At 35.8% G+C, this 72,089-nt stretch overlaps 1 pseudogene; it reads left to right on the forward strand.

Annotated features, from left to right (window-relative positions):
• Positions 1–47,723: 47,723 nt before the first annotated feature.
• LOC112412875 (NADH dehydrogenase [ubiquinone] 1 alpha subcomplex subunit 13 pseudogene) lies at positions 47,724–48,162 on the forward strand (annotated as a pseudogene).
• Positions 48,163–72,089: the final 23,927 nt, after the last annotated feature.

Raw genomic sequence — 72,089 nt, forward strand, 5'->3', positions numbered from 1 at the left:
CTAAGCTTTTTGACAAAATGCAGCTTTGATCATAAAAAACTCTCATTTCTGTGCACATTTCTGACCATCTCTAGATCATTAATTATCATATGTGTTTCTTTGGAATAAACTTATACTAACTGTTGTTACTAAAGAGAACAGCACTGCTGATTCTTTTGTATCAGGGACATATGACAAAATCCACTTCCTGCATTTTGTCAGCTTTGTAACATTGGCTGGTCTAGAAAGAACTACTCTCATGACCTTTCCGATTATTGCACTGGATGGAGTACAATGAAAATAAAATTACACAGCCAGAAATCTAATCATGAAAGCACATTTACCAGAATAGATGGGTGTTTCATCAAGTAATTTCCAAGCCTCTCTAATGTGGTTAAAAAAGAGTTACTAAAGTAGAACAAGCAAGAAAAATAACAAAGGAAGAACAGTGTTAAAAATCTCATTAACACTGTGAAAAACTCTTAGCTGTTCCCCGTAGCTAAAGCAGTGATTAGCTCACATTTATCTACTTAAATTTCTTCACCTTTCTTTGAAAACAATGGTCAAAAGTTTGCTTCCTTACATTAAGTGGGTCATTTGCATGAGTGTCCTTGGCCTAGGGAGACACAGAGCCTTGGGTTCACTGGCAGCAAGGAAGCTTGAAAATGGCAGTGTCAAACATCTTGACAGCTACCACCTGAGGAATCAACTGTGAATGTTCAGATTTTTAGGTCTAATGCACCATACTCTTCAGCTCAATTACCTAAATGCACTTTAAGGGTTTGTAATTTTCCTGGAGTGTAATTTTATATTAACAGATCTTAGTTCTTGCCTCAGCTCTGCAACATGACATCTCTGTAAACTCTGGTGGGTTATTTCACCTCTTCAAGTCCCATTTTCCTTCTCTTTAAAAGAACTTTAACAACTTGAATAACTTCTACATTTAGTTATCATTCAAATCCATAATGATAATAGATTTTCAAGGGATTTTGTAGACATTTAATGTTATAAAGGATTTTATCATTCTTAAAAGATTCTGTGGGAGTTCTGAGGGATCCAAATGGAGAAACAGAGGAAGGATCTAAGGATCAAGATGGTTGTTGCTGTGATTTACCTGGAGAATTTAACAAGATTCAGGGACAAAATGGACTTTTAACAGCTCCTCTATTGAATTGAAATTATCTACATATACATACACAGAGCAGAGTCAAGACTGCTGAAAAGGGGCTTCCCTGGTGGCGCAGTGTTTGAGAGTCTGCCTGCCAATGCAGGGGACACAGGTTCGTGCCCCGGTCCGGGAAGATCCCACATGCCGCGGAGCAGCTGGGCCCGTGAGCCATGGCCGCTCAGCCTGCGTGTCCGGAGCCTGTGCTCCGCAACGGGAGAGGCCACAACAGTGAGAGGCCCGCATACCGCAAAAAAAAAAAAAAAAAAAACTGCTGAAAAAAAAGCCCAAGTGGGCTTTCTCCATGAATCACTGGAGAATGATTTCAGGCTAAAAAACAGGAAGATACCCAAAAATAGACCCAAAAGTAAGCTACAACACATATGTGTCATGACGATTTTTTCTCCGGATCTTACAACCAAATAAATATGACTGGAAAACAAGAGGTCAAGATAGAAGTTTTTTTCTCAGCATTTCCAAAAGGATGGAAATTTCTATCTTTTTTTAAACCAAAGTACAAATGCCAGGAGAAAGAATAAAATCTCCTAAGCCCTGACTGAGATTGTAGGACTTTTAAAAAAACTTAAATATAGTAGACATACAATGTTACTGATATATTATTATTTTCTAGTGCATAATATAGTGTTTTGACACTTATATACATTATAAAATGGTCACCATGATAAGTCTAGTAAGCATCTGTTACCATACAAAGTTATTACTATATATATATATATCTCACATCTTTATCCATTCATCTATTGATGGGCACTTAGGTTGTTTCCATATCCTGGCTATTATAAACAATGCTGTGATGAACACAGAGGGGCATACATCTTTTGAATTAGTGTTTTTATTTCCTCTGAAATATATAATCAGAAGTGAAATTGCTGGATCTGATGGTAGTCCTATTTTTAATTTTTTGAGGAACCTTGATACCATTTTCCATAATGTCTATACCAGGTTACATTTCCACCAACACTACACTAGTGTTCCTTTTATTCCACAACCTCACCAACACTTGTTATTTGCTGTCGTTTTCATAATAACAATTCTGACAGATATGAGGTGATATGTCATTGTGGTTTTAATTGGAATTTCCCTGATAATTAGTGATATTTAGCATTTTTCATGGGAATATTGGTCATCTCTATGTCTTCCTTGGAAAAATGTCTATTCAGGTTCTCTACACGCTTTTTAAAATTTATTTATTTATTTATTCATTTTTGACTGCATTGGGTTATTGCTGCTGCACGCAGGCCTCTCTCTAGCTGAGGTGAGCGGGGGCCACTCCCTGCTGCAGCATGCTTCCCGTTGCAGTGGCCTCTCCCACTGCAGAGCACAGGCTCCAGGCACACGGGCCCCATCAGTTGTGGTGCAAGAGCTTAGTTGCCCTGCAGCATGTGGGATCCTCCCGGACAAGAGATTGAGCCTGTGTCCCCTGAACTGGGAGGCAGACTCCCCACCACTGCACCACCAGGGAAGTCCCATCTGCCCATTTTTTAATCAGGTTGTTTTTTTTTAAAGGTTGAGTTGCAGGAGTTCTTTGTATATTTTGGATGCTAACCCCTTATTGGATATATTATTTGCAAATATCTTTTCCCATTCTGTAGGTTGTCTTTTTGTTTTGCTGTTCCTTCACTGTGTAAAAGATTTTTAGTTTGGTGTAGTCCCATTTGTTTATTTGTGTTTTTGTTGGCCTTGCTTAAAGAGACAGATTCAAAAAGATATTGCTAAGACAAATCTTTGTTTCAATATCTATTTTATCTAAGTATTGCTATTCCAGATTTCTTTTTGTTTCCACTTGCATGGGATTTCTTTTTCCATCCCTTCATTTTCAGTCTGTGTGTGTCTTTGGATCTAATGTGAGTCTCTTGTAGGCAGCATATATATGGGTCTTGCGTTTAACTGTCATCCAACCTGTCTTTTGATTGGAATGTTTAGTCTGTTTACATTTAAAGTACTTACTGCCTTTTTGTTAATTGTTCTCTGGTTGTTTTTGTAGTTCTTCTTTTTTTCCTTTTTCTTCTCTTACTTTCTTCCCTCGTGATTGGATGAATATCTTTAGTTCTATGTTTGGATTTCTTTCTCTTTTTTGTATGTGTACCTGTTATAGATTTCTGTTTTATGGTTATCACAAGGTTCATATGTCATATATAACTATATACCTATATCTATTTATATATCTATATGTAGATATATAGGCTGATAATCTCTTAAATTTGAATGCATTCTAACAACATTGCATTTTTACACTCCCCAATAATGTTTTATATTTTTGACATCATAGTTTACATCTTTTTATTTTTGTATCCCTTAACTACTTATTGTAGATATAGATGATTTTACTACTTTTGTCTTTTAACCTTTGTGCTAGCTTTATATGTGGTTGATTCACCACCTTTATTAATGTTTGCCTTTACCAGTGAGATTTTGTTTTCTTTCATAATTTTTTATCTGTAGCTGTGACCTTTTCTTTCTGCTTAGAGAAGTCCATTTAACATTTATTGTAAGATTGGTTTAGTGTTAATAAACTCCTTTGCAGGACTGATTATGATTTTAATAACACAAAAGTGATGGGCTATGTCAGTGAAAAGATAAAGAGAACCAACTGTTCTTATTTTACAGAATATAATTTATTTTCTTTGATTGAGAAATAAATAAACCTGAGTGAAATTACAAACACAAAATATAAAATGGGCAATTTAAATATTGTGCCTGTGATTCTCTCTCTCTAGGAATCAAGTTTGCTCAATGAGTAACTAGAATAGTATGAAAAATGCTTTAGTCTTAGAATCAAAAGTAAGAATAAAGAATGAATACAAAAAAGAAAGAGAGAAAGAAAGAAAAGATAGGAAAGATGGTAGAAAGACAGAAAGAAGCAGGGAGGGGGTATTCCCTGGTGGTCCAGGGGTTATGACTCCATTTCACTGCCAAAGGCTTGGGTTCACTCTCTGGTCAAGGAGCTAAGATCCCACAAGCCATGCAGTGTGGCCAAAAAAAAATTTTTTTAATTAAAGAAACAAAGAAGCATGGAGGGAGGAAAGAAGGAAAGAAGGAAGAATGAGAGAGGTCAGTTGATCTGGTGAGCCAATAGCATTTTTAAAATACAAACATCTCATTTTTAGTTTTTTAAGGAACCTCCATACTATTTTCCATAGCAGTTGTATCAATTTACATTCCCACCAACAGTGCAGGAGGGTTCCTTTTTCAGCACACCCTTTCCCGCATTTATTGTTTCTAGATTTTTTGATAAGTGAAGTAAGTCAGAAAGAGAAAAACAAATATCATATGCTAACACATATATATGGAATCAAAAAAAAATGGTACCCAGTTGCAGGGCAGGAATAAAGACATAGAGAATGGACTTGAGGACACAGGGTGGGAGGGGGAAGCTGGGGGGAGGTGAGATTAGCATCAACATATATACACTACCGAACGTAAAATAGTTAGCTAGTGGGAAGCAGCAGCATAGCACAAGGACATCAGCTTGGTGCTTTGCGATGACCAAGAGGTGTGGGATAGGGAGGATGGGAGGGAAGTTCAAGAGGGAGGGGATATGGGGATATATGTATGCATATGGCTGATTCACTTTGGTGTACAACAGAAACTAACAGAGTATTGTGTTAACACAGTATTGTGAAGCAATTATACTCCAATAAAATCTATTAAAAAATAAAATAAAATAAAATACAAACATCTCAGAGGTTAAGGGAACCAAAAACAAAAAAGATAATGAGGTATATTTAAAACCAACTACTATTTGACGTGGAACCAAAAAAATGGAAGCTAATTCAATTGTCACTAGGGTTTCTGGGAGTCAAAGTGATTAAATGGAAGAAAACAGATAAGAGTTTAAAAATCAAACGGAGTACTTACCCCCAGAGGTAAACAAGAACCAGGGGGACAGTGAGAGTTTGCCTCTTAAAATGTAACTAAAGAGTTAACAGGGGGCTTCCCTGGTGGCACAGTGGTTGAGAGTCCGCCTGCCGGTGCTGGGGACACGGGTTCGTGCCCCAGTCTGGGAGGATCCCACGTGCCGTGGAGCGGCTGGGCCCATGAGCCATGGCCGCTGGGCCTGCACATCCGGAGCCTGTGCTCCGCGACAAGAGAGGCCACGGCACCGAGAGGCCCGCGTGCCGCAAAAACAAACAAACAAACAAAAGAGTTAACAGGAATAATTGAGAAATTTGGAATAGCAATATTCTATTGTTATGTAAAACTTTGACAAATTTGAAAGATAGATAAAATATATCAAGCTTTATCAGGTGAGATTCAAGGGTGATAATTATTTCTGCTGGTGTGTAGATAAGGCAATTCATGACTTTCATCCCCAACATATATATCAAATTAAGTCTCTAAGTGAAACTCAGAAAAGATAAGTCATATGGAAGAAAGTCTAGGGGAGGAATAGGAATAAATGGAGATACTTCCGGAGTGGAATTATACTGCTTTAGGAGGTGGAAGTGAGCCAAATTTTTTGAACAAATGAACCCTCATTTACTTCATTTTTCTTGCTTTCGAGGCTATCCATAAATCCAAATACAGAGAAGTACATAATCAAAACAAATAGCTTGACCTTAAACAGGCAAATAAACAAAATGTAAAATAAATGAAGACACGCTGCTCTGATCCAATCGCAGTGATAACATTACACAAAGGAGAAAAGCAAAAAAGCCAGCATAATAAGCAGGCTTAAATGTTACAAACTAAAGAAAGCTGCCTGAATAAAAATGGAGGGGGATAGAGAGAAGTGGAAAATGAGGGCTATATGCCATACTTCAGGAAAATATGTGGCCCACAGCAATGCTTCTGATGACCTCAAGGTGATACTGGTTACTGAAGGGAACCATATTGGTCTTCATTGGGCTCCTGAAGACATAAAACTTCAAAAAGCTAAATGTAGCTTAAATGTAAGAAACTACTACAGGTAATTCTTCTATAAAAGCAAATATGGGGATGACAAACAGGGATTTGTAGTCCCCCAAATTTCCATAAATAAGATAATGATAGTCAAAGGCCTATCCATAGATCATACGGAAAGATCTGTGTTACAATAATATATAATATAATATAATATAATATAAATACATAGGTTGGAGACTAGGAATGTGGTGAATGCAAAGCTAAGATATGAGCTTAAAAAGTTTTCTATACCAAATATATATTAATATAATGGGGTGGAGTTAAAGTTTTTAGAGCCTTCATCAAATTCAGAATTAAAATGGATTGCCAAAGACACAAGGTTCAAATATCAAAACTAGTGCTTCTAATCCTATAATAATTTATATGTTCAGATAAATCAATTCTAATATAGCATCCCTAAAAATGCAGCATATAATAGAAAATATTGCTTTTGAAATGCATGCTTGAGATGATGCTCCATGAAAGGCAAAAGTTGCAAAACAGATTCAGTCAGGGGTTTAGGTTATAACTGGATCCAGCTTTTGGCTTTGAGGCCTCGGCTGATCCTAGAGCTTGACTCTCTTTAGTAAAGACACTTTAGCAAACAGTGATGGGCGTCTACTGTGGGTGGATCACTGAACTCAGGACAGTTAAAATGCAGGTGGGGGCTTCCCTGGTGGCGCAGTGGTTGAGAATCTGCCTGCTAATGCAGGGAAAACGGGTTCGAGCCCTGGTCTGGGAGGATCCTACATGCCGCGGAGCAACTAGGCCCATGAGCCACAACTACAGAGCCTGCATGTCTGGAGCCTGTGCTCTGCAACAAGAGAGGCCACGATAGTGAGAGGCCCACACACCGCGATGAAGAGTGGCCCCTGCTTGCCACAACTAGAGAAAGCCCTCGCACAGAAACGAAGACCCAACACAGCAAAAATAAATTAATTAATAAACTCCTACCCCCAACATCTTCTTAAAAAAAAAAATGCAGGTGGGAAGCTTGTGTAATTGGATAAAAAGATACAAAATCTGAGGCCAAAAGGATGGTGGGCAGATCAGAGGCAACTGTGAAAATCAGAGACACCTAATATAGTGATACCCTTGGGGGTAAAATGGAGAAGAAGGAAGAGTTAAAGAAGAAGGAGGTGGAAGAGGAGAGGAAGAAGAAGAATGCTACTTGAAGACTCCCAAACTCAGGGCTTTTACTCATGTGGGTTTGGGTCTAGAATTTATGCACTTTTATAATTAACCCCACCCCGAAAAAAATAAGCAGAAAATTTAGTTAACTTTTCATGGTGGTTAAAGTTGTAGAAGCATGACAAACAAATATTATCCCTCTTTAAGACATTGGCTTTAAATAATTTCAGGAAAATGAGGTTATAGAAAAGTATCATTAAGCCCTTAAAGGAACTAATCATGAGAGAGAGTCAGCAAATAAAACAATCTATTGAAATGGATCAGCAAAGTAGATGACCTCTCCCCTATCATATATACAAATTAAATACATTTAATATGGCTAATAACTAAAAATACAAAAAAGAATTATACAATAATATGAGGCTACTGAAATTGAAGAGGCATATCAGAAAAAGAACAAATTAAATATTAAAAAATAAAGTATATTAATAATTAGGAATCTGTAAATATATAGAATATACTAAAATATACATTAATATTGGAATCCAATGAACAGATTAAATTGGTTGAACTAAAGCTTAACAGATGAAGAGAGAAATATGGAATATCAAAAGAAATTTCTCAGAAGTCACAAGAAATAACCCGTAATACATTTCACTAAGATAAGAAAAATATATGAAATGAAGAATTGCAATATGGAACATAGAGTGAGAAAATGTAACATAAATCTAATGAGAAAATTTAAAGTAGAAGTTAAAAACAACTTGGGGAAGATAATATGAAAAGAGGTAATGGCTGAAAGTTTCCCAGAATTAATGAAAGCTACTAATACATTTAGGAAGCCCAATAAATTCAAAGTAGAATTTTCTAAAACAGGATATTGATATCTAGACACTTCACAACAAAATTATAGAATAGCAAAGATGAAGAGAGGAACATGTAAGTAGAGAAGAGCAATCAAAGTTTCTGGCAATAGATTATTCAAGGTCAGCAATAAAAACCAATATAGAAATCAATAATAGAACACCGGGCTTCCCTGGTGGCGCAGTGGTTGAGAGTCTGCCTACCGATGCAGGGGACACGGGTTCGTGCCCCGGTCCGGGAAGATCCCACATGCCGCGGAGTGGCTGGGCCCGTGAGCCATGGCCACTGAGCCTGCGCGTCCAGAGCCTGTGCTCCGCAACGGGAGGGGCCACAACAGTGAGAGGCCCGCGTACCGCAAAAAAATAAATAAATAAATAAACAAACAAACAAACAAAATAATAGAACACCAATATACAGTAGAATAATATTTTCAAAGCTCTGAGGAAAAAATAACTGTGATTCTGGAATTTTATGTTTACCACATTTTCTTTAAAGTATGAGAATTACATAAATATTTTCAGGCAAATTAAGTCTGAGAGTCCATTACCAACAGACAGTTGTTTACTAAAGATACTTCTAAAGGTGGTCTTTAGAAGGAAGATAAATGACCCAGGAAGAAAAATTTTTGATGAAATCTTGACAATAGTGTATAATTTAGAAGCAGATTAGATGTATGACATATTGTATTTCAAAAAATATTTCTGGACCCCTATGCTCTTCTAAAACTTTGCCACTCCCTTGTCAAGACATGGTTCCTATTTCTTCTCATCTTTAACTTGGACAGGCTTTGCGACTGCTTCAACAAATAGAATGTGGTGGATGTTATAATTAATGTCTTCTGATATTAGGTTATAAAAGTTGATGTGGTTTCTATCTGGCTCTGGAGAGATCATATAGAAAAACCACATAAAGACCGAGAGAAGTACTCAAGCAGACCCCATTATTCCTGTCCTCAACTCATTTTGAATTTCTTAGCTGGGACAATTAATGTGTAATTGAGAGAGATTTCAGGCCCAGCCATTGTCTGACTGCAGCTTTCTGAGAGGATCTAAAAACCACCTAGCTAACCCAGCCAATCTTCAAAATCATGACAGATAATAATTAAATATGTGGTTGTTTTGATTCACTAAGGTTTGTGCTGGTATGCTGTATATCAATAGTAACTGGAAGCTCTTTTGGTACCTGATAGAGAAATAATGTTAATGGCCTTAAAAAAACTTGGCAAAAGCTTGACGGCCCTTAAGGCGGCAATAAATGAGAGCTAAAAGGAAAGTGAGTACAATGATATTAGGAGCTGTAGGAAACTGGCTTTTGTCCTATAGTAACAGGAAGTTTAGCAACACTATTACCTGCAGTGACATGGAAAAAAGAAAAAGTACCTATTAACCTAAGAGATCTAACTAAGATATTTCTAGGCAGACTGTTGAAGTTGCTGACTCTCTTCTTGTCTAATAAACTATGAGAAAAGAGAGATAAGCTAGTGAGATAACTGGTAAATATAAAGGCACCAGGATCTGCATGAATCTAAAATAAAACTGGTTCTTATTCTGATTATCTTATTTTCTTTGTTAAAATTGAGACATAGCTTCTGGGCATAAATAAAATTCAGTGCACTGTCAAGGGAAATGGTTTAAATATGTTGTGTGACAAGGATGTGACTTTATAATCTTTTGTTAACACCTCAGAAAGATTTAAGGTGGTGGCACAAACAGAACTCCATTTAAGCATCTTAAGAGCATGCCATACAAATCTTTCCTGTTAAACAACAGAACTTCTAAGAATCTTAAGAATGCTGCCAATAGCTACATTATAGGAAATCCTAGACAGAAGAAGCTTATTTTGAAGAGATTTGGGGAGAGGGCTTTTGTCTAATGAAGTGAACTGCAATAAGGTTTATAGTTACCACACAATGCTTTAAAAAGAATTATACTGGCAGAACATCATCAACTAGGTCTAAAATGGACAGAGACCATGCAAAGTCAGAAAAAGTATTTGGAACCTAGAATTATGATTAACAGAAGCCAACCCAGCTTCAAATACTTGTTATTTCTTATGCAAAACAAAGGATGACTTAAGAATCCAGAGGTTGAAGCTAAGAGCTGTTGCAAATCATTCCCAAGCAATGGGACAGAGTCCTATTCAAGGAAATTCCAAAATACTGTATTTTGGAATTACTATAGATTGGTGACATCTGGAACCTTGTTTTTTCACTATTTTAATTGGAATGGTCTATAATCGCTATCATATGACTGTTCCACTATTGCAGGTTGTGTGTGTATGTAGGGAGGAGGGATGCAGATAATGTATTTCTTTAGTTCACAGGTGTTTAGATCAATTAGCTGACAAAGTTAACTGTACATAAACCTTATCTGTACTGTGATATCCTGAACCTCAAGACTGAGTTTGATGTTGCAAAGAGATGAGGTATCCTGGGGAAGGGTTGATTTTAATCTGATGATGGAAGAGAGATGTAAATTTTTTTGGCCAAAAGAAGAGTTGTGACATATTATATTTTCCAAAATAGCCATGGAACTATATTTGCCCCCATAAGGTCTTCCTTTTTATTCACTATCATTATGTAGAGCCTACTTCTTCTCCTCTTGATGATGGATGGACTTTTGTAACTGCCTATAATATAGCAGAATTGGCATTGCTTGATTTCCAAGGCTACGTCATAAAGGACAATACAGTCTGGGCTTGACATTCTCTGTGTAAGGACAGATGTCTTTGAAGCCTGAGACTTAATTAAGAAAATCTGGTTCCCTTGACACAGACATGCTAGAGAGGACATGTGGAAACACCACTTAGAGACAGAGAGATGCCCAAAGAGCTCCAGCTCTTTCAGTTCCAAGCTCTTTAAGTTTGCCCTTCCAAGGCACCAGACATGCAATTGAATGAACTTTCAAATGATTCCAGACCCCACCTGTCTGACAGCATGTGGATCAGAAATCACAAAAGAAATTATCTGGCTGAATAATAATAAAATATTAAAAATTTTTAAGCAACTAAATTTATAATGACTGATATTCAACAACAAATAACTGGCATAGATACAATTAAAGCATAAATCCCTCTATGGTTTAAGAATGGAGTCAAAGTACTATTAAACACATATGCTTGTTAAGTGAAGTATGCAGGGTAAAATTCCTATGTTAACATCTAAAAGCATCAAAATAAAATTTATATGTACAGTGCATATATTTATTGATGGTAAAATCACAAATAAAAGCCAGAAAAAAATTAACACAAAATTCAAGATAGTGCTTACCTCTTAGAGGAGGTATATGCAATCAGAGAGGTTTACAGAGGAATTCAAAGTATGATGGTTTTCAGTTCATGAAGCTTATTGAAGGGAACAGTTTCCTGAAACATTTACATGTGTTTCATGTACAATTTTTGATACATACACCATTATGCAATTAAAATACAAAACATTACAAAATAAAAATTCCCTGCAAAATAAAAATCTCAGTAAAAACAAAATAATAATCATTGTGATGTACCCGTTGGTCTTTCCAGCAAAGTAGGTGAGCTATTGGTATAAGAGAGAGAAATCCTCATATAATATGGCAGGCAGTAAACAAAAAATATCTAAATATCCAAAATTAATTATTTCAGAAATAACATTGCTATCATAGACCTATCAGAAGAAATAGTTAAGGGTCAAAAAGGTGGCTGTCTTAAGAAGTAAAAATGGGATGTGCTGGTAAGTGGGGCAGAAAATCTCATAAGTTCTTCTCCATATTTGAATCTTTAATATCCATTACTTTTAAAATACAATAAATACATAGTAACTCTAATAAAAGTACATGGACATGAAAGAAAAGAAAAGGGGGTTTCAATAAAATGCAGTAAGCGTGGGTGAGTTCTAGAAAATCAAATTCAAAGATGCATTCTATGAGAAAGGAGGTGCTACAGGTAAGTAGAGTGTTAACCTAGACTCTGTAAACATATGGCACAACAACCGGTCTCTGGCTGAAAGATTTTTTTTTTTTCCCCAATCTGGTTTCAGAAGTTCAACTTCCAAAAAGTTGGAATTCTAAAAAGCTATCAAAGACCTGTTGTCTGATATCTTGGCTAGACTGACCCAAGAAATCTTATCTTTGTTCTTAATGATTTTTCTGAATGCCTTTATTCTTGGATACATTAAGCTGTTATAGAGTAACTGACTACCAAAAGCAGTAATGTGACTTTAAATTATAGTATGTCTTAGGTTTGGGAAACAACATTTTCTTGGGATGACTACTGTAGAGGTTAATGATTTGCATTTTTTTTCTAGGTTTTCTTTTGATAAAGATATGTCTTATTTTGACAATTTGTACTCATTTAAAAACTGAGAGCAACTTTAATACACAATAAAATTCCTGGACTAGAGCAAATCACACATGAAAGAGAATAGCTTAAAATATGTCAGGAATGTATTGAATTTTTCACTTTTTTCTGTGTTGATTGAAATTATCATGTGGGGGGGCTTCCCTGGTGGCGCAGTGGTTGGGAGTCCGCCTGCCAATGCAGGGGGCGCAGGTTCGTGCCCCGGTCCGGGAGGATCCCGCATGCCGCGGAGCGGCTGGGCCCGTGAGCCGTGGCCACTGGGCCTGCGCGTCCAGAGCCCGTGCTCCGCAACGGGAGAGGCCACAACAGTGAGAGGCCCGCATACCGCAAAAAAAACAAAAAAAAAAAAAACCGAAATTATCATGTGGTTTCTATCTTTTATCCTATTGATATTGTGTATTACATTAATTGATTTTCAGGCATCTGTTTGATTTTCAGGCATTGAAAATCAATGAAAAATTGATTTTCAGGCATCTGTTTGATTACCTTGTAATCTTGGGATAAACCTCACTTGGTCATGGTCAGAAAGATTTAATATTGCTGACTTTGAGAAGAAAGAAGATTACTAGCCTAGAAATGTAGGCATCCTCTAGAAGCTAAAAAAGGCAAGTAAGTTGGTTATTTTTTTGAGCATGCAAATAAAGGAACTTAGCCCTGCTGGCATCTTGATTTTATCCAGTGAGAACCATGTCAGACTCCTGAAGTACAAAACTGTAGATAATAAATTTGTATTGTTTAAGTCACTAAATTTATGGTAATTTGTTAGTGTGACAATAGAAAACAAACAATATTAGTAACAAATATTTTTCAGGCAATGGCAATGGTACAAAATTATAATATCCCAATATAAGGGGAAATAAAATAATAGAAAGTATTATGCCTAAATGTAGCTCTTTTCATGACATTTCAGGTAAGTTCTCACTGGGAAATTTACTATGACCTAAGCATGATCACCTTGAACAATATGACAGTGAACACAATACTATATATACCTTTTAATTTTCTGTGTGTACTCACTTGGCATTAAGTTTGTATTCTTAGTCTAAATAAGAATAAAATTCAAGCATATCCTCAGCAATTTATAGAGCACTACAACATAGGCATTTTCAACATGATTTTAAATGATTAAGCATTTCTCTCACTCTTTTTAGTTTGTTACATGATAATATTATTAAAGATAATTGGATAAGTAGAGTGTCAGATTTAATTGATTTAAGGGATACATATTGCCTTGTACATTTTCAGCTAATGTATTGTTTTAGGGGGTACAGGGTATATCATAATGGTATGCTCATATTTTAAAATGTTACTGAGCTCTTACTATGTACTAGACCTTGAGAGTACAAAGATAAATAAGATAAAGTCTTAGCCATCAAATAATTCAGTTTGTTCTAATAGGTGAGAGAAAAGTAGACCAAATACAAATGCATTATGATAGTATGTATACAGCACATACACATATAAAAAATGGAAATAATAAAGGAGTAGTGTAGGCAGCAAGATGAAAAATGATAGGGACTGAAACAGGTAAAGTAGCCAAGTTTTGAGAGAAAGTTATGAAACGACCTCACAACCTGTGCCACAGACTTGGATTTTACCCTGTAAGCCATGTTTCCCAAGTGTTAGTAATTTGTGTGCAATTTTCAGGATGTGCATTGTTTCCACACATCAACTCAACAAAAAGCCTTTAATCCATGATATCTCTGTAGAATATACATAATGGATCCACTTCTGTCTCATTCTAAGAAAAAAAAATATTCATGGGCTCAAATATAACACCCATATGTATCACACACACATATGCACATACATGCATAAACACTGAGTGGGACTCATGTTGAATGAAATTTTTACATGCTTTTATGTGTATAAATCACAATACAGACATTATTATTACTCTGGTTCTTTTTTGTCATTTTCCAAGATTTTCAAATCTATTTTTAATATTATGGTAATATACATATAGTTTTGTAATCTCTCTAAAGATATTTTATAAGTTGGAAAATATATATACACCAAAGCTTCAGTTCTTTATTCTCCTCACTGACTGCACTGCTTTCTACACCATCTGATAAAATAGTGATGAAGCTATAGAGGCTGAAAGTCGGGTAATTGAAACACTGGGATGGACTTTTCTGAGCAAAGACGGCAAATGATGTCACTGGAGGAAAGAGATGGAGCCACATAGACACAGAAGACTAGTAACCTCTCCAGATGTAAGAGGAAGCCAAAGAGGTGTCCATGTGTAAGGCACAGGTTTATTCATGGTCAGCAGAAGCATTTCTTAGAAGTGCATCAGGGTTTCATCACACATAGATTCCTTTCCTTTGGCCCCTGGGAATTTTTATAAAATTTCTTGGTGGAATTCATTGCAAAGGAAAGGAGCCTAGCCAATAGTCAGGATCAGAAAAAGAATTTACCACTGACTGGGTCCAAGTGGCCAACTGACCTGAAAATAGAAGAGGACTATGGGAACAAACAAAAGTGTGAATGGTAAGGCAGGAAACCAGAGGCATAAGGGATAACAATGTCTATGAAGAAGTGGGGAAAAGGAGCTTCCAGGAAGTTGAGAAACAACTTTAACGAAGCGGCGTATGTTCAGCATCACCAAAAAGAGATGATGATATTTGGGAAAAAGGAAATTAAGAAGATAAAGATAGATTATAGCATAGGGAAAATACAGATCTCATGGTAGAAAGCCCTGTACCTGGTTAATCTTTAAGTATGATGAAACTTGAAGAAATAGGGTTAGAAAAAGTTTCTAAAGAGATGAATCACTTTAGAAATGTGGGCAAAGTTTTTAAAAACCACAAACCACAAAAGTTTTCAAAAAAAAAATTACAGGATTCAATAGCTTATCCACTATAAATCTCTCAACAATATGCACAGGATCCAGCCAGCCATCCTACATTTATTCAGTGATTTATTATTCTGAAACACAGAAATTAATTTTATATTAAATCAAAATTAAAATTGAATGGAAATTGAGGCTTAAAAATTATTGTATAAAGGAAGCTAAGAATTCCATATTTATGTATGCATTTTCATACTTTATTCTCAGAAGACAGGACAGAAGCAGCAAGATTACAGCAGAGTTAATTTTAGCATCAGATTCTTCACAAAGGAAAATAAATGAATTGGGTCTCCAGAGAACATTTTCTCTCCCTTTCTATGAAGTGAATTTCAAGTCTTGAAAAAGAAAAAACGTATAAAAATCATGGGAAAAGTCCTTTATTCAAACATATACCAAGAAATCTAAAATCATTATTTTTCCACATATCATTGTTCTGAAAGTAATATTATTTTAGTGATCCTAGATTTACATTAGCTTTTAGAAATAAAATTATTTAAATAAAACTATATGAGAATCCCCAATATATAAAACAGCCATAAAAAGGGCTTCCCTATTTAAAGTAGTAGTGTAGATCCTGAATCCCTCCCTTTTACAACTTCTTACCCAGTAGGTCACAGAAAGAACACAGATGGATTTTTCAAAATAATCAAGTTCTAATTAAAATAAATACAACGAATTTACATGTTCTGACATGGAAAATTTTATCCAACATGTGAAGTGAACATGAATTTTGCATAACAATATGTATTGATAATATGTTTTTTAAAAAATAAAGATAGCATATGTAAGGGTATGTGTGTGTGTGTGTGTGTGTAAAAAAATGTCTGACAGAATATTTATCACAATGTTAACACTGGTTACCTTAGCTACAAAATCCAAACAGCACACTTTTGTTTGTTCCAACTGTTTACAATGGAAAATGTATCATTTTACAGTAAATACATAGTTTTAAAAGAAAACACTGCTACATGCTGTCACAATGATAAGTTAAAAATAGAGATTTACTTGCACACTTGTTCAATATAAGCCAAATTCAAATAAGCCCTTTAGGTCTTGGAGAGGAATGTTATGTAAATCCCAGTCATGTTTTTCAGTTGGCAAAATACTCAGCCTTTTTAGACAACAGTGCTCAAATCTAGGTTCAGCTGTTTGCCTTTAGAAATAAGACTTTTAGTGAAGATGACAATTCTTTTTTTTTTTGCGGTACGCGGGCCTCTCACTGTTGTGGCGTTTCCCGTTGCGGAGCACAGGCTCCGGACGCGCAGGCTCAGTGGCCATGGCTCACGGGCCCAGCCGCTCTGCAGCATGTGGGATCTTCCCGGACCGGGGCTCGAACCCGTGTCCCCTGCATCGGCAGGCGGAGTCTCAACCACTGCGCCACCAGGGAGGCCCAAGATGACAATTCTTTAGATCAATCATTATCACTTTGCTCATGGGGAGAACATTATCCTTAAGAATTATGTGCTATAATTTATAGAACATATTTAAGTAAAGGTAAGAACATTTTGTAAAACTACATTTCTCTGATAATTTCACTTTATAATTACCAGATTATTAGATATCAGTGAAATAACAAATATAGGATCTGGCACAAAAATCCCCTTTATCTCTGGATGTTCATTCCTTAGCTTGAAGCCACAGAACATAGCAGAACAACTTGGAAAAAGTGTGAGTACAGCCATCTTATACCTACAAAAGCATGATATTATACTTATGTTACAGACAGAATGCTAATATTTTGCTTGAAATAATATCCAATTTATTTATAAACTTATATCCCCTTCCAACTCAGTTGTAAATGATTGTATCTTAGCAAAAGTAATATAAAGCAAGATGGAAGCTTCACAGCTGACATTAAGATAGCTTTGATACAAATCTGTCTAAGCAAAACAAATGGGCTGATACTCATTCACACAATTCACAAATTCAAGTATTCCTTTCTGGTCATTCATCAACTAGATATGATACACTACGCTAGTTATTGAGTTTACCTGCAGTAGATGTCCAAATCCAATAATAACCTTCCTTTTATTTCTGCATCTTCAGTGTCTTAATCGTGTGCCTAATGCTTAGTATTTGGTATGATATTTTTTTGTTTTATACTGAATTAAATTCAACTAAATTTGCCTGAATTAAATGCATATATCATGGTTACTGGTCTGCAGTATCTCAAAACATAGATAATCAAAAATGTTTTTAAAACACAAATAAGAAGTCCCAAATAAGCAAGTTTGGGCACCAGATCTCAGAAAATCAGACTGTGAAATTGATGATGTCTATGCCTGTTACCACTCTCCTTGTCTAGATTACCAGTAGTAATTCGTCACACCTTTGATGAGGCTCATACCACTTTGTTTCCTAGCATCAAAAATTAGGTAATTAGTTGAAACCCAGTGACTAAATCCATAGACTTCCTATGTATCCAAGACTGTGGTTCTCATCTATTTCTTTCTGCAATAGCTCATAGATTTTTTTGGCCACTGACTGACTTCCTGCAGAGTGTCCAAGCAGACACCAACCTAATATTCTAATTCTGGTTGCACAGCTGTCATGATAGACTTGGGATTTGGAGGATAAAAGGAGAAGTTGGAAACTTTTCCATCAACACAAGAAGAAGAAACAAGAAAGCAGAAGGCAAATAAGGTAACATTTTTCCCTACTTAGCTTGAGAGACTGATTTGGAGACACATTAGAAGAGGAAAATCATGACTGGAAGCTCAAGGAGATGAACTAATGAAAAGTTTTTTGAGACTCATTACCAATTGTGCTATCTTCTCATACTAGTTTTACTCTACAGAGCAAAACTTCCACAAGACACTTTCAGCAAAGGCAGTAATCACTGGCACGGCTCATGACTGGACCAGAGAAAGGAAATGTGAGCTGACTTGTTCTTAGCTTCTGTGATTCTGAGTCCCTAGATCTTCCTGACATAACCAACAAAGAATGAGGATTTTGGTGAGGTGGGAAAGCTGAGGCCCAGACTGAGCAGGTGAGAGCCAAATGTTAATGTGATCTAATCTTGACCACAGGCTGGAGGTGCAGGTCAGGGACTTTTATATTACGCATATGTTCCTGCTTCCCTTGCAGACTTGTTACTCCCTGAGTCCTAGTTCATCTGTCATACAGGGTTCAGTTCTTGCTCATGTCTTTTGCATATTTATTTTGAGCAAAAATATCCCTTGGGAAAAATAAGATTTAGAAGTATTATCGAAAAAAAAAGATAAGTCAATTTTATTGCTTAGTAGGTTTGAGTCCTCATTTCTTTATATCCTGAGCTTTTGTAATAAGAGGAAAATGTATTGTCTTTGGGGTCTAGAGAGACCCCAAACACAGGTGTTTAAATGACTTCTAATAAACATTATTTTGCAAAATTCTGAGGGGTAATAAATTTCACGTTGATGGAATACAAATGTTACAAGAAAAATGACCATAATGAAAGCCAACTTAAAAGTGGGTTTCAGTATGTTTATTTAGCAGTCCTATTTTTCTTTTTATTGAAAAAATATATAATTAGTCAATGAAAACTATATGGGATAAAATTCTATGTAAAGAAATAGGAATAAATTTTATTTTCTGAGAATAGAAACAGAGATTATGTTATACAGATTTGTGGGTTGGCTACATTTGGCACACTCAAATCTGCTGTAATGCTACCTCTCCAGATGATTCATTTATATATTTTTAAAATATTTTGGTGGCTATATTTTAGTCATGCATCATGGTAGGAAGAATAAAACATTCTCCTCTACATGTAGAATTTATAAACCAAAGAGAAAGCTAAACTTTAAAGAAATAGCCACATATGAATTGTAATATTTGAACTGTGACTGTTTTAAAAAGGTAAGATTCATAGTGTTCTAGGTTATGGTAGGGCAATTTGACTTCTTCATGGACATAGAGGAAAGGTAATGGAAGGAATGTGCTATTTGGGCTGAAATGCAAAGGCATTGATTACTAATGATTGAAAAGGAGAAAAAAAGAGCATGCCTGGCAGATGTTCTGACTGTGCAAATGTCCTGTAGATGTAATGGGCAAAGCACCTGTGGATGTAATTAAGGTAGTTGACATAAAGAAGACTAGAGTGGGTCAGCTGAGACATTGATTCCAGAATTATTCTCCCACCATGGCCTGAGCCTTGAGTAGTTGGTGTTATAAAGAAGCTACTATACAGAATATCAGTTCAGCCTTTTTAGCTTCCTGGACACACTTTGTGACCTTGATAGTTTCAGTTATCTTTTTGTTAATCGTCTTAATGGCACTCACAGCAAAGTCTGCTTTATGTCACAAACAGGAAAATAATCCAAGGAAGGAAAATGTGAACGATACCGCTTTGTATGAACTTTGTAAGAATCATATAAATAATATAAACAATGGGGCATCACCAGATTTCAAAAATTTGAGGCCATCTTTCTTTTCTTTCTTCCTCCCTTCATCTCTCTTCCTTTCTTTTTCCCTCCCATCCTCCCTCCCTCCCTCCCTTCCTTCCTTCCTTCCTTTCTTTCTTTCTCTAGAATAATGATTAACTTTCTTCCTCAGCTCTGAAAACCTTCAAGTAATACAAGAAAGATGAAAATCCAACAAAGTTGCATAGCTAGCACTGATGAGATTCCATAAGGGTCATCTCCACAGTAAAGTGGAGGTTTTATGAGCCATATCTTCTTTTAAATTCCCTTACTGTTCTAAAGGATCAGAGGTACGGACAAGGTAGATCCTGATATTCAAAATCCACCAACTCATCTAAATTTGTTCAATATTTCTGGCATTTCCCACAGAGCTTTGATATACTCAATTTCATTGATTCAAAACCACAACTAGAAAGTTCCTAGGGTCTCACATGAATGCTCAGGCAAAATAAAAATGAACTTTTATCTTATGTCCTTTTCTAAATATAAAGTCTTGAAACAGAAAAAAAAATGTATTTTTCTATCCCTCCTCCATCCATTTCCTTTCAATGGATTCTTTTATTTCACAGAAAGTAAAATGATAGATGGTATTACATTATCCTGAATTGAGATGACCCTATTACCCAGCCTGACAACTTTTGATTACTTCCTCATCCATGAGCTGCTCATACATACATGCTTATGGGCAAATGAAAAAGATTATCACATATTTTACATTTTGGAATTAATATTTATATATTATAGTTTCAATACAAATATGCTCTCTCATCTTGGGATATATATTACACACAGAATATCTATTCTGTACAAAGACAAATGTATCATAGCTGAATTTAAAAATATATAAAAGTAAATTAAGAAAAGGGGCAGTAAATTTAAACACTCTTCAGGTACATGACCCCACTAGCAGCTGTCCAGATGGCAAACTTAGTTTTAGTAGAGTAGAAAAAGAAGAAAATTCAGATATAATCATGACTTACTGAAGCACTAAGACACCATAAACTGAAAAATTGATATGGAGTTTCCATTGAATAATTTCTTTTCCAATCCTAAGGCTTATTTTAATTTTTTGAATTTTATTTTATCTATTTTTTATAGAGCAGGTTCTTATTAGTTATCTATTTTATACATATTAGTTGTATATATGTCAATCCCAATCTTCCAATTTATCCCACCCCCGCATTTCCCCCTTGGTGTTCATGTTTGTTCTCTACATCTGTGTCTCTATTTCTGCCTTGCAAACTGGTTCATCTGTACCATTTTTCTAGATTCCAAATATATGCATTATTATACGATATTTGTTTTTCTCTTTCTGACTTACTTCACTCTGTATGACAGTCTCTAGATCCATCACGTCTCTACAAATGACCCAATTTCATCCCTTTTTATGGCAGAGTAATATTCCATTGTATATATGCACCACATCTTCTTTATCCATTCGTCTGTCAGTGGGCATTTAGGTTGCTTCCATGAGCTGGCTATTGTAAATAGTGCTGCAGTGAACATTGGGGTGCATGTGTCTTTTTGAATTATGGTTTTCTTTGGGTGTATGCCCAGTAGTGGGATTGCTGGGTCATATGGTAGTTTTATTTTTAGTTTTATAAGGAACCTCCATACTGTTCTTCATAGTGGCTGTATCAATGTACATTCCCACCAACAGTGCAAGAGGGTTCCCTTTTCTCCACACCCTCTCCAGCATTTGTTGTTTGTAGATTTTCTGATGATGCCCATTCTAACCAGTGGAGGGCAGAAAAGATAGTAACTGGAAAGTGTCGGAGAACTTTTTTTTTTAATATAAAAGACATGGAAGTGAATAGATATAATGTGGACAAGAAATGATGATCCAAGGAACAGATGGAACCACTGAAGAAGCAATGTTTTGCTGAAGAGTGGATGGTGGGTGCTGGGAAAACTGGAGAGCTACATGTAAAAGAATGAAATTACAACACTCCCTAACACCATACACAAGAATAAATTCAAAATTGATTAAAGACCTGAATGTAAGGCCAGACACTATAAAACTCTTAGAAGAAAACATAGGCAGAATGCTCTTGACATTAATCACAGCAAGATCTTTTTTGACCCACTTCCTACAGAAATGAAAATAAAAACAAAAATAAACAAATGGGAACTAATTAAACTTAAAATCTTTTGAACAGCAAAAGAAACCATAAAGAAGATGAAAAGACAACCCTCAGAATGGGAGAAAATATTTGCAAACGAAGCAACAGACAAAGGATTAATCTCCAAAATATATAAACAGCTCCTGCAGCTCAATATCAAAAAAAAACAAACAACCCAATCAAAAAATGGTCTGGAGACCTAAATAGACATTTCTCCAAAGAATACACACAGAAGGCCAACGAACACATGAACACATGTTCAACATCACTAATTATTAGAGAAATGCAAATCAAAACTACAATGAGGTATCACCTCACACTGGTCAGAAAATGGCCATCATTAAAAAATCTACCAATGATAAATGCTGGAGAGAGAATGGAGCAAAGGGAACCCTCTTGCACTGTTGGTTGGAATGTAAATTGATATAGCCACTATGGAGAACAGTATGGAGGTTCCTTAAAAAACTAAAAATAAAACTACCATATGACCCAGCAATCCCAGTACTGGGCATATACCCAGAGAAAACCATAATTCAAAAAGACACATGCACCCCAATGTTCACTGCAGCACTATTTACAATAGGCAAGACATGGAACAACCTAAACGTCCATCAGCAGAGGAATGGATAAAGAAGATGTGGTACATATATACAATAGCATATTACTCAGCTATATAAAGGAACAAAATTGGGTCATTTGTAGAGATGTGGATGGACCTAGAGAGTGCCATACAGAGTGAAGTAAGAAAAAGAAAAACAAATATCGTATATTAACGCATATATGTGGAATCTAGAAAAATGGTCTTATTTGCAGAGCAGAAATGAGACACAGGTGTAGAGAACAAACATATGAACACCAAGGGGTAGATGGGTGGGGTGGGATAAATTGGGAGATTGGGATTGACATATATGCACTGTTGATTCCATGTATAAAATAGATAACAGATGAGGACCTACAGTATAGCTCAGGGTACTCAGTGTTCTGTGGTTACTTAAATGGGAAAGAAATCCAAAAAAGAGGGTATATATGTATGTATAGCTGATTCACCTTGATGTACAGTAGAAACTAACACAGCATTTTAAAGCAACTATACTCCAATAAAAATAAATTTTAAAAACCACAATGAGGTGTCACCTCATACCAGTTAAAAGGGTCATCATCTACAAATAATAAATGGTGAGGAAGGTGTGGAGAAAAAGAAACCCTTCTACACTGTTGGTGGGAATGTAAATTGCTGTAGCCATTATACAACACAGTATGGAGGTTCCTTAAAAAACTAAACATAGAGCTACCATATGATATAGCAATCCCACTCCTGGGTATATATCTGGAAAAGATGACAACTCTATTTCGAAATGATATGTGCACCCCAATTTTCATAGCAGCACGATTTACAAAAGCTAAGACCTGGAAACAACCCAAGTGCCCATCAGCAGACAATTGGCTTAAGAAGATGTGGTATAAATATATATACAATGGAATATTATTCAGCCATAAAAAAAGAATGAAATATTGCCATTTGCAGTGACATGAATGGACCTAGAGAATATTATACTTAGGTAAGTCAGAGACAAATATTATATATCACTTATATGTAGAATCAAAAAAATAATACTTACAAATGAGTCTATATACAAAACAGAAATAGATTCACAGACATAGAAAACAAACTTGTAGTTACCAAAGAGGAAAGGGAGGGGGGTATGGGACTAACAGATACAAACTACTATATATAAAATAGATTTGCTGGATTTACTGTATAGCGCAGGAAATTATACTCAATATCTTGTGATAACCTATAATGGAAAATAATCTGTATATATATGTATTTCTCTCTATATATACATATATATAAATAAACAAAATCCCTTAGCTGTACACATGAATCTAACCCAATATTGTAAATAAACTATTCTTCAATTAAAAAAATAAAGAAGGCTTAAATTGCCAGATCAGAGTCACAGTAATCACAGCTCTTACCTAGAACCAAATGTATTAGTCATCCAAAGTCCAGAGAAAATGTCAAAACACAGGAAAAATAAAATTATGGAACCATTCTGAGACCAATGTTGCTCTTCAGGTCTTTTTTTCCTACATTCAGATGCATGCTGGTTCAGATAGGACACCACTAATGATCCAGGTGAGGTGATATTTACCTCATTATTTCATTTATGTTATATTTCTTACATATCCCATCAAATCTATAGCTTGTATAAGCTTTCCTGGGGATTTATAAATCCATAAATTCCTGGTTAATTTAAAATAGCAACTTAGACCAGGTTCATCCTCATGAAATCATTCATTAGATAAAATCTCCCTAGCCAGTAAGTTTGACAGGTGATCTCTCATTAGCATGTTTAAAAGAGACTAGATCCTTTCTTCTTTTATCTCTCAGTAAAGAGAGATACTAGATTTCAGAACTGATAATATTCGTTCCTTTCTGCTATCACTCCCCCAAATGAAGAATAATACCTGCAGACAGAAGCACTGGTAAACCAGAGTCATTGGCCAAATTATGAAGACCCCCTTACTGATTTTTAGTACATTTGTTAAAGTTAAAATTATTTGTTAAAACTTTACAAGAATAGCATGAACACCAATGATATTTTACACATATCAAATTAGCAAAATGTATCTATATGTTATCCTTTGCATGTTAGATAATGCTCAGGGTCCTCTTTCCATAATGTCAGGAAGATATTCTGATATATGTTTGATTTTAGAAAATTTGAAAATTAAGAGGTATTTTTCTTATGGGTGTTTCTTCAACCAGATAGTTATCTTAAAAACAATTTAGATAGATTTGAAGGTTTTTGTTTTGTTTTGTTTTGTTTTGTTTGCGGTACGCGGGCCTCTCACTGTTGTGGCCTCTCCCGTTGCGGAGCACAGGCTCCGGACACGCAGGCTCAGCGGCCATGGCTCCAGGGCCTAGCCGCTCTGCGGCATTTGGGATCTTCGCAGATCGGGGCACGAACCCATGTCCCCTGCATCGGCAGGCGGACTCCCAACCACTGCGCCACCAGGGAAGCCCTGAAGTTTTAACTACTGTAAAAAGTGCATACAAATATATTTATATATGGTAAATATTTTATAATAAAATATCTCACTTATGAGGTAACAGTGTAATTATACTTGCCTTCGTTTTCTCTCTGTTATTATAAAGTTATTAAAATGCACTGTTGTTTCCCTCTTCCTTAGTTCCCACGTGTCCCACACTACTATGTTTGTGCCACGTGCTTGAGGAATAAAATGTGTGCAAGACCAAAGAAAGGTGGTGATAGCTTAATAACTGAAATGAATATTAGTCCTTGTATCTTGCTAGGAAATTCTAGAATCTACTGCTAGGAAAAACTAATATGAACACTAAATATTTGATCAGAAACACTCTAACTTTTATTACTACACTGTCAAATCTGTTACTTATATGCTGACTCAGATTCAATATCAAATGAAATAACAGCTTCATCATTCTCTATTCTTTGAGTTAATCAAATATCTTGATTTCTGAAGAAGGCAAGTATTCCTGGAACAAGTGCTGACCAGCTTTCTAACTGGGCAATAACAAGTACTTATTATGTACTAAATAGTCTGCTAAGTATTCAATATATTCTGTTTATGAAGTTATCTCAGTTACCATTCATATTGGGAGATAGACGTTATCAATACTATTTCATAGATATTTAGGCTTGTATCTTTCATATTTTAAGATCGCTAAAATCAGGGTTGATCTTACAAGCAATGATAGTTTGCTATTTATATTGGCCTGGGGTCAGCTATGATGCAGTTGTTGATGCCTAAACATTAAAAATTATCAAGAAAAAGCAATATCAAAACTTGCAGATTTGTAGTAAAAAGTCAGGAAGAAAATTCTAGTAGCAGTGAATAGTGAAGCATTGTTTTAACTCTGAGGCACCAAAGGACTGTGGAAAGGGGAGATGGTGAATCAAACATTGTTTATAAACATTTTTAAAGTTGAAGTAAAAAGTTTTTCTATGTTAACTTAATTTCAAAGTCAATTTAAGAGCTCAGTACCATTATGTTTTAAAATATTTTATACATTAAGAGATATATTGCCAATGCTATTTATGGCACGAAGGATGGAGTTATATGTAAAAACAAGAAAATTAATCACTGAGTTGAAAATTCAGTTGGAAACATTTGACTCAATGTGAAAAGACTGAGGAAAATTTAATCAATAAGTTGCTTATATTTTTCTTTTTGTATATCTATGAGTGTTTTAGTAATAAAATCTCTAATAAGGATTAAAAGAGTTCTTCCAATAAATATAAAATAAAAATTTACTAAAAATTAATTTTAATTGGTAGATTTTTTTTTCTTTGAGGTACAGCAAAAGATGGAGTATCTTATAATCAAAGGCATTTCTGAATAGATAAAATAATGTGCTCCCATTTATTGATGAAGGAATTAGAGCTTTGTAAACCTAAGTCACTTGCACCATGTTCCATTACTAGCAAAGCTGAGATTTGAGCATAAATAGAGAATAGTTAATATAAACAAACTGTAAAAACCCAACTGTTGATCCACAAATTAACATAATTAAACCACCTTGGCATGAAGATTTAGTTACCATAGCAGACAAATTATTTTAGATAGCTGAGGCTTGCTCCTGGGGAAGAGATTCTCTGATTCAGTTACACTGCAGCAGGAGGAGAAAGAACAGACAAATAAATAATCTGGGCTAAAAGTGCTTGTACTGTCCTTTGACCTTTGACATTAAACTCAATTTAGGGCTTGTGGAAAAAGTGTGAAACTACCTCCAAATCTTCTTTATCTGCCATATGTTTCCTTGGTCTACTTCATTCTTCCCTGTCTTACCAGAAATGTATATTATATATCCTATTCTAAGTGAAAAATCTATTGCATTTGACTGGATTTGATTTTAAAATACAAACTGTCATATCTAAGAAAGTTTTCAATTCAAATTATTTTCTATGCATGCTATTCACTTTCACTGGGCCTTCACATCTTCTAGTCCCCCTACCAAGAGTCCTTTCCTCTGATTCTCTCCTTTCAGTGCAAACCTCACCTCAAAAGAATGTTTCCTTGATCTAGAAGTCTTCCTTGTCATGCCTCCTGCTCACCTTGATATGATTACTTTTCCTCTCCGTGTTTATATTATACTAATGTAATGGCAATACAAGTCTTATATTTAAGCATTTCTGCTCCTATGTTAACTAGTGAGCTCTATTGTATAACCCTATATGTCAAGCATATTGCAGGCCCTCCAAAAGTCATCAGTGAATATTAAATGAAAAGGAAAATGTTAAAGGGGAATTTGATCTATAAATTTACTCTGCATTATTTTGTGTAGTTGAATAAATCATCTAATACTAAACATAATATGAATCTTAAAACAAATTGGGAAAAAAAAATCCTTGATGAAGTACTAAGGAAGAAAAATGGTCCTATCCTGCACAAAGCAGAAATTCAGGGACTTAGCAGGGAGATAAGGACATGCATTTATCCACTGAAGCAATTTCTGGTAAAAGTGGAAAGATTTTTTATTTCTTTAAAAATATTAGGCCAAGACTGCAATTTAGTCACCTTGGTTAACTCCTCTTAGTAGAGGTTCCTGAGGGTCTATGATTCACTTTAGATTTTTATGGTAGCTTGATTAAAAATATATTAGAGAACTCAGAGTGATAAAAATGTTTCTTTTCCTTCATTCACTATATAATAAATGTTTACTGGAGAGATTGAGATATTTCCTTCAGGAGCAAAGTGATGGAAATAATCAGTTGGCTTACTACAGTTCTTCAAATGGGTTTCTGGTTGAACTCCATACCGTCTCTTGCTCTTTGTCAGCAGTACATAAGGAATAGTGAGATGGTTCACAGGACCTCAGAGATAAAGAAAATAGAGTTGACCTCTGAGATTTAAACTAATCAAACCTGGGACAAAATGATTTAAATTGCATTAACTAATTCCTTTTTATTTTTTTAACTAATTCCTTTTTAATGTAGTGATGAAAGTACTTATACTGACAACTTAGGAACCTAGTAATACCAACTCTTAAGACATTTGTAATCCAAAATAAGGGAAAAGTTAAGATTCTACAGAAGAAACTATAATTAGGCTTTTAAAAATGCTTTAATTAGGCTTTTAAAAATGCTTTAAGGAAATATGAACTATGTCCAGAGGGGAGAGAATACAGGAATAAGGTATACTGTATAAGCAACTTCAACTTGATAAAGCTGTATCTCTAAAGACTTAGACCATAAAATGGGAATTTCATACAGATAAAAACAATCTAAGGAAGATAGAAGATGGGATGAGACAGAAAGTTTGCTAACCCTGCTAGAACCACTATCTATATTATTAAATTGAAAGAAACATGGTCTCAAGAGAAGGACATGACAAACTTAGAAAATTAAGTTTAGATTATCCCCCATTTCTGAATTTTCTCTAATTCTCTACTCACCACAAATGCATCATCTTTCTATTTTGGCTTTCCAAGAACTTCAATTGAATGAAAATCTATGTGTATAAGAGTGTGGGTGGATCCTGTGATCCTAGGATCCTCTTAGGTCCTAGTCATCTCATTCCAGTACAAGAATAAAGATCATGGGAGCCTTGGTAAATCCATCAAGTTAAAGTCCAGCTGTGAGGACTCCTTGAATTGACATTTCATGGTGGAAACACCCCCTCTAATACACCACTGCTGTATCTGCTTTACCAACATCAGTTTTTCCTTTGATGTTTATCTTGAAATTTTATGTAATTATATCCTGTATTTTTTGTTCGTTTTCTTTCAAGGCACAAAAATTAGGAACAATCTACAAACAGCGATCAAGATTACCTCATCCTCCTAGAATCCAAGACATGCAAGTGATACTACAAGTGGGCTGAAATTCAGCTATCACCATGTCTCCAAAGTGATGAGTATAATTTTCCACATTCCCCTCATCAACTGAGAGCTTACATGTTACAAATTGTCACATCATTCAAAAAATTCACTTATCAGAATCATAGAATCAAAAGTTAAAAGGGAACCATACAGTTTATCTAATTTAACTTTCCACCTGAATATTTAATCCCATACAATATCTTCAAGTTGTAAAGTGAGGCTTGACTACCTTGAGAAGCTAATTACTGAGTCACCTCTCTGAGGTAGCTCTGCTTGTAAAAATGTTCTCTCTCTAGAGCTTCCAAAACCAGTTACCAGGTCATGATTTAAGTTATAGAGTCTTAGACCTCTTTCTGCAAATGTACTTCCCCAGGCTTAACTTTATCTGTCTTTCAATTTCTTCCTTAAACAGTTTTTACATAAGTCCAACCTAACTGGTTTCCATTGAATAAATTTCATTTTATCTATACAGCTCTTAAAGAGTAGTTCTCTCTAAAGATTGTGTTATCCCAAGGATATTCTGGTAACTGGTACAGAGTAGAGTGGTACCTATTTTTATGTAATATTCCCACCTACTATAATGGCATTTATTATTTTTTTTTGGTGGGTGGGCAAGGTTGGCACATCACACCATTGACAGATACTGCATTTACTGCCAGCTTGAAACTCCTAAGTGTTTTTCACTTCCTAATGTAAAGTATGCGAGTCCTATCTCCTGCATCTATGGTTATGTGGCACTTAGATTGAATGAGGGATCTTGTCTTTCCCCATTAACTTTGAATGATTAATTTTTTATTGAAGTAGAGTTGATTTACAATGTTGTGTTAATTACTGCTGTACTGCAAAGTGATTCAGTTATACATATATATATATACACATTCATTTTTAAAATATTCTTTTTCATTATGGTTTATCATAGGATATTGATTATAGTTCTCTGTGCTATACAGTAAGACTTTGTTGTCTTCCCCATTAACTTTGTTTAACCTTAATGTGAGGAGAAAAATGGCATTTCTTGACTACCTTTCTGAAAATTATCCATACTGTCAATTCTGTTTTGTTAAATTATCTGTATAGTCTCAAGAAGCCATAAAAATGTAAACCACTGAGATGATCCTAATTAAGGAGTGTTTTTATGCTATTTGACTTGTTCTCCTTGTGACCTCTGGGTTAGACTATTACAATACCCAATTTTGGAATAACTCCCTGAAACAACTTAGTCCAGCAGCAGCTGTGTGTCCAGGCCCTCCTTCACAATGGAAACGCTAACCAGATCCTACGAATCCTTCACCATGTTCTTGTCTTCTGACTAGAGGTTTAATTATCTCTGTAGATAAAATTCAGTTTAGAGTTCATTTTTCAGAGAGGTCTGCAATTTATTTTGAGTTATTCTAAGCTAATCAAGGACAATTAAAGTTCCATACAAACTCCAGAATCAGATGGATGCACGTCTCAGTAGGTTTTGTGGTCTCTGCGTGGTACTTGGTGAAGGTACTGTGTGTATGGAATAAAGAGAGACAGGATGGCATAAAGATTAAATGGTCAGATTCTAGAGGTAAACTGCTGGGATTTCAAATCCCAGCTGTGTGAGTTATTAACTCGTTGGCCTTGAGGAATTTGAGGAGTTATTAACTCCTTGTGCCTTGTTTTTCCTACCTTTGAAATGAGTTAGAAACCTCCCTGTGTCTCAGTTTTCTCTTCCAGAGTGTATAATGTGGGTCAATGTTCACGTTGTAAGTTAGTGATATGTTTGTTGGAAAAAATAAAAGAATAAATATCTGAAAAGTGCTTAAAAACTGCTTGTCACATAATGCAAATATACACTTTTTTCTCTTTTAATCCCTGCTGCTCTATTTTAGCATCTATGCTAAACCTATCTCCTTGTAGTTATTCCATTTTGTCTCTTCATGTACAGACAGACTAAAAGCAAGGTGTTCAGTTATTGAAGAGAAGCAAAGATGTCACTCATGCAAATCAACAGAATTTTACAATGTATTTGGGAATCAGAAAACACACACACACACACACACACAATATTGTGTATGCAGATACAGATATGCAACTTTGAAAAAAAAAAAGGAAAATGACTCCATGTCTCAGTCTAAAATAGTTTTGATGTAACACCATACACAAAAATAAGCTCAAAATGGATTAAAGACCTAAATGTAAGGACAGAAACTATCAAACTCTTAGAGGAAAACATAGGCAGAACACTCGATGACAGAAATCACAGCAAGAACAAAAATAAAACAGCAAGGTGGGCTTCCCTGGTGGCGCAGTGGTTGAGAGTCTGCCTGCCGATGCAGGGGACACGGGTTCGTGCCCTGGTCCGGGAAGATCCCACATGCCGCGGAGCGGCTGGGCCCGTGAGCCATGGCCGCTGAGCCTGCGCGTCTGGAGCCTGTGCTCCGCAACGGGAGAGGCCACAACAGTGAGAGGCCCGTGTACAGCAAAAACACCAAAAAACAAAAAACAGAAACAAAAAAACCCCAGCAAGTTATATATACATACATACGTATTTTTTCCAGAAGCAAGGTAATTGTTCCTATAATACTGAAACGGAAGTGAGGTAGGAGATAGATGGGCCCTTGGGCAGAGCAGCTGGAGTTTGTCAAGCAGAGTAAAGCTGAAGCTTTGTTTTCCCTGACACTCCAAGGACAAAGTTAATGTCAGGAGCTGAGCTCTGCTGGAGTAAAGAGATAAGATGACCACTCCTGAGGTCAAGGAAACCTCCCTGTCTGCACCTATGCAGGAAGGCTCCCTGGGGGTAGAGAAAGGAGGGCGGGCCACCCCATGGAGGTGATGCCAAGCCTCCCACAGGCCTCTGCGCTGGAATCCATCTTGGCAAAAAGTTGCGCACGCATGTTGGGGAGGGTCCTAGGACAGGTCAGGTGTGGAAAAAGAAACAAAATAATTGACCAAACGTAACAAAGACCAGGAAGAACTATTCTATATTAGTAATTTAAATCACCTCTCTGGGCAGTCCTCATTAGGGAGGATGCCCACACCCTTTCTCTCCAGGTGTGTATTTCTGCCTTGCTTCTGTCTTAAATAAACAAACTGCTTCTCTCTGTGCTCTCGCACATGTTATGCTGTGTCTCTGATAATAAACTTGTACCTGTTTTTACAGTTTGCCTCTTTGAGAAATTCATTTTTCAAATGGGGCAAAAGCCAGGGAAACTTTGCTTCTAGCCTCTAGCCCCTGGTGGACTAGTGGCTAGGATTCCTGGTTTTTCATCCAGGCTACCCAGTTTCAATTCCTGGGCAGAGAACTAAGATCTCTTTTCAGGCACTCACTGCTGCCCCTCTGAAATCAGAAGCATAGGCTTAATGATTCAGAAGCTGAGGCCTTAAGACATCAAAGCAAAAATTACACAAGACAAAGTCAGACAGGTAAGGGAAGACTTTATGCAATGAGGGAGAGAGGCCAGACACACTTGGAACTCATTTCCACTGAAAGGAGGAAGATTTCTAAGAGTTGGGGTGGGGGCGATTGTAGGTCATTTGTGTTTGCTAACTGGCCTTAACCAAAGCCAAATTAAACTTTATCTATTCACGGCAGGTGGTAGTTTTATAACTTGGGGCAAGGCACACAACGAAGTTAGGCTCCTACCCTCCCGTAGAGACTGGGAGACAGAGCACTGTCTTCCTTGATGGTTATACTTCAAGGGAATGGCTCCCAGGTCCTTGAGAAAGTCCTGGGTTGTAAATGACAAGAGGCTTTAAAAAAAGATATATTTCAAAGGGGCAGGCAAAGAAGTTACAATGAAAGTTTTCCTAAAGTAAATACTCTAAAAAAAGGGAATTCAGGGCCTAGAGGCAGGAAGAAGGCTGCCAGAAGTTTAGTCAAGCTGAGGGGAATGTTAAGGTTTTCTTTGTCAACATTCAGTTTGTAAGTCTGATTATTAAAAACAACAACAACAACAAAAAACCAGGATTATCTTGGGTAAACTCCTTAACCTTTCCTTACCTCAGCACTCTCATCTTGAAATGGAGATTTTAATAACTGATTTTAATATGTTGTATTAATTGTGAGGTTTTAATAAAATAATGTAGATAAAACATTTAACTCCCTGGAAGATTATTTTCCACTCAATACTACAGTTGTGTTTTTTTTAATTACTGTAAATGTTTTTACTCTATGATACAATTTTATTTGCTTTATACAATGTAGACCTAGCCCTCTGAAATGTTTACTCTATGGATATTTTAAAACAAAATGAAAAGATAAATCAACCAGGTGCTTGGCATTAAAGCAACACAGCTATTATCTTATTGCTAGTTAAGCACTAGCAAGACACAGTTGATGTTCTGTCATGAAAAAACTTTTGACCTGCTCAATAACATTGAAATCTGTTTTGACCATGAGTATAAAAAACATAATTTTCACTTTTAAATGTGTGTTTTCATTCTAATGAATATGTAATCTTGTGTTTTAATACATAATTGTTGTTTTTCCTTATTATGTTTTTGGCACTGGGAAACACAGTATATCAAATCCTATAGTTGTTAAGGGACATGAGAAGTTTCATCATCTGCTGTTTGCAATGTTCATTGTTCCAAAGTTAATAGTCTACTTCATTAAACAAAATACAATCAAGGTAAATATGGTGTTAAATTAATGGTCCCAGTCTTATGAGGTAACTAGATAAGTAAAATATGTTCTCTTTTTCAAAAAGAGTGCTAGTTTTTTGCTGTACATGACCTCTTTTAAGAAGCCAGATGATGAGTGGGATAAATACTTGAAATTTAAAGGTATAAAATGTATTTAAACATAGGATTGGGGCCAATGCATGTGGCCCCTATATATATATAATTGCATAGTCCCATGAGCTTTTACACTACTTCTATGTGAAAAATTCACCAGAAGGAATTGAGTAGGAAATATAATAAGGATTGTCCAAACCATATAGATCTGACTGTTTCTGAAGCCTAGAGTTCAAGGACCAATCTAGCCCAGAGTATAGATCTGTATGAACAAACAATAAAATCTTATTATGCTCAATTGGAAATCTTCCATCTCTGAACATATTCTATATGCTTATTTTAATAGACACATTAGCGATATAATTTCTCAATATGTCAAATATGATTCAATTATTCCTATATGAAATGGGTCATTGATGATTGCTCATGATTTATTCAGGAATTTAGTAGTTAATATTTGACAACCATCAGTCTATTTCAGTGAATATTTTCTAAGTAATTTCCAAGTATCCAAGTATTAGACTTTAAAGATTGTTCCAGTGAGCCAACTGATATCTTCTGAGCACCTTATTCTCTTCAGAATGGTTTATTAGTTGATTTAAGAGGAATGTAAAATAACTTGTATACTAAGTTGTAGGTAGAATAATGGCCTCCCAAGAATGTTCATGTCCTAATCCCCTAAATGTGTGAATATGTTACTTGAAATTGAAAAAGGAACTTTGCTCATGGAATTAAGGATCTCGAGGTGAAGAGATTATTGCTAATTATCTGGGAAGCCAATGTAATCATAAGGATCCCTATAAGAGGGAGTCACAGGGGTCAGGATCAGAGAAAGACATGTAACAATGGAAGCAGAGGTCAGAGTGATACAGGACCATTAACCAAGCAAGGCAAAAAGTTGACCTCTAAGAGTTGGAAAAGGAAAGAAAATCCATTTCCATTTAGAACTTCCAGAAGGAACACAGCCCTGCTGACACCTTGATTTTAGGCCAGTGATACTTCTGAGCTACAAAGCTGTAAGATAATAAATTTGTGTTGTTTTAAGTCACTAAATTTGTGGCAATTTGCTAGAGAAACAATGGAACAAGAATACATGCAGGGGCTTCCCTGGTGGCGCAGTGGTTGAGAGTCCGCCTGCCGACGCAAGGGACACGGGTTCGTGCCCCGGTCTGGGAGGATCCCGCATGCCGCGAAGCGGCTGGGCCCGTGGGCCACGGCCGCTGAGCCTGTGCGTCCAGGGCCTGTGCTCCGAATGGGAGAGGCCATAGTGGTGAGAGGCCCGCATACCACAAAAAAAAAAAAAAAAAAGAATACATGCAGCATCCAACCGCAGGACCTGTGAGCTAATCATATAGACAGAAATTATAACTTAAAAAAAGTATGAAACAAATTCTAATGCGTTTAAAGAAGAAATGAGTGTGTCCAGAGACCACCAATATATTTTATGATACACTGCTTGAATGAGATAGACTTTAAGTCAAAATTAGAAAAATTAAAATTAAAAATATGTAAATAGAATATGTCTTCATCTCATAACATTTCACTAATCCTGCTACTTTCCAGGTCACTTCATTCCCCATTAGCCTGCTGGCATCCCAAACTGTATCTCTCAAGTACCCATGGACTTTCTCATCATACATTTGTTTTCAGTACTCTCTTACAGGCCTTCTGTCTAAATCACCACTTGAATCCTGAGTTATGCTGTTACCATGGCTGCTGTTTTCCTGCAGGACAACCCTGATGCCATGGCTCAGGATGTTGGTTCCCAGTACTACCTAAGCTAAAACAAATAATTGGGTAGCAAAAGTGATGCTATCTTCTACTGAGACCTCACAGTGCCAGAGCCACACAGTTTTTCTATTAAGATACAGCAAACTCCCCCTCTTTGTTAACTCCTGAATAGTGTCAGTTGTCAAAAAGTGAAAGTATCTCATTCAACTTCTGGCTTCTATCCCTATCTGTACATGATTATGTTGGAGCCAGAAAGAAAGGGACTATCTAACACAGATACCATCTTGTTCAGCCCATTCTAATCTAGGTCCAAATTTAGCACTAGAAAGCAATAAAACCTCCATTCATTCTTGAACCAATATTTTCCCTATAAATTAAATTCTTGGGTCTTCCATTTTCTTGCAGAAAATGAACATTTCTTAGAAGAAAATAAAAGCTGAATACAAAACAAAACAAAAATATCATGCTTTAAGGCAATAGGGGGCTTTTGAGATAATCAGAACTTAAGGATAGAAGATCCTAGAGAAAAGGCAACTTGGGAGATGGAATATGCCATTCCAAAGGCCCATTCTTAAGAAAGGGAGAGTTGATGAAATATTTCAGTGAGAGGATTTCAGCTAAGAAGTAAAGAAGTTAGCATAGCTTTTGGCTGTCTCACAGGGCTGGGTAAACAAAAATTAGACCTTAGAGCTATCAAGATACACAGGAGGTAGGGAGCACAGATTTTCAACAGAAGTGCAAGTAAGTAAGCCGAACCACATATTTTCTGCCATTTGAGGCATTTGCTGAAGTTTTAATTTGCACCAGGAAAGAGGTCAAGACATCAGGCAAAAAGCTGCTAAAAATGAGCAGTGGGTTTTAATATCGCAGAGGAAAACATGTGAGATGGAGAGCTCATCAAGGCAGAGTCCCTAGTAAACAAAACAAGTTCTCAGTTGGAGAGGGCAAACAGGAGATGGTCACTGACTTTAAAATAACTCTGGCCAACTATAGCTTACTTTTTTTTTCTAAATTGGATTAAAGTGATGACCTCATTCATGCTGTCTTCCGGAGAATAGTATAAACTCACACGCAAGGAATATATTATCAAACAGACTTCCACAGTTTTTATAAATAATTTCCACTTTTCCATCATGAATTTCCAAACGTAACAACTGTAACAAATTGAACGACAAATTGAACTAAGAGAGAGGAAACAAAAAAGACAATACATAGACAGATGAGCCAGTTATTGCAATTTTCACAAATGAATATTAAAGTATCTACAGTTAAATGTTCCATGAAAATGTACTGCACAGTTGAGAACTTCCCAAAGAATATGTTATGTTTAAAAAAAAAAAACTGAAAAAACATAATAGTCGAAATTAAAGACTTTAAACAGATGAGTTTAAAATTAAGCTAGACACTGGACTTCCCTGGTGGTGCAGTGGTTAAGAATCTGTCTGCCCATAGCACAGGGAGATCAACTCCGTGCTTTGTGACCACCTAGAGGGGTGGGATAGGGAGAGTGGGAGGGAGACGCAAGAGGGAAGGGATATGGGGATATATGTATACGTATAGCTGATTCACTTTGTTGTACAGCAGAAACTAACACAACATTGTAAAGCAATTATACTCCAATAAAGACGTTAAAAAAAAAAAAAAGAATCCGCCTGCTAATTCAGGCGACACAGGTTCAAGCTCTAGTCTGGGAAGATCCCACATGCCACGGAGCAACTAAGCCCATGGGTCACAACTACTGAGCCTGTGCTCTAGAGCCCTCAAGCCACAACTACTGAGCCCGTGGGCCACAATTACTGAAGCCCGCGCGTCTAGAGCCCGTGCTCTGCAACAAGAGAAGCCACCGCAATGAGAAGCCCGCGCACCGCAATGAAGAGTAGCTCCCGCTCGCTGCAACTAGAGAAAGCCCGTGTGCAGCAACAAAGACCCAATGCAGCCAAAAATAAATAAATTTATTTTAACAAAAAGTAAACTAGACACAACAGAGGAGAGGAACAGTGAAAAATTGGTTAGAAAAACACAGCCAGGATAATATACAGAGGCAGCAAAAAAAGATGGGAAAAATTCATAGAAGGCTTATATCTTATAAAAGGCTTGACCAAGTATATTTATGGTGCCATAAGGAGAGCAAAGAAATGAGGCAGAAACAATATTTGAAGAGATACAGAATAATTTTCCAAAACATACAAAATACGTCAAGCTACGTATTCATAAATCTACAACAAACACAAGTAATGTAAATTAAAAGAAATCAATAATCAGATCCACAATAACAGACATGCTAAAGAAAAAAATTCAAAGAGAAAACTTTCAAAGCATTTAAACACTAAAGACGCACTACCTTCAAAGAGCAATGTAAGATAAGTGACTGATGAAAAGAAATGATGGAAAACAGAAGGCATCTTTCAAATTATAAAAGAATAAACCTCTAATATAAAATCTTATAGTCTTCAAAAAGAATTTTCAGTAATGGAAAGAATATTGATCTCTTTAATGTACTTTGAAATGCAACAGAATAAATAAAATGGATAGGGTTTGAATGACTGGAGAGATAATGTAATAAATCAAATATAGTGAAATATTAATGGTCATATATACGTAGTAGCTATACTTATTTTTATCGTGAAAATCTGTCCACATTGTTCTCTGTTTGAAATTTTTCATAATAAAGTGTTGAGAAGGTGTTATTCTTTTGACACCTTTGATTAGGTCCTGAAAATTGTGATTCAATTTTTATTGTAAAATAAGATTTTGTTTGTGATTTGAAGGGTAAAAAATAACAAATACCCCACAAATATGACAAAATTCTGGTATTTTAAATAATTCAAAGTTTTTAAAATTCTGTAAGGAAATTTGTCTAAGAGAAATAATTTTTCTTCTCACTAAGAGCAAAACAAGAAATGCCTTTTCATGAATGAAAATCTTATTTTCTACTTTCATCCCAGACACCAATTAGTAATATGAGTTGATCTTGAGCTTCAAAGTAGAAAGCAATCAGTTATACATAGTTTCATAAAACGAAGTATAAGCCAAGCAAAGACAAAATTAACAGCACTATTAGCCTAATTCAAAGCTGTGATAATCTCATGACAAGACATGTGTCCTTAGAAAAGTAAAGAAAGACACTGATTTATAATAGAACTTTTAATTTTTTTGAGTTAGAAACCATCAGAGTCATGAGGTCTTCTAGTTAATTGATTCTATCATTTGAATGTGTTGTACATCCTGGCATGAATTGATATTCTTCTTCTCCAAAGGCAGATCCTAAATTGACCTCCATATTAAGTAACTATGCACATTAAAAATCCCAATGCTGTTTGAAAGCCACTTCCTTATACAAAATTTGTTTAGTTCGCACATATGGAAATTTATCTGTAAATTTACATGTAATTCTAGGACCCACTTATTTAGAAGAAAAAGAAATTCTAAAATGTCTACGGATGTTAAAAATATCTGAGAACTTATAAATTAGTGTATTAAGCAACACATAAGCCTATGACATGGAAATATTACCATTAAATTGATTGGTATGAAGATTTGGCATTAAACTGTTTTTCATAAAACTAAAGCTAGTCATTTTAAATGGTTGAACCTAATACTAGATTTTACAATAGCAACAAGCTGACATTATTAATACTGTTTGGTATTTTTATTTCAACTTAAATGGAAAGTCAATTTCTTTTTTTTTCGGCAGTCCTATGATTATTTATTAGGAAAGAAACTTAACTTAGTTCTTGTTATAGAATAATTTGAAAGACTGGTAGAAAATATACCCAAGTAAATATTTATCTACCTTTCCATTTTTATATTTTGCCACTTTATTTACACCCACTCTGAATTCATGGAGGATTTTCTGCCTTTCTGCCTTTCTCTGATCTTCTGACCAAAGGATGTCCATGCTTTTATTTTACTCATGTAGTTTTCTGTCTCCAGTGCCCTCCCCATTACTTTATTTTAAGAGGGGCAAGAGAGGACACCTAGAATTTTATCTCATATGTGAAGCCTTCCTAGAATTGTTCACTCAGAACTGATAGTCCCATGTTTGTGCTCTCACACTAAGACTTGATTTAATTGTGATTGAATATATCTTACCTGTACCAGTGGAGTGCAAGTTCCTTGAGGTGAGAGATCATGTCAATTTATTTGTATGTAATTTTCATGGTCAGCATATGGCTGTATGCACACACAAAGTGCTCATTGAATTGGATATTGCTACTAAACTACAGTGCATTCCAAATACTAGAAGTACTGTAGCACATCTCCCAAAGGCATTTTGTTTACACATAGAATGTTCAGTTATCTGCTGGTGTTTTTTTTCATTTTTTACCACACATTTCCTATTACAGTCAGCCCTCTGTATTTGCCTTTCCACATCTGTGGATTCAACCAAGAGAAGACTGAAAATATTGGGGTGTGGTGTAATTCCAGAAAGTTTCTTTTTTTAATATACATATATATTTTATTTTATTTTATTTATTTATTTACGTATTTACTTATTTTGGCTGTGTTGGGTCTTCACTGCTGCTCATGGGCTTTTGTCTAGTTGTGGTGAGTGGGGGCTACTCTTCGTTGAGGTGCACAGGCTTCTCATTGTGGTGGCTTCTCTTGTTGTGGAGCACGGGTTCTAGATGCGCTGGCTTCAGTAGTTGTAGGATGCAAGCTCAGTAGTTGTGGCTCACGGGCTCTAGAGCACAGGCTCAGTAGTTGTGGCACATGGGCTTAGTTGCTCTCCGCAGCATGTGGGATCTTCCCGGACCAGGGCTCAATCCCATGTTCCCTGCATTGGCAGGCGGATTCTTAACCACTGTGCTACCAGGGAAGTCCTCCAGAAACTTTCAAAAAATAAAACTTGAACTTGCTCTGCACCAGCAACTATGTACATAGCATTTACACTATACTTACAACTATTTACATAGCATTTACATTGTAATAGCTATTATAAGTCATCTAGAGATGATTTAGAGTGAGTATATAGGAGAATGTGTGTAGTTTATATGCAAATACTACACCATTTTATCTAAGGAACTTGAGCATCTGCAGAGTTTAACATCCTCGGGAACCAATCCAGCAGCTACATATCTTGCCAATTTGTGTCAGAAAATGTTAAAATGTTGCCTTCTTAGTGGTGAACTAAACTGTAGGGATGTTAACTACTTACTGTGGCAACAGAAGTGAGGGAAACTAAAAGCGACAGATTAATTCCATTGGAGGGATGAGAGGGCTGGATCTCCCAACAGAGGTGACCTGATATAGTCCCCAAGGCCAAGTGCTTCCCCTCTTCTAGTTTAGAAACTTCAAGTTCTTTGGGATCAGAAGACTATCCTGACTCTGCCCAAAAGGATGAGTACAACACTCTACTAACTGAATCAGTCTATGCTGATTTACTCAGCAGATTATGTGGCTCCTTCCTAGACTATTCCCCTTGCACCAGAAGATGAGACAATAGAACTTTAACCGTTCAAAGCATACCCTGAAAATAAAGATCTTCTCATCAACTGGAGCAAGCCACTTGCAGTTGCTCTTGAATTTATTGGCAATTCATCTCCAAGGTGACAAGGTTTGAAACTTATACTTCACAGGAATTTGAATTCTATTACTTTCAAGATCAATAACAATTCAGATTTGTGCAGCTGGGTTGGAATTCCCTCTGCCAGAGTGTCTAGAGTGTTGTGAAGAGAGGCAATACAATAATGTACCATATCCTTGAGAAAATGCTGAAGGTAACTTAATGGTAAGAGTATATAAAACAGACTAGGCAATTATATTGTCTTTCCCTGAAAATTTGTTCTTCCTCTTGCCTTAACAAGATGAAAAAATATTTCTCCTTCTTGCTCATTTCCAACTATCATTTGGTAATTAAATTTTACATATGTTTTTCATGCCTTTTTCTTAGGTTTTTTGAATTGAAGTTAACTCGAAAGGTTTGGTCACTTTGCAGTAATTCATTGATCTGTATCTTTATGATATGTATATTTGTGTATACTTATGGAATAATTAAACAAGAATTTTTCAAAATGATATATAATTTTTATATATCAGTAGATTTACATATATAGACATGTAGATAGATCATTTATACTGACAAGGGTTGTATGTTATCTAATAAAGAAAAACAAGTTGTGCAGTAAGTGAAAATTATTATATTACATTATATTATATTACATTATATGTATTCATCTATATATACATTTATCTACAAGGAAACAAAGGAATTTTTAACAGTTATATTTTGGAGTGGAATTGAGAGAATTCAGGTAGAGGATCTTTCTTGGAGTTTAATATATATTTACAATTAGTGTAATTACTGATGTAGTTGTATTTTACCTTCCTACTATTGATTCCCATTTGTGTGATTTGGTCTATGTTACCTTTTTTCTCTTATCTTTTGAATTAATCATATATACATACACATATATATGTGATTATATATGTTTCTTATATATATGTACATATATTTTTAAAACTTCTATTAAATTATTACTTATGCATTTACTTTTCTTTAAGTGATTATGTAAAGGGCTATATCATCAACCATTATTTTATTACTGTCTAATAAAAATCGTATTTATATCTTTCCCACTGTTGCTAGAGTGCTAAGATTATTAAATTATATCCACCTTGGCACCTTTATTGCCTTTAGTTTAACATAAGGTTAAACTCATAAGAGCAATATAAATATAATTTGTGTTTGTTCAGTCAATACTTATTTATATTTGCCTATTTATTTACCATTTTTAGTTTTCTTCATTTTCTCCTATGTACCCATGCTTCCACTGGTGTTTCTTGAAAATCCTCTGAATAAAGTCCTTTCTTTATGGGTAAGCTTGCTTCACATTTCCTGTTTTTCTTTATTTGAAAACATCTATTTTTCCTCTTTATTTTTAAATATATTTTTCTCAGTATAGATTGCTAGGTTGGCTGTTATTTGTTTTTAGCACATTAAATATTTCACACCACTGCTTTCCGTATTCCACTGTTTCTACTGAGATGTCAACATCAAATATTTCTTTATTCAGTAATTTTTTTTCTTTGCCTGTATATTTTCAAGATTTTCACTCTGTGTTAGTTTTCAGCAGTTTTATTATTATGTGTAGAAGTAGTGTGTGAGTGTGTGTGTATTGATACCGCTTTGAATTTGTCGAGCCTTTTTGAATCTGTGTATTACATCTTCGATCAATTTTAGAAAACTGCTCAGTCATTATATTTTCAAATATTGCTTTTTCTCCTCTCTCTCACTCTTCACCCAAATAACTTGAACAGCATGTATGTTAACACATTTGACTGTGTCTCACATGTCTCTTACACTATTTATTCAATCATCTCTTTATGTTGTAGGTTGAGTATTTACCTCTGAACTTCAATATCAATTTCATTTGTAGGTCTGCTTTTGTTGTCCATTTTTCTCATTATTAGCCATATTTTATTATCTCTTTTATTAATTTTTAGAAAGAGTCAGTCTACATCAAGTTTATCCCTATTTTCTCTGCATGGTTCTTTCAGGTCTAGGAGCTTCTTTTCTCTCAGTCCTGTTATTATATGTCTGAGCCATTCTTGGGATCCCAAGTTAGCCCTTGAGCTTTCTAGCCCATGCAATTTTAAATTTTATAAATATCTCTAAGGAAGACAGTACTTAAGATTGAGACAGGATCTCGCCCCATGTGTATCTATTTTCCCCTAAGAATGGGGGAGCCTGCAAGATAGTGAACTTTCTTATTGTTAAGCTTTTGGCTTAGTTTCCCAGCCTTGTATGCAGCTCTACAGCTCAGAATTAACTTCAAATTTGAGGCCACTGAAAGATTCACATGTCATTCTAGCCCCAAGTTTCTGCAAAATGCATTGCTGGATTATCTTTCTCCTTGTGAAATGTATCTGTTTGGGACAAGCTTGATCCTCAGTCCACATGCAGAACCAGCAAATGTCCCAAGGAAAGCAAAACAGCCGGCCATCCTCAATTCATCTCAAAGCAGTTTTCTTTTCTCTGAATTGTTAGCTCATCTAGGCCTTATTGCCTACAAACGCCTCTGATACCTTTAAAAATATGATTTTGTAATTTATCTGGCTTTACTATTTGCTGTAACAGTAGAATTACCCTGCCACAAACTACTGTATCTTATCTGGAAATGTTCCTGTTGAGTTTTTGGACTAATATGTAGATAAAAATTCTATAGTTCATTGGTATCTCTGTAGATAAGTTCTAGATAGGATTTGATTTTCAGGCTAGGTTAGGATTAGATTACCTTAATCCTCTCAGAAATTAAATGCTTCAGATTTATTTTTAGTGACAGCTGGTTTATCTCCAGTTTAGCATTACTTCTTGGATTATAGTATTTTGGATTCTAGTAGAAAATCCTGGATTAAAGTTTACCAGAGCCTCTATAACATGACAGCCTCTAATTTTTATTCTATCTGTCTCGTGGTATGATGAAAGTATACTTTGGACCCTCAGATGGTCAGCATCAGATTTCTGCTTAGCTTCTCATCTCAGGAACACTTTTTTTTTTTTTTTAAGTAAATTGGAAAAATACTTCAATAGGAAAAGTGTTTCCAAATGTCTGACTCATTTTGCTTAGCTTCCTTACTCTCTGGGAATGATAATTACAATACGTCTTTGCTGTTCTTTTGTACCATCAAACTTATTTTATCTTAATTTTTTCCCAGCTTGGCTGGTTGCTCTCAGTGAATGAATTTGTCCAACACAAATTACTGTGCTGCTTTCAAATTGATTATCATGTATTTTAATTCTATTTCTACTTTCAACCACACAATACATTATAAATAAAGTCAATGTGTATTTTTTACCTTATTCTACACATTTATATTTTCTCTTTTATTCCCATTCCTTCTATTCAACAATGTGTTTCATTTTTACCTTAAAAAAGCTTCTAAAATTTCCTTTAGCTTAATCATACTGTTAACTAGTTCTTTGCAAATGAAACAGTATGCACATACAATTCTCTACAATTATTCAGAACAACCCATTGGAAAAAATGACTGAGGGTAAATTTAGCCGAAAATTATATTTTTAAACAATAGAACAAAATACTAATTTTTTTGTTTATACATGATGTCCGACATTTATAATTATTAATCTGTAAAATTATTACATCTTAGGATAATGGAAATAAACCTATAATTCATTTGATTAAAGAGATTTCTAGAAATCTTTGAAACATGATTATGTGATTCCTTTGTCTCAAATAGGAAAACAAAATAAAGGATGTAAAACTAAAAACAGATTGATTTAGTTGAAAAAAAAAACCTTGAATTATAAGCAAGGGTGTATTTTACAATATATATTATTTTTGAAATTCATTTTAGAAGCCTAGCATCATTATTCCTGAGAGCGAAATCACTTCAAAGTTTGTTCCACAAGGAGGAGTTCTGATCCTTCTCATTAACCTTCTTTTTCCTCTCCCCCAATCTCAGTCCTTATACATTTTAACGTATCTCTGGTGTTATTGATGTACATTAGTCTTCAAACTGAAATGTCATAAGCCACTTAAAATTCTCCTCAATTCACATTAAAGTAAGTGGTTATCTCTGGGCAGCAGAATTGTTAAGAGATATAAAGAAATGGAATTTGTGTTTACTATATGCATTTTTAAATAACTGAATCAATAAAACAAATGTATAATATTTATATAGAATATTTAAAAATTAAGTTGTCAAAATTCCTCTTTAACCTAGTAGTTTTCTGGAAACTTTCATGATTTCTATAAGTAGAATTGACACTCTTATGCTTTACCAAGTGGATCACATCCATATCCTTGAAACTATGTGCATAACTCACTACCCTCTAAATCAGGCATGTATTTTTTTATATTAACAGCACCTAAACTTGTCTGAATTGACAAGCTATTTGTTACTGACATTATAAGAAAAGCTTAGAAACCACAAAACACAAGAGAAGAAAAAAGGATTCTATTGATAAATGGATTCTATTGATAAATGTAAAGTTTATGTTATGTGAATTATACCACAGTTTAAAAGAAAATATTTTTGTGGCTTTTAAATGTGGATGACAACTTGGGAGCTATATTTAGAACTCTCTCTCTCTCTCTCTCTCTCTCTCTCTATAGAGAGAGAGAGAGAGAGAGAGAGAGAGAGAAAGAGAATTTTCTCCTTTGAAGGAGATATAGTGGCTTGCCTGGTTATTCTGTTTTAATGATTATTGCATTTTTTAAAAAAGAATAAATTTGATAATTTCAGTGTATATCTTTATTTCACTTATTATTTGGTTAGCTCTTTTAAAATATAGACTAATACATACATCAGTGAAATTTTCTTTAGTATATCTATGACCATTGTCTCTGTCTCTTTTATACCTGAGTTTTGGTTCTGTGTTTCAGCCATTCATATCTACATTCTTCTCTAAGAACATTTTATTTCTTTTTGTCTCATTTTGATTTGGGTGTGATTTCCCAAACCTATTGTTGAAATCATTGGTTTCACTTTCTCTAGTTTTTATCCTACTCTATCTGGCTTCTATTGCCGTTTTAAATTCTTCAATGACATAATTTTTTTCACCCTACCATATTTCCTCCAATGTCCTGTGCTCTCAGACTGTAATTTTATGCAAACAAATAAGTACTGTGAGAATATCTAAACAATTTATGTTCACTTGGGAATATGTGTGTGTGTGTATATATATATATATATAATTTTCACATATAAATATTTCTTTATTTACATTTTTGTTTCAGAATATATATTTTAAATGTTTATCTTCATATTTTCATATTCTTATGGGTGGCACATGTATCCAAGCCATCTGTTAAGTGTGAAAAATTATATGAGTATTTTTACCATTTCCTACTTATGTGTGCAAAATTGTCCTGTCAAAATTTAAATTGAGATAATGAATGATGTATGGATATCTATTCTTTTACCTACCCTTTCTTTTCTTTTCTTTTTTTTTTTGACAGTAGCAGTGTGATGGTATATGAGGAATATTGTTGAAATTCTTAACATTTGCAGTCAGAAAACTTGATTTCTGACGTATTGTTTCATCTCTCTCATCTTTGTTTAAGTGTCTTATAACAGTAACCTGAAGTCCATCCAGCTCTGTTGAGTTCAGGAAGTAAACTGAATTAATTGGTGTTTACCCATTCTAAACTGCTCCACAGATTTATAATAAATCAAACATACTGGAGAGCAATCAGCTTAAAGGTCTATAACCCACACAAAAGTTTTGTATTTGTCAGGCCAAGTAAATTTCTTTCATCCAAGGTTTTCAGGACATTTTGTGATAAAATCAAGGGGTGAGCTCTCAGCTCACCTATCAGTTTCCCTACCCTTCAATACTTACCAGTCCCAATTAGGGGATTCCTTCTATATTAGCATGATATTATAACTATAGTGAAACAAGATTTAAAAAATAATATTGAATAATCATGGAATTTCTTTTCTTACCCAGGAAAATCAGGCTTTTAATGGTATTTCTTTGAAACAGAGAAAAGTGTTCTACATATAGTGGTTCACATCAACCAAATAAAGTACTGATGTCTGTAGCCTTTGCTTCCCAAAATGGAATAGTAGGGTTTTCAAAATATGTCCCCACTTACTTGCCACTATTCTAAATAAAAGGAAACACATAAGCCAACTTTTGGTATTCTCCAATTGGACTATATCTGTTAGGCATCTCTTGAAGCCCATAGGATATGATGGAACTGCAGTGGGTTGAACAGTGCCCCCCCCCCCCCAAATTAATGTCTGCCTGGATCCTCAGAATGTGACCTTATTTGTAAATAGGGTCTTTGTGGATATAATTAAGGTAAGGATCCATATAAGACCATACAGAATTAGAGCAAGTCCTAAATCCAATGAGAATGTCCTTATAAGAGACAGAAAAGGGAGAAGAAGTCCATGTGAAAATTCATATGTAGACTAAGGCAAAGATTGGCTCCACGATAAGAAACACCTTGAACCATCAGAAGCTGAAAGAGGCAAGGAAGTATTCTCTCCCACAGCCCTCCAAGGGAGTATAACTCTACTGACACCTACAGTTTGATCTTAGAGCTTCCAGAACTAAGAGGGAATAAATGTCCATTGCTTTAAGCCAACAAGTGAGTGATAACTTCTTACGTGCATCCCTAGGAAACTAATATAATGACCTGATTTAAAATTTGCTATTTTGGTCATTTCTGTATCTTTCTGAGAAGAGTTTGTAAGCTTGTTCTTCTACTACCAATCTTTCTCAAGGACTCTCTTTTAATTTTTAAAGGTAATTAACTTAAGGTCCTGTTTTCAAGCCTTAAAATCAATTTAAAAACTCATAAGAAACTTGGTTTAATTTTTTGAAAAAAAGTTTAATTTTGGTTGTGTGGATGGGGTTTGATGTATACTATGTAAGTCAGTGATTCCAATCTTCCGTTTGTAAGCGCAAACGCACTTCTACCAGTAAAAATATTCATTTCATATCATGATTTTTCAGCTCTGTTTAGAAGTCTTAGTAAGACAGAGATAGGCTACTAAGATGGATATTGTAAATAAATAAAATACCAACAGTCATTTTTATGTTCTGCCGGGAGGACTTTGTTCTCCCTTATTTGTTAATCACTTGTCTGTAATGAAATTAAGTACCCTACTTGGAATGTAATGTTAAGTTCTGAATTCAAATTTTAAAGAAACAGAAAAAAGAAGGATTGAAGGCCCTGCAAGCATGGTGTCATCGAAGGGGAGGCAGGATATGCCCCAGCTGGGGGGCTACAGCCTTATCGACTACAAGCGGAAACTTCCGCATCGGGGGCTGTCGGGCTACAGCATGGTCACCATGGGCATCGGGACCTTGCTTTGTGTACTGGAGCATGATGAAGTGGAACTGCGAATGCAGGCGCCTGCAGATCCAGGAGTTCGAGGCCCGCATTGCGCTGATGCCTCTGTTGCAGGCAGAGAAGGACCGGACGCTTCTCCAGATGCTTCGGGAGAACTTGGAGGAGGAGGCGATCATTGTGAAGGGTGTGCCAGATGGGAAGGTAGGTGAGTCCGTGTTCCACACAACGTGCTGGGTGACCCCCATGCTGGGCAAGCTCTACGGGCTGCACATGTGCACAAATGAGGAGGTTCTCAACACCACCTCCGTCTTTAAGCAGTACACCTAGGGGCCTGCGCCCCTCAGACCACTGGACCCCCACTGTCTCCCCACCAGGAGAGAATAAACACTCTGGAGACTGGCAAAAAAAAAAAAAGGACTCAAAGTCATTTTACATGATAGAAGAAATGGGATATATGTACCTGTGTACATGCTAACTTTGTAAAACAGCTTAACCTCCTTCTGTTTGGCCTTCAGATATAATGAGATGATTAGGAAGTAGACGATTCAGAAAAAATAATAATTGACATAAAGTTAATAAAAAGGATTTTCTAATGGACCGCATTTCCTGAAAATGGAAGGCACTAGGAATTGCAGTGGGGAATCTGTTACTAGATTAATAGTTTTCTACCAGTGAGTGCTTGGAATTCCATTCTGTGGCTTAAAACATGGCAAATGTATATCTACTAACAGGTTGTAGATGTGTTTGACTGTAACCTCAAGAAATAAAGGAAAATTATAGAAGCAAAGAATAAAATGTATGTAGTGCTTGGATTATAGAAAACCTTGAATGCAAGATTAAGTGTTTCTGATTTTTCTCTGAACAATGGGGCTGGGATGTGATACTAGGAGTACTTCTTGAAGTTTTTGCATAATTATGCAATCAAAATACATTACAATAAAATGAACATGATGATAAAATTAAAGATAGTGTGAAACAAACTCCAACTTTCTTACATTTAAAAGTGTGTTTTTGGGTTTTTTTTTTACATATTTGGTTTTAACAGATACTTTTATTCCTTAAAACTTTGCTGTAGAGCATTCTCTCAAGAACTGAAAGAAATGGACATGAAGTCAAGAAATACATCAGGGTTAAGAAATAGAGACACGGAAGGAGAATAATAAACAGGCAAACTAAAATATATAGAAATGCAATCCAATACACTAAGAAAAATGTCCACAGGAATTCAGTAGAATCTCATTTTCTTGATTCACATATTCTATTGCTAATCCTTTGAAGCATCAAGGGTTGGGAATTTCTATTCCTCAGGGAAATTATAAATTTCCCTAGAAGTCTACAGAAAATCATATGAGCACAGAGAAGTAACAATAAAATACTACACGGCGCTGAATGTGATGGCTTAGTTACTGAGTTTACTACTAGATGTTACTTTTAATTCATAACAATGAGAAAATTGGCTCATATGTTATAGCATAGTTACTGGGAGAAAAAAAGGGGCTTAGACACAATTTTCTATGCCTTTTGAAGCTGACTTTAGCTGGGTTGTATGATTAGTTTTGCCTGGGGGTTAGAGAACTGTTGAACATTCTGGCAGTACTAGGGCTCATTTGGCTTTCTCTATAAGATATTGGTCAATTTCAGCTCATCTGGCGAAGACTAAGGTTGCAATTTATTTTATTTTATTTCTTAACTATTACTTGACACTTTTCCTTTTTCCATTCTAAGATCAACCAAGAAGTTTTACACAAAATGGAAAAACACAATGCTCTCTCCCTGTGGTGACTTCTTGGTATTTTAACAAAGGCCGGTTGAGCAGCAGGGAGGCATGTTAAAGACAGGACTTTGCTGGCAGGTTTGTAAATACATGAGAAAACAGGCAATGCTCATGCTTTTAATACTCAAGAATAATTTATAAATTAATTGTACTAACTCTGAAAATTGTATTTATTCAACATTACTGTGTCACAAGAACTATATTATTTAGGTGCTAAAAACGAATTGCACAGCCTAATCTCAAAGAGCTTACAGTTGACAAAAAAAAAAAAAATGTAGACATATAAATATAAATCTATATATAAAGATGGTATAATAATTTCACAAAGGGTATATCACATCCAGTAAGTGTTGGGATCATAAACGGATTCAATGAGGAAGTGATATTTGAACTAAATTTTGATGACTTTTTGATGAAAGACATTAAGGAAATAGAGGGAAGGACATTCCAATAAAGGGGAAAACATACATTAACACACATAGGCAGGAATGCCCAGACTGGCATTAGGAAAATAAATTAGGAACGTTAGATTGTCTGGAAAGTAGGATCCATAGTAATAGAAAATATTACCTCAACTTGCAGCCTGGATTAAGCCATGAAATCATGTTAATAAGCATTTCATAACAACTGTAGTAAACTTTCAGAAAGGAATTCATGAGCCAACTCAAGATTTACTTCTCTAAAGAAGACTAAGCTCTCCAGCCTGCATTCCAAATGTCCATTTCTGATTTCTCATATCTCTCATAGTTGCTATTTGGCCCTTTTGCAATCAACATTTCTCCTGATATTCACATAATTCAACCTCATTTCCTCATAGAGCATATGAAATCCTTCAGCATAGGGATATCTTCTTTCAAAACTTTCAAATATTCATCACAGCATTTGTCACAAAATACTTAGTAACTCATCCCTAATGATGGGATTTGAACAACTAAACAAGTTTCCTTACTTCAGTAATTTAAACCTCAGCATGCATTAATATGTGCTAGGTAAAGAGAATGTACTTTCATATTACATTTTGATGTGTACTTTTTATCTCTGAATACTTTCTGAAAGGTGGTATGCACCACTGCTTGCTTATCTGGAAATCCCACATGTCATAACAGAAAGCCAGATAATAAACATTTATCAAGAGACATGCAAGTAAATTACTTAACATAGTATTGGGGCATAGAAATCCATTAAATAAATGTTGCCTAGGATTATGATTATTAATAGTGATCGTGGTAGACACAGTAGCAGTAGGAATAGTAACAGTGGAGGTGGTAATTCAAAGATATTTGAAGAGGTAAAGTGTCAATATAAATAAAGTCAACAAAATATGGATCATATTATAATAAATACCACATTACTATATTTTATGAAATTTTAACTTTTAATAAATGTTTTAAACATATTAACAAATGCTGCATTAAAAATAAACCAGAAATATTTCATTTTGACTTGTACTTAAACTAATTTTTGTAAATCTTTTGTTTTATGCAAAAAAAAAAGTAACACTTTTTGTATGGCACTCTTTTTTGGATCATCATGGCCAATGAAAGGTATGTTCAAAATTTGGTAGTCACAGAATAAAACTATTTTTTCACAGCATCTATAATAAAAATTTACAACAAAATTTTTATTCAGCAACACAATATGGTGCAGTTTTATGTTTCCTCTTATTATTGTCAAAATGTATGGTTTATTCCAAATGATATTTAAATCTCCTTATTAATAATCCTTATTGTCTGCATAGAACATACATTTTTTTATACCTCACACAGAGAAAATTTTTAGTGCTAAACAGAAAGTCTATAGGAATTTTCTGAATGAACTCAATGTTGAATTTAAAATATGTATATATTGCACAAGGAAAATTATAGCTGAAAATGGACCATTTTCATAGCTTTCCAACAAAAAAAGCTAAATGGTTTAAACCTGTATCTCAAAGAAGCAATCCACTGATCATCACTTCTCTAAATCAAGAGAGAAATCTATGTTGAACACTATTTGAAAAGCAGTTAAGGACTAATTACAGAGAATTAAATCAAATCATGTCTTTTTTTTTTTAATCCATTTTAGTAGCTGAAGTAGTTTTCAGGAGTTACTAAATTTTAAAAACCTGTGGGGACAACTAACCGCTGAACAATCATCGATAGGAAGACACTGGAACTCACCAAAAAAGACACCCCACATCCAAAGACCAAGGAGAAGCTGAATTAGATGGTAGGAGGGGCGCATTCACAATAAAATCAAATTCCATAACCACTGGGTGGTTGATTCACAGATTGGAGAACAAGTATACCACGTAAGTCCACCCACTGGAGTGAAGGTTCTGAGCCCCACGTCAGGCTTCCCAACCTGAGGGTCCAGCAATGGGAGGAGGAACTCCCAGAGAATCAGACTTTGAAGGCTAGTGTGATTTGATTGCAGGACTTTGACAGGACTGGGGGAAACAGAGACTCAACTCTTGGAGGGCACACACAAAGTAGTGTGAGCAAGAGGACCCAGGGGAAGAAGCAGTGACCCCACAGAAGACTGAACCGGACCTACTTGCTAGTGTTGGAGGATCTCCTGCAGAGGTGAGGGGCAGCTGTGGCTCACCATGGGGACAAGGATACTGGCAGCAGAAGTACTCCTTGGTGTGAGCCTTCCTAGAGTCTGCCATTGGCCCCACCAAAGAGCCTGTAGCCTCCAGTGCTGGGTTGCTTCAGGCCAAACAACGAAAAAGGAGGGAACTCAGCCCCACCCATCAGCAGACAGCAGACTAAAGTTTTACTGAGCTCTGCCCACCAGAGCAACAGCCAGCTGTACCCACCACCAGTACCTCCCATCAGGAAGCTTCCACAAGCATCTTAGATAGCCTCATCCACCAGAGGGCAGACAGCAGAAGCAAGAAGAACTACAATCCTGCAGCCTGTGGAATGAAAACCACATTCACAGAAACACAGACAAAAGGAAAAGGCAGAGGACTATGTACCAGATGAAGGAACAAGATAAAACCCCAGAAAAACAACTCCATGAAGTGGAGATAGGCAACCTTCCAGGAAAAGAATTCAGAATAATGATAGTGAAGATGACCCAGGACCTCGGTAAAAGAATGGAGGCAAAGATCGAGAAGATGCAAGAAATGTTTAACAAAAACCTAGAAGAATTAAAGAACAAACAAATAGAGATGAACAATACAATAACTGAAATCAAAAATAACCAAGAGATTACTGGAGAAATCAAAGAAGAAATCAATAAATACCTAGAGACAAATGACAACGAAAACACAATGATCCAAACCTATGGCATGCAGCAAAAGCAGTTCTAAGAGGGAAGTGTATAGCAATACAATCCTACCTTAAGAAACAAGAAAAATCTCAAATAAACAATCTACCCTTACAACTAAAGGAACTAGAAAATGAAGAACAAACAAAACCCAAAGATAGTAGAAAGAAAGAAATAAAGATCAGAGCAGAAATAAATGAAATAGAAACAAAACAATAGCAAAGATCAAAAAAAACTAAAAACTGCTTCTTGAGAAGATAAACAAGATTGTAAACCTTTAGCCAGATTTATCAAGAAAAAGAGGAAGAGGACTCAAATCAATAAAATTATAAATGAATAAAGGAGAAGTTACAATGGATACCACAGAAATACAAAGCATCATAAGAGACTACTACAAGCAGCTCTATGCCAATAAAATGGACAACCTGGAAGAAATGGACAAATTCTTAGAAAGGTATAACCTTCCAAGACTGAACCAGGAAGAAATAGAAAATATGAACAGACCAATCGCAAGCGCTGAAATTGAAACTGTGATTAAAAATCTTACAACAAGCAAAACTCCAGGACCAGATGGCTTCACAGGTGAATTCTATCAAACATTTATAAAAAAGCTAACACCCATCTTTCTCAAACTCTTCCAAAAAATTTCAGAGGAAGGAACACTCCCAAACTCATTCTATGAGGCCACCATCACCCTGATACCAAAACCAGACAAAGATACTACAAAAAAAGAAAACTACATACCAATATCACTGATGAATATGGATGTAAAAATCCTCAACAAAATACTAGCAAACAGAATCCAACAACACATTAAAAGGATCATATACCATGATCAAGTGGAATTTATCCCAGGGATGGAAGGATTCGTCACTACATGCAGTTAGTCAATGTGATACCCCATACTAACAAACTGAAGAATAAAACCCATATGATCATCTCAATAGATGCAGAAAAACTTCGACAAAATTCAGCACCAATTTATGATAAAAACTCTCCAGAAAGTGGGCATAGATGGAATCTACCTCAACATATTAAAGGCCATATACAACAAACCCACAGCAAACATCATTCTCAACGATGAAAAATTGAAAGCATTTCCTCTAAGATCAGGAACAAGGATGTCCACTGTCACCACTATTATTCAACATAGTTTTGGAAGTCCTAGCCATGGCAATCAGAGAAGGAAAAGAAATAAAAGGAATGCAAATTGGAAAAGAAGAAGCAAAACCGTCACTGTTTGAAGATGACATGATACTATACATAGAAAATCCTAAGGATGCCACCAGAAAAGTATTAGAGCTTATCAATCAATTTGGTAAATTTGCAGGATACAAAATCAATGCACAGAAATCTCTTGCATTCGTATACATTAACAACAAAAGTTCAGAAAGAGAAATTAAGGAAACAATCCCATTCACCTCTGCAACAAAAAGAATAAAATACCTAGGAGTAAACCTATCTAAGGTGGTAAAAGACCTGTACTCAGAAAAGTATAAGACCCTGATGAAAGAAATCAAAGATGACACAAACAGATGGAGAGATATACCATGTTCTTAGATTGGAAGAATCAATATTGTGAAAATGGCTATACTACCCAAAGCAATCTACAGATTCAATGCAATACCAGTCAAATTACCAATGGCACTTTTTACAGAACTAGAGCAAAAACTCTTAAAATTTGTATGGAGTACAAAAGACCCCAAATAGTCAAAGCAATCTTGAGGGGAAAAAATGGAGCTGGAGGAATCAGATTCCCAGAGTTCAGACTATACTACAAAGCTACAGTAATTGAGACAATACGGTACTCGCACAGCAACAGAAATATAGATCAATGGAACAGGATAGAAAGCCCAGAGATAAACCCATGCACCTATGGTCAACTAATCTATGACAAAGGAGGCAAGGATATACAATGGAGAAAAGACAGTCTCTTCAATAAATGGTGCTGGGAAAACTGGACAGCTACATGTAAAAGAATGAAATTAGAATACTCCCTAACACCATACACAAAAAGAAACTCCAAATTGATTAAAGACCTAAATTTAAGACCAGATAGTTTCAAACTCTTAGAGGAAAACATAGGAAGAACACTCTTGGACATAAACCACAGCAAGACCTTTTTTGACCCACCTCCTAGAGTAATGGAAATAAAAACAAAAATAACCAAATGGGACCTAATGAAACTTCAAAGCTTTTGCACAGCAAAGGAAATTACAAACAAGACAAAAAACAACCTCAGAATGGGAGAAAATATTTGCAAATGAAGCAACTGACAAAGGATTAATCTCCAAAATATATAAACAGCTCATGCAGCTCAATATTAAAAAACAAGCAACCCTATCAAAAAATGGCCAGAGGACCTAAACAGACATTTCTCCAAAGAAGATATACAGATTGCCAACAACCACATGAAAACATGCTCAACATCTCTAATTATTAGAGAAATACAAATCAAAACTACAATGGGGTATCACCTCACACCAGTCAGAATGGCCATCATCAAAAAATCTACGAACAATAAATGCCGGGGAGGGTGTGAAGAAAAGGGAACCCTCTTGCACTGTTGGTGGGAATGTAAATTGATACAGCCACTATGGGGAACAGTATGGAGGTCCCTCCAGAAACTAAAAATAGAATTACCATATGACCCAGAAATCCCACTCCTGGGCATATACCCAAAGAAAACCATAATTCAAAAAGACACATGCACCCCACTGTTCATTGCAGCACTATTTACAATAGCCAGGTCATAGAAGCAACCTAAATACCCACTGATAGATGAAGGGATAAAGAAGATGTGGTACATATATATAACAGAATGTTAATCAGCCATAAAAAGGAACAAAACTGGGTCATTTGTAGAGATGTTGACAGACCTAGAGACTGTCATACAGAGTGAAGTAAGTCAGAAAGAGAAAAACAAATACCGTATATGTTAATGAATATATATGGAATCTAGAAACATGGTACAGATGAACTGGTTTGCAAGGCAGAAATTGAAACACAGATGTAGAGAACAAACATATGGACACCAAGGGGGGAAAGAGGGGTGGGATGGGGTGGGATGAACTGGGAGATTGAGATTGACATATATACACTAATACGTATAAAATAGATAACTAATAAGAACCTGATGTGTTAAAAAAAATCAGATCAGTATTTGCCTTAAAAATGATGGAAATGTTCAAAATTTTGTTTGTGGTGGTGCTTACACAAGTATATACAAATGCCAAAATTCATCAACCTGAAAACTTAAGATAGCTGCATTTTATTTCATGAAATTTATACCTTAATAAAGTTGATTTTTATGAAAGGAAAAAAAAAAAACTTGTGAGAAAGAGAGATCAGGATAAAATCAGGGAAGAAAATAATTTCACAGTGCATACAACTTGTATAATGCCAAGCCCCATCTGTAATTATTTATAATGCCAAGTTCCTTTACCAAATGTGATTTTCCCTTAAATGTTCTGAGAAAACGTTTTAAAAAATCACTAAAGGAAAGAATTTTCAACTAGGTTCTCTAATACTACTACTAATAATAAATCTAGTAAAATAATTGGATGCAATTTCTTCAGGCATACACTTTTGTTTGTGTGACAAATGCGTGAAATTTAGATGTCTGCCAAGAAGAGCAATGCAGCAACTACTTCCTCATCTCAGCTGGAGCCATAACTCTAAGGTACTTGAGAGGTACAGAGATGAAAGAAGCAATCCTTAGGAAGAGCCTTATAATAAACTATCTTTAGTCTCAAAACTCCTTTGGTACCTACCTTTGAAAACTTACATGGGTTCACCTGATGCATTTTTGTTGTGCTTCTACTCTGGGCTAAATACTATGCTTGATTCTTTGGATAAACTGAAAACAGAATAAAGATCATCCTTTCCAAAAGCCCATAAACCAGTTCAGGACATGGTTTTCAAATTGTTTGTGAGCACCAGACTGAAAAGTGTAATAACATGGCTTCCATCCAGGGTCTAGGCCAATTACAGAACCAGTAGCTGGGAAGATGTATAAAAACTGTCATTTTACTTAATTGCTATTATAAACTTTATGTTATTTTTAATTGATTTTTAATTGAAACATCAACTTCCTTTGAATTCGGATCAGAAGCACAGTGAAATTATTTTTCCTAAACACCTTGGTACTCAGTCAGTCTACAAAGAAAACAGAAAGAATAAAGCTGATGTCTCTTCTCTCTGGAGACATCTGCCTGCACATTTGAGGTTCTTAAATACTCCTTTTTTTACTTCTAGCTTTCATTTTCCATCATAGATTATCTTCAGGGCATGTTAAATAAAGGAATGAAGGTTCATTACATTATCCTCCAAATCTACACTGTTCTTATTTACTCAAATGAGAGCAATGTTGAGAGAAGAGGTCTTTGGCTCATTTTACAGGGTTGCTTATATACCGCACCATGGGGTTTTGTTTTCTCAAAAATATTCTGAGATAGTCACTTAAAATTGTGGCATTCCCTTAAAATTCCTTTCCAGAAAATCCTCTAGTATTGTGAGTTTGGGGTTTCCAAGTTCATCTAATTTTGAGGATAACTGTCACAATTTAAAGGTACTTTTAAAAATGAAGATTTTTACTCTTGCTGAGAATTTTAACACAGTTTTAGATAGAAGCTTACTTGCATGCAAATTAAACTTTCTGATTCTAGTCTTCGGAATGTTATGGCGACCAGAAATATTCAATATCATTCCTTTGAAACTGTAGCTTTTTTTTTTTTTTTTTTTCTGTACGCGGGCCTCTCACTGTTGTGGCCTCTCCCGTTGCGGAGCACAGGCTCCAGACGCGCAGGCTCAGCGGCCATGGCTCACGGGCCCAGCTGCTCCGCGGCATGTGGGATCTTCCCGGACCGGGGCACGAACCCGTGTCCGCTGCATCGGCAGGCAGACTCTCAACCACTGTGCCACCAGGGAAGCCCGAAACTGTAGCTTTTTAAAAAGAAACTTAAGCAGCCTCTTTTTTTTTTTCCAATTAATTAATTAATTAATTAATTTTTGGCTGTGTTCGGTCTTCGTTGCTGCGCGCAGGCTGTCTCTAGTTGTGGCAAGCGGAGGCTACTCTTCATTGCGGTGCACAGGTTTCTCATTGCAGTGGCTTCTCTTGTTGCGGAGCACAGGCTCTAGGCGTGCAAGCTTTAGTAGTTGTGGCACGCAGGGTCAGTAGTTGTGGTGCACGGGCTTAGTTGCTCCACGGCATGTGGGATCCTCCCGGACCAGGGCTCGAACCCGTGTCCCTTGCATTGGCAGGCGTATTCTTAACCACTGCGCCACCAGGGAAGTCCCTAAGCAGCTTCTTATATAACATTTTTTTCTTTATGTCACTTTGTTATGTATAATATAGATATCTATAGTAGTGAATTTTCAAATTTTTCACTTAATTGTAAAAATAACTCCTTTTTATTTTACTTATACCTTCCATCCATATGACTGCTGACACAGCAGGTAAGTTATGGTTTCAAGTTATTTTTGCCTATATACTTATGTTCATTCTAGTGCATCTCAGAAATGTCCTGTTTTCCTTATTTCTTTTAAGCCTTTAAATACATAAAATCTCTGCAAAGAACACTCTCTTAATGAATACATCTGTCTGCCATTAAGAGCATGAAATGCGTCCCCACAGCTGACACTGATACTTCAAATAGCCAAGGGGTATGAAGAACCGTAAGCTGTCAGGGGAGAAAAGGGGATGATGTTGACAAAACTACCAGGTGCCCCTCATAGAGCTCAAGAAGGTCAAGTGTTGCTTCGTGCTGATTCCTTTTTATGAACTACAGTAGTACTTCATTTTGTATACAGGGTCCCCATTTTTATGCAAATAAATTTGTACCATCTGCTTTGTTTACTCCTAGACACAAAGGAAGAGGTTTTACTCTCTCACTCAACATACCGAAAGATGCTCAAACAGCTAGGCTGGTCAATAACCTCAAGTGTGGATTTAAATAATTTATGTCACACACACAGCTCAATCTGAATCATGATATCATTGGATATACAAGAGGTAAATGCTTTTTGCTTTTCTCAGGTCGCATTAGACTGTGATTCCTTGGTCGATGGCTGGAATGGCTAAAAGAAATAAATAATCAATACACTGGGAGCCTCCACACGGCATGAGTAATGAAAGAAGACACTTGCAGCTTGGCAGTCCCCAGAAGCATCATGCTGTGCCCAAAGAACAGGAAGAGGGAATGGTGACTGTGATGATTTTGGATAGCCAGGGATATCCTGGCATTATAAACATACAAGGATGCTGCCCCTGGAAAGAATATTAAAAGGGCCTCCATTAGGCAGCAGAGTGAGGAGAGAGGAGGAATCACTGCCAAGGTAAGTACTGCCAGGGGCAGTGATTTCAAAAGAACCAGAAGGTAAGGGTAAGCTACTGAATGAGAACGAAAACACATAATGTCAAGGAAGAGGATGTAAGCAGAGAAAACGGCATGATTAGCAAAAATAGCACGGAAACAAGTGGAAAAGACAATGACATTGTTCTCAGGACTGCCTATTTGAAGCCAAGAATTTAAATTACCTAGAGCAGTTGAAATGAGAGTAGTAAGCTCTCCATGAAATTCTTGTAGTTACTGGCTGACCAGAACCTATCAATACATGGAGGCAGCTGAAATGAAGAATGATTTGCCATGTAAATTAAATTTTTGATCACTCATTTATTCAATATATATTATTTGAAAGCCTATAAATATGCCATTGAGATTTCAAAGTTTTATATCAGCTAGGATTATCATGATTAACACAACTTTGCTCTCTAGAGTCCTACCTCCTCATCTTCAATGTTGAGCATCTAACTGTCTTCCTCCCTCCAGTTGCACTGAGAGTTCAACCATTAAACCACAGGTTGAGCTGAAGTTAAAAGGTTCCACCGTAATCATGTGAAATCTCCCATCTCATTGCAAGAAAATAATTCAGTCATTAAATCACAATATTAGGTCATCCCCCCACTTTTATTAATTCCTAAGTATTAATTACTGCATATGGTTTTCAATGATACAAATAGGTCTGGAATAGGAAATATGCTTAATGAACAAATAGATTACAAATAACTAAATTGTATAGATTTTTCAGAGGGCTGAAACAATTACAATATAGTTTTATAAAAATACAGTGAAATGAGAATGCAGTTTCACATGCATAATTCCAACAAGCCTAAGCTTTTTTACGCCAAATGCTGCTATTTGCAGAAAAAAATTAGTGGTAGATATGACAGGGCTATTATATGGCAAATTTAGATTTATGAAGCTTTTCCTAATATGTAGACACAAAACAAAAAAGTGCCTAGTTACTTGGCTCGTTAAAATTCTCATGAACTATATTAACCAATGTGCAAAGGAAAGAGATCAACTAGATTTGCCTCAAGTGAGGGTAAAATTAAATTAAAATAAAGAGTATCTAGTAATCATTTTCAAAGAGACTAAATGATTAAACAGTAGAATTTCAGTTAGGAAACAAAAATATTCTTGGGCATTTCCACAGGAAAAAAAAAGATATAGGGAATTCTCTATCCAGGTGATGAGAATTTTACTCTTTATGATACAGAGCACAGTTGGCTAAGGATGAAGATGGCTGGGAAAAGAAACCACAGTTGACCAGCATAACCAGTGGCTCCTAACAATGTACCACACCACAGTGCACTAGGTAAAGAAGGGACTCGAACAAACCCTTGAGATGCTTTCTAATGCTGAGTTTCTATGATTCAATGAAATAAACCTTCATAAAATAATAAAGTAATATCATTTTTCCCAAGATGTATTATGGTATCCTGGTTAACATAAGGTGTGTACCCTGAATGTGTAACATCTCATTTACTCTATAATTGACATAAATTGAGAAAAAAGGTATAATGTCAGAAATTATTAAAAAAAGATGTTTTGACTCGACTTTTTCAGATATATTCTGCAATTTTCTGTCCTTACTCAAACTTGCTAATATATTTTACAAGGATATGCAGATACACATTATATCAATTTTTAAAAATTTAAGTTTAAAAATTGAAGATTCTGTCATTTTTGAGTAGAGTTATTTGTTTAGCAATCTGACGACAAAAGATGATGCTCTGTCAGAGAGATGAATGGATCAGGATACTAGGGCCTTCGCTATAGGAGGCTAAATTTATAGCAGATTCTACAGGCCCTAGAATTCACTAGGGTTCTCGAAGTATAGTCCTCCAAAGAGAATAAGAGATTTCAATAAATCTCTATAAGGCTAGAGGGTTATTCTGAGTCTCCACTTTTTTTTAGAAGAATTTTTTTTTAAAACCTATGCAAGTATAGACTTTCTAGGGGTATTCCGTCTACTGAACTCTCTGGGGGACATTTACTTCTTATAGAAAGAAGAAACCCATCTTTCAAGTGCAGCCCATCTTTGATTTATTTTCCTTGTTTATACAACATTACCACCACTCTGGATACCTGTCATCACATTTCCCAGTTTGTATAAGTTATTGAAGAATAATGTAGTATTTCTTTCTTTTTTTTTTTTTTTTTTTTTTTTTAGTACGTGGGCCTCTCACTGTTGTGGCCTCTCCCGTTGCGGAGCCCAGGCTCCTGACGCGCAGGCTCAATGGCCATGGCTCACGGGCCCAGCCGCTCCGTGGCATGTGGGATCTTCCCGGACCGGGGCACGAACCCGTGTCCCCTGCATCGGCAGGCGGACTCTCAACCACTGCGCCACCAGGGAAGCCCAATAATGTAGTATTTGACCTGGTAGAAACACAATTGCCTCATTATGCAAACAATATGGTATTAATAAAAAGTAAAATTGAACTGTCTAATGTCCAAGGTAACAGGAAAATTCAGAATTTGTCCCCAGAAGAAGGCTTTTCTTTTTATACCATAATCTTCCATGTTTTATTTGTTTTTTTCTCTAACAGCTTTAATAATAGTATGAGGAAAATTGCATTTTCTCCTGCCAGATAAATTCTGCTATATCAATACCAAATGATTATGTATATATATTATATATAATAAGATTCATAGGATATATACTGTAGTATCCCTCTTATTTGAGTTTTCTTCTTTAACTTATCAAATGTTCTAAAACTATGATTACACTTACATGTGTTGCTTCTAAAATCTTCCTCCTATTTCTTTGTTTATGACGTACTCAGTTCTATAAATCATTCCATGGACTTTTTCAAAAACAAAATGTTTCTGTATTTAATTTATAGTACATGCTTCTTTTCCTCCAGTATATGTGTCCTTTGATATGTGGAAATATACTTGCTTATAAACCACTCGATTTTGGCCAAGAAGAGTTATTCATTTAAAAGATTTCTATTTACATGTCTCATTAGAAAAGAAGTAGAAGTTTTAAACACAGAATACTGAAAAATATTTCCAAAAAGAATACATTCATATACTAGAACTGCTTTTGCACCTGTTCAAAAGAATTGTTATTTTAATAAGCAAACATGAAACCCTGTGATTCAGAAATGTGGCTGGTATGTTTAATTCACTTTCCAAATGTCTGTTTTGATGAATTATGGATGTGCATATTCACACATATTCTACAGAAGAAAAATCTCTTACTAGCATCTTTCAACAAAAGACATACGCACACATTCACCACCAATAGGCAAGCTCAGAAAACTATCAGAATCACATAACGGCCTTAGGAGTCTATTCTTCCAGAGCGGAAAAAACACAATGTAAAGGTCACAGTTTTTACATAGGGAGGAACAGAATATTTGGTCTTGAAACATTTACAAGTTTGACCTTCCACTGAAATGTTTTCCACATAGCCATACCATTGAAAGCTCAAAATATATTTTTACCCATTTTCTAATTGTGAATTAATCCTTAATTCCTAGTACACTATCAAATAAACAGTGGTACTTTTTAAGTTCTGCAGCCCCATTCAATGCAGTGAGGAAATGTTCCTTCCTGAATTTTTCAGCATTTCTTATTTGCACAAACTGTTTATGAAATATTGTGGAAATGGGTTAAATTAACAGGCAATATCAGCATCAACTTTTTGTCATTCAGCTTCTATATGATGCCAGCATTCCTATAATACCTTGGGCTTATTTCTATATCTTGTTAATACTTCTGAGTCCACAGCAAGCTAACTTCTAGTGCTGGACCAAGAATACAACCAGTGACAAAAACAGAATGAGATATTTTTACTGAAACACTCACTGTCATTGTTCTTGGGAACATTATTTTAGGTTCTAGATTTTTCATTGGAATGACCAATAGAAGAATTTTGTTTCTTCTATTATTTGTCAAAGGAGAAAAAGGCAAAAAGGAGCTTGATCCTACTGAGAAGTTGACTGATTTTCTTGCTTGGTTTTTACCTGTATGACATGTTGACAATTGCCTTTTACTGACAGCTGAGAAAAAGTTAAAATTATAACATCTGACACATAAACCATTTACTCAAATATTAGCATTTGGACAGACTTTCAAGTAAGGTCTCAGATAACTGTATTTACCTTTCAAAAACAACTTACTGGCTCTACCCTTTTGCTACCTTCTCTAGCTCAACAGAACTCCTGTTCCCTTCTATAGTTACGTGTCATGTGCAACACAGGAACTAAAAAATGTTTGAATTTTCTTTAGTTTTATTTAGCTCAGTTTTTTTTAAGGCATTTGTGTCTATGCCTTTAAAAAAAAAAGAGTAAGGGAGAATTGGTGCTTCTTTCCACTTCTTTTTCTTTTTTTACCATCCCTGGGCATGGAATCTGGATGTTTTCTCTCAAATTTGTTAGTAAATATAAATGAACCATGATGCACTGTCAATAAACAAACAAGCAAACAAAACACAAGTAGTTAAAGTACATATTTAACTTACCTGCTCCAGTCTCATCTCCCAGTTCTAGATTTCATGCATTCTATGTTATAACCAAATTGAATTTCCTAGTATTTTTTTTTTACTAATTCAATCCTTTTCTTCCCTGCACTCTTTCTTTTCCTGTCTATATGGAACTCTTTCTTTTCCTGTCTATATGGCAAGACCCAGCCTGGGGACCCTCCTTTACATTGTTTCCCTGGTCATGCATAGACATGATTCATTTCCATGACCTCTTACCCTCATTAGCTTTAATCAGCATGTCTTTTATGCTATGTGCTACTGCACCTTGTACTAGAAAGTTTTTCATATATATATGTCCTGCTCACTTAGAGATTCTAAGTTCCTAAGGGCCTGGTCAACATCTTTTTTCTTCTATGAATGCCCTGAACCCTAGTTCCTTGTAAGAGTAGGAACTCCATAAATAACATTGGATGACTCTCTATGCTCACTCTATTCTGAAAAAAATTATTCTGAAAAAAATTAAATTGAAGCAAGAAAATATAATAAAACTTATCAACATAAACATGGATAAATATAAAAATCTATATAATTCTCTTTGGAATCAATATTATTTTTAAAATGTGAAATGTTATTGAGTATCCTCAGATATGCATAATCTCAGGACTATGCATATAAGTGGTTTTATAAAATTTTATGCAAATCACTTTATAAATTTTTTAAAAGTCAGATTTTCTGCAATGGAGTAAACTCCAAAGCATAGAGTGTAAGTAACTGCTTTGTCATCAAGATGCCTGAGTTCAAACTCTGGCTCGGTGGCATAGTATGTCTATGACCTTCGGTAAGTTTTTTAAAGTCTATGAGCTGTGGGGACTTCTGTAAAATGGGGATCATAGTATTACCCTATAACATAGGGTTTCTGAGGGAATTAATGATGAAAAATAGTGTTTAGAAAATATCCAATAAATTTTAACTTTTAGAATAATTATTGGATTTTAATTAAAAGAAACCATGTAATAAAACTACCACTCTTTTTTCTTTTTTTTGCGGTATGCGGGCCTCTCACTGCTGTGGCCTCTCCCGTTGTGGAGCACAGGCTCCGGACGCGCAGGCTCAGCAGCCATGGCTCATGGGCCCAGATGCTCTGCGGCATGTGGGATCCTCCCGGACTGGGGCACGAACCCGTGTCCCCTGCATCGGCAGGAGGACTCTCAACCACTGCGCCACCAGGGAAGCCCCTAAGACTACCATTCTTGAGTAAATATATGTAGAGTTTGTTCCACTAGTATAAAAGTATTGTAATTTTCTTAAAAGTTCATGTCTCATCCATACACAACCACCTGGAGTTGTCTCAAGAGAAAGGTTATAATTTACAAAGCTAAATAAAGTGAACTCTGCATTTCTTAAAAGTTTGACACTTGGGAAATGAAAGTGGTCATCTTGAAAGTGCCCTGAGCCAGGGAATTTCATCTTTTTATTAAAGATGAAGCACTAGGTTTTAAATAACTTATTTAGAGTCAAATATCTATGATGACAGAAAGATTACCACATTATTAATGAAATCATGAATTTAATGCAGTCTATAACTTCATTGTATACTGAACACAGTTATTTCATTCAAATGATGATTATTAAAATGCCATATTTTCAAATATCTAAATATCAAATGCCTAAACAAGACAAAAAAAGAAAATTTAAATGTAAACTAGAATCTAAAAGCCATGGAAGCTTATTGTAGAAAGAGATTTAAGAATAATCCAACCTAACACTCCTCAGTGCATGAAATTCCCTTGGCCACATTGCTGACAAAGAGACATGTAATTCTGTTTTCCAATCTCTAGTTGAAAAACTCAATATGTGGAAATCCACTAATTCTTGTATAAATATTAATAATATTCATCTAGAATTAAGCTAGCATTAGCTGTAAAAAGAGATGCAAAAAACTTTCAGGGGCTTCCCTGGTGGCGCAGTGGTTGAGAGTCCGCCTGCCGATGCAGGGGACACGGGTTCGTGCTCCGGTCTGGGAGGATCCCACATGCCGCGGAGCGGCTGGGCCCGTGAGCCATGGCCGCTGAGCCTGCGCGTCCGGAGCCTGTGCTCCGCAACGGGAGAGGCCACAACAGTGAGAGGCCTGCATACCGCAAAAAAAAAAAAAAAACAAGATCACCCTTATATTTTCAAGATGATAAAAGAAAACTTTTTCAGAAATACTTTTTTAAAATAGTAGTTTTACGTTCACAGTAAAATTGAGGAGGAGGTACACAAATTCCTCATATAGCCTTACCCCATATATGCATAGCTTCATCCATTATCCACATTCCCCACCAGAATGGTACTTTTGTTACAACTGATAAGCCTACATTGACACATCATAATCACCCACAGTCCATAGTTTACATTAGGTTTTACTCTCAGTGTTGTACACTCTATGGGTTTGGACAAATGTATAATGACATATACACACCATTATAATATTATACAGATTATTTTCACTGCCCTAAAAATTCTCTATAACTCCTTCCCATCCCTCCCCAATCCCAGGCAAGCACCGATGTTTTCACTGTCATCACAGTTTTTCATGTCTTTTCCAGGATGTCATAAAGATATCATACAGTATGTAGCCTTTTCTGATTGGCATTTTAAGTAATATATATAATGAAAATGAAAGACTGGTGAGTACATCTCAGTTCACTAGAGTCAAAATGAAACGTGGCCCCTGAGTCTCTATACTCATCTCCCAGAAAGTTAAGAACATTGTGTTGGAGAGATGTGTAGGATGTTTAGAAGAGAATTACTTTCTCATTCTGATTCAAGTATACTAAATAGGATCATATTCTCGTGAATAAGCTGTATTCACATTACTTGAATGAAAATTATACACTCAAAAGAGCTTGGTATACGTTTCCATGCAGAAGATCATGTAAAAAATATCAAGTAAAAGCACTAGCAAGCATACATTTTCTACCAATACATACTATAAATTCTGTTTTCTACACATCTGCCCGATACAGTTGCTTCTCTAACCATAATCTTACTATAACCACATCCCTTCACGCTCCACTTCACTTAACAAGCTCCAGCTGTAATGACCATTCTCCAGTGCGCTGCAGTACTCTAGTCACTATAATCAGCAAAATGAAGAGAGAGCCAGTGTTCCCTAACTACTTTCAATCAAGGAAGAAAATTGGATTGAGAAGAGATGGGCAAGAACTCACAGAGACAGAAGTAGTATGATCAAGTGGGACCCATTCTTACCCATACGTAAAGTTCCCTCCAGCAAGCACACAGTACTAAATTTACTTTATCTGTTGAATTTACAGATGACTTCATCTGATTTTGGTAGCTCTGTATTCATTTTCATGGAAATATTTCCTTTGCTATGTTCTAAACTAAATCACCATGAACGAAATTACCTGCTACTCCTGCGGTCTGAAGAAATCCCCATCATCCTGCAGCTCTGAAGTGACTTCAGAAAGGGAGAAAAGGGGACAGATCTAAACTTTCTCTCTCCTTTGGGTCCCAGAATATTTGTAAAAGTGCACTTAGAAGGGACAAGCGGAAAACATAAAGCCACTGAAAACTTTAAATGCACAGTTGATATATAAGCCTAAATTAGTCAGCAAGGAACTATGGTCTTTCTGGCCAGAGTTAAACCCTCTATAAATGGAAATAACACTTGATTTAATCTTTCAGGGTCTTCATTTTTCTCATATTTTGCTGCCAGAGTATCTCGTCCATTGCTTACAATCTGCTTACCCCTGTTCTTAACAACCATTTTAGTTAATAGTCTCAGGCAACTCAGCAATTTATCCATTGAGAGCATACACCCTTCCTCCCACAGGCCAGGAGTAGAAAAACTGGAAAGGTCTGCTTTGAAATGGAAATGAGGAAGTGAGAAGATGAAGAAAAGGAAATAACTGAAGGCAGTGCTTTCCAATTTTTTTCCCTTCAAGTATGGCCAGTAGCAGAAAGAAGTGGAGATGCACCCCCCTGTGAGTCTGGGAGCAGCCTAAAGTAATCCATCTCAAACACAAATTTTCTTTGAACTCTCAAGATTAATCATTAAAAGTAAGAGAATTTGCATTCTGTTATAGAGCACAGATGCTTATTTTAGTTTAAAAGTAATGCTTTAAGTATGTTAATTACAAATATATTACCACCAGTACCCCGCAACAAAACACGAGATCAAAATACAGTATAAGGAAGGTGCACCAGGTTTACTGTGATTTCTCTCACCTTCTAGCACCCATTAAAACACACAAACTATAATACTTATCAAAGACCTTACACCTCAGACAAACATATTCGTTATTGAAACATCCTAAAGTGCAAGCATATGTTTTAAAAATATAAATAATACAAGTTGCCATAAATTTTCATAGAGTAGGATATCTAGAGCATATTCATATGATTAAAAGATACATTTCATTTTTCTCATATTCTCATGTATGGTTTAAAGAATAGATTCATAAGGCTTACATAAGGCTTCACTACCTTACATAAAGCTTTCTAGTTATTCTAAACCTGTTCATTAACTTTTTCATGTTTTTTCTTACTGATTCATGAGACAAGTATTTTATCCTAATTATCCATATTCATTTGGGTCTATTTCTGGAATTTCTGTTCTGCTTTCTTTCTATTCATGTAATAATATTACATTGGTTTTAATTATGGGGGGTTATTGCATATTAACTTTTCTGCTCACCTGTAATTTCTCTTCTTTTTCTGTCAATCTCATGATAATTCTTGCCTGTTGGTTTTTTAAAATGAATTTACAATCATACTGACTAGCTTACAAAAATATCTGTTGATATTTTATTGAGACTGATTCAAATGTAATATAAATTAGGGAAAGCCAGCATCTTCATATTTTGTTTTTCTATTCATGAATGTGCTATGTCTTTCCAATTGATGAATTATTTTTCTGAGAACTTCAAGAATGGTTTATGCAGATTTTTCACATATGTTTTGAATATTTTTGTTAAACTATCCACATGTATTTTATTTTTCTTTCTATAATAACTGAATGTTTCTTTTCCATCTAAACTATTTTTATTTGTATGTGTGTAATGGCTACTGATTTTATGTTAATTTTATTACCTTCTACTTTATTAAATATTCTTTCTTTCTTTCTTTATTCTTTTTGATTCACTTTATAGCACTTCACTGTAGGGCGCAGCTGGATAGCCATTGCGCATGCGCTAAGCATGCCGCTAGGGCGCATGCACCTAATATGCTAATCAGGTTTTGAAGCAGTGGCCTATCCAAAGTCCGGCTTGCGAAATGCGATAACCATACGGACGAATCAGGGACTTACACGAGTCCTTAAGCCCTTATATAAGCAGACAGGCTCGAGCGTACGGGGTCTTCCTTCCATCCGCCTGAAACCAAGCTGTACTCCAATAAAGTGTGATTCGAGGAGAATCTAGCGTGTGGTGAATTGTCATTCTGCTGGTCAGAAGCGGCTCGCCGCGAGTGGTGTCGAAACCCGGGAATCTGCGCGCCCCGCATGGAGGACCGTTTCAGAACTCGACCCACGGAGTTAACCGCCGTTAAGTAGTCCAGTTTAGGTATGTTTTTTGCTGCAATAGAGCCCGAGATTTTGATTTTCGCTTTCGTTCTCTTCGTAGCTGTCGCACTTCTCTTAGATATTGTACAGATGGGCCGTAAAGCTCCTGGTATATATCAAGATAGTGCGTCAGAAAGTGAAAATATAGGGACTACGGTAGATAGGCCTAAGAATCCTAGGAGAAAGAGAGAAAAACAAATAGAAAAATCGGATGCAACGCCAGGATTGTATCCACTTTTAGATGAATTTAAAGCCACGCGTACTAATGATTATTCCGAGGCTGCACAGCAAATGATGCTCAGGTCTGGTTTTATACCAGGCAGAGGGATAGGAAAAAATTTACAAGGTACTGCTGCTCCTATAGAAGCTCAGGGAAACCCCTGTCGCAGGGGGATTCACTCTGTATGACAGTCTCTATCTAGGTTCACCCATGTCTCTACAAATGACCCAATTTTGTTCCTTTTTACAGCTGAGTAATATTCCACTGTATATATGTACCACATCTTCTTTATCCCTTCGTCTGTCAGTAGGTATTTAGGCTGCTTCCATGACCTGGCTATTGTAAATAGTGCTGCAATGAACACTGGGGTGCATGTGTCTTTTTGAATTATGGTTTTCTCTGGGTATATACCCAGTAGTGGGATTGCTCAGTCATATGGTAATTCTATTTTTAGTTTTTTAAGGAAACTCCATACTGTTCTCCATAGTGGCTGTATCAATTTACATTCCCACCAACAGTGCAAGAGGGATTCTTTTTCTCCACACACTCTCCAGTATTTGCTGTTTGTAGATTTTCTGATGATGCCCATTCTAAGTGGAGTGAGGTGATACCTCATTGTAGTTTTGATTTGCATTTGTCTAATAATTAGTGATGTTGAGCAGCTTTTCATGTGCTTCTTGGCCACCTGTGTGTCTTCTTTGGAGAAATGTCTATTTAGGTCTTCTGACCATTTTTGGATTGGGTTGTTTGTTTTTTTAATATTGAGCTGCATGAGCTGTTTATATATTTTGGAGATTAATCCTCCGTCTGTTGATTCATTTGCAAATATGTTCTGCATTCTGAGGGTTGTCTTTTCGTCTTGTTTACGGTTTCCTTTGCTGTGCAAAAGCTTTGAAGTTTCATTAGGTCCCATTTGATTATTTTTGTTTTTATTTCCATTACTCTAGGAAGTGGATCAAAAAAGATCTTGCTGTGATATATGTCAAAGAGTGTTCTTCCGATGTTTTCCACTAAGAGTTTTATTGTGTCCACTCTTACATTTAGGTCTGTAATCCATTTTGAGTTTATTTTTGTGTATGGTGTTAGGGAGTGTTCTCATTTCATTCTTTTACATGTAGCTGTCCAGTTTCCCCAGCACCACTTATTGAAGAGACTGTCTTTTCTCCATTGTATATCGCTGCCTCCTTTGTCATAGCTTCATTGACCAAAGGTGCGTGGATTATCTCTCGGCTTTCTATCTTGTTCCATTGATCTATGTTTCTGTTTTTGTGCCAGTACCATATTGTCTTGATTACTGTAGCTTTATAGTATAGTCTGAAGTCAGGGAGTCTGACTCCTCCAGCTCCGTTTTTCTCCCTCAAGACTGCTTTGGCTATTCAGGGTCCTTTGTGTCTCCATACAAATTTTAAGATTTTTTGTTCTAGTTCCGAAAAAAAATGCCATTGGTAATTTGACAGGGATTGCATTGAATCTGTAGATTGCTTTGGGTAGTATAGTCATTTTCACAATATTGATTCTTCCAATTAAAAACATGGTATATCTCTCCATCTATTTGCATCATCTTTAATTTCTTTCATCAGTGTCTTATAATTTTCTGCATACAGGTCTTTTCTCTCCCTAGGTAGGTTTATTCCTAGGTATTTTATTCATTTTGTTTAAATGGCAAATGGCAGTGTTTCCTTAATTCCTCTTTCAGAATTTTCATCATTAGTGTATAGGAATGCAAGAGATTTCTGTGCATTAATTTTGTATCCTGCAACGTTACCAAATTCATTGATTGGCGCTAGTAGTTTTCTGGTGGCATCTTTAGGATTCTCCATGTATACTATCATGTCATCTGCAAACAGTGACAGTTTTAATTCTTCTTTTCCAGTTTGTATTCCTTTTAGTTCTTTTTCTTCTGATTGCCGTGGCTAGGACTTCCAAAACTATGTTGAATAATAGTGGTGAGAGTGGACATCCTTGTCTTGTTCCTGATCTTAGAGGAAATGCTTTCAGTTTTTCACCATTGAGAATGATGTTTGCTGTGGGTTTGTCATATATGGTCTTTATTATGTTGAGGTAGGTTCCCTCTATGCCCCCTTTCTGGAGAATTTTTATCATAAATGGGTGTTGAATTCTGTCAAAAGTTTTTTCTGCATCTATTGAGATGATCATATGGTTTTTCTTCTTCAATTTGTTAATATGGTGTATCACATTGATTGATTTGTGTATATTGAAGAATCCTTGCCTCCCTGGGATAAATCCCACTTGATCATGATGCATGATCCATTTAATGTGTTGTTGGATTCTGTTTGCTAGTATTTTGTTGAGGATTTTTGAATATTCATCAGTGGTATTGATCTGTAATTTTCTATTTTTTTTTTTCAGTATCTTTGTCTGGTTTTGGTATCAGAGTGATGGCCTCATAGAATGAGTTTGGGAGTGTTCCTTCCTCTGCAAGTTTTTGGAAGAGTTTGAGAAGGATGGGTGTTAGTTCTTTTCTAAATGTTTGTTAGAATTCACCTGTGAAACCATCTGGTCCCGGACTTTTGTTTGTTGGAAGATTTTTAATGACAGTTTCAATTTCAGCACTTGCGATTGGTCTGTTCATATTTTCTATTTCTTCCTGATTCAGGCTTGGAAGGCTATACCTTTCTAAGAATTTGTCCATTTCTTCCACG

Source organism: Neophocaena asiaeorientalis, unplaced genomic scaffold (assembly GCF_003031525.2).
Source record: "Neophocaena asiaeorientalis asiaeorientalis breed wild unplaced genomic scaffold, Neophocaena_asiaeorientalis_V1.1 scaffold230, whole genome shotgun sequence".
Taxonomy (NCBI): Eukaryota; Metazoa; Chordata; class Mammalia; order Artiodactyla; family Phocoenidae; genus Neophocaena; species Neophocaena asiaeorientalis.